Genomic DNA, 56,960 nt, shown 5'->3' on the forward strand with positions numbered 1-56,960 from the left:
GTTGTGTTGCGATTGTAGTGTTCGAGCATTCGAGATTGTTGTTTGCTGGTTGAACGAGCATTCGTGATCTAGGGTGTTTGAAGATGCGTCTTCAAAGGTATGATGTTTTATCCCTTGATCTTACTGAAAACCTGTTGTAATTTCACTGTATGCATGACCTGTATGTTTTCGTTTGTGGACTGTAATTGTGTATGTTCAAATACGATTGGAATTTGGAACGATCATTCTGTTGCTCATGGAAATCCTCATGTTCGATTTCCTTCAAATGAAAGACTCTCCAAAAAATAGCTTGATATCTCCCACTGCATGAGCTGAAATGACTTCATCTATTCCCACCTTGAAAGTCATTTCCTGTTCAGAAAGTTTTCTCCAAGAACTAGTTTCCTATAGAAAAGTGCAAACATGATTAGTGGCACCTGAATCTAATATCCAGGTTAGGCGAGCATTCTCCACTAGACATGTTTCAACTACTAATAAATCTGATTTACCTTGTTTTGCCTTTTCCGCTTTCTTTTCAGCCGAATATTTTGGGCAGTTACGCTTTCAGTGCCCATCCTTTCTGCAATGGAAACACTTTCCTTTGGGAGTCTTGTTTTTGTTTTTGTTTTTGTTTTTCTTTTCTTAGTAGTGGTTTTCTTATACCCTTTACCCTTCTTCTTCATTTGTACAGATTTATCTTTTGAAGAAGAAGGAGCAGACTTCTTGTTATCAGTGAGTCTTGTTCTAGACGTCGACCCCTTAAAAAACTTCTTAGATTTAGAAATAATATTTACTTCTTTTTTTTTTTAAGTTTCATCATAGACTGATATGTCTGTAACTCGTTCAACAACGTGGTCAAATTATAAGTAATTTTTTTCATAACAACATTGGTTCTAAAAGGCAAATAACTCTCCGAGAGAGATTTCAATATCATACTTACTTGACTTATCTCATCTACCATCGCCCCATGAGCCTCAACAACATTAAAATGAACCATTATATCGAGAACATGTTCTCTAACGTTGGAACCATCTTTCATGCAAGTACTATAGACATACTTAATGGCTTCATGTCGAACAGAGGATGAAGGTTGCCCAAACATCTCCTAAAGCGATGCCATTATCTCACGGGTGGTGAGCATTACTTTATGTTTCTTATTAAGTACATCGGATATACTTGCTAAGATGTAGGCCCGAGCTTTTTCATTAGCCCTAACCAGCTGATCATAGATGTTCCGAACATTTTGGTTCCCTGTTGTACAGGGAATCGGAGAATATTCTTCCATCAACACAAACCTCAAATCATCCACAACTAATATTGTATTGATGGTGGATTTCCAGTTTGAATATCCTTCACCGTTAAACTTATTGGAAGCTAGTAGTTGTATAATTGAATTCGACATTGTTGAAAAAATTTAAACAAATTCTATTAAACTTTATGCATCTAAATCCAATTTTAGCAAAAATAATAAAATACCCAATCAATCTTTATTTATTTGCAATGATACTTTAGTGATTTAGAACAGTTGCTACCGTGGGACAGTCAACAATTCCTTCAATAAAGCAAGACAATTCTTGACCAAATACTATATCAGAATAATTCTTTACTCCTATAGTTTTTTTGGTTATCGTTTTCGGTTAAGATCTTTACTAACAATTAGTAATTCTTGTAACTGTGACCTGCCATTTTTAAATCTTATAGAACAGTATGAATATGCCCCGAAATGGAAGACAATATCCAAGACGGAACTATAAGACCCTATTAATTTACTGAAGTTTGGGTTGTTCTGTATCCTATGTTACAACCCTCTGAGAGGATCGCCGTTGTTAATGACTAGCTAGTGCCGCCTAAAAACGACAGCATATGCAACATAGGAATCTCACGATTCAAACTAATGGAGGAGACCATTAGGGTTGGCAACTGCGTCGGGTCGGGGCGGGGGAGAGTCCCTCGTCCCCGGGCGGAAATCCTCCCCCATCCCCACCCCCACCCCCGTCCCGCCATTTGAAGGTGGGGATGGGGGCGGGGATTCCCCATCGGGGAAACGGGTCCCCACGGGGCTCCATTCCCCATTTCCCCACGAGGATTCCTCTACTAATTCCCTATGGGGAATCCCCTATTAGATCTCCGCAGGGATTTTCCATTTTTTTTCTTTTAATTTTTTAAGTTTGAGCTTGACTTTTGGGCTTAAATTTAGAATTTATATATTCATTATTGGGCTTACAACATAAGGCTATAGTATACATTATAAACATACATATAAATAAGTTATTTTATATATTATAAATATATATTTATAAAATATTAAAAATAAAACTATATAAAATTGGGGTCAGGATCAAGGCGGGGATACCATCCCTATCCCCGCCCCATCCCCGAATGGGGCCCCGAAAAATTCCCCAGTTTGACCCCATCCCCGGTCAAACTGAGGATTCCCCGCCCCAATCAAGACGGGGCCCCATGGGACAATGTTGACACATTTCCTTCACCCACTTACTATGAACTACTTCCCCATTCACCTTGTTATTGACCCATGCAAACACTTTCCGAATAAAGTAGTCGCAGTAAAAGCAACACAAAGCCGAGCATGGATCTCACAGTGTGAACTCTTGAGGACTTGAGAGCTGATAACTATATATCGAATATATTGTTAACCTCCCACTAAAGTGTTCTAAATGTTTGGGTATCTATTTACTTAGGTTAAAACCGGCTAACTTTTAAACAACCTAAGTCTATATCATTTTTATCCAAATATAACATTTATATATGGATATAACCATAAGATGTCTAAGTGTTTAAACCAGTTTTAAACCTCAAACCGCTCACGCAAGCTTATAAAATCAGTTAACAATGCTCAATCTTTCAGTCATAATCCTCAGGTTGGAGGTGTTACGTAAACCATCAACTTAAGTACCCCCAGCCTTAGACAGGTTTATGAACCGATTTGAGTTTGTAACAAAATTTTATAAGGTAACAATCTATTTTAACAGTTTAAAACTAGTTGTTAACCTAAGTGAGCATGTCGTGTATCTTCGTTATGGATTTTAAAGTCTAATTACATTTTATAACAACTTACAAAAATTAGACACGCTAAACATCCACAACATTCATCAAAGGCATTTAATATAACATTTATATTAAAAGAAACCTTATACATGCATACTATATATTATAACAATTTATAACATACTTCCAATGCAGGTAATATACTTCCTACGGTGGGATTTAAATCTACATGGCATACTGTATGCATATACAAGATTTATTTAATTATAGCATACATCACATGCATAAACAATTAAACACATACTAATACGATTTTTAGTTTTGGCATTTTTAAGTAAATAAAAGCCTATGTATTACAAAAAAAAAAATAGTTGACAGCTCCAAATTGCTTCTTGACCGTTTCGAACAGCTCCAAACCAGACCCAAAAAAAATGCTTCAACCGGATGTGAACCACCTGAACCGGGCCAATCAAAACAATTTTGAAAATGAACCGAGTCAAGTTTGAAGAAAACCGGTCAAACCAGTCAATCTTCTTAAATCGATTCAAGAATCTTGCTTGCATTGAAATCTGGCTCAAACCAGACCATTAGAATCTCGCTCCTAGCTTGAAATCTCGTTCGAACTTGATTCAAAACCTCGTTCGAACTTGAAATCTCGCTAGGACTTCCATCAGAATCTCGTGCAAACTTGATTCAAAATTTTGTTTGAACTTAAAATCTCGCTGGAAATTCCAACAGAATCTCGCTCAAACTTGATTCAAAATCTCGTTTGAACTTGAAATCTCGCTCGAACTTGGTTCAATCTCGCTGGAAAATCAAACAGTAGTTGAAGAACTGGAAATCTGCAGCTCGGACTTCTTCACTTCTTTCTTCAATTACATCCTAATTTCAACCTTTAATGACTCCATATGAATTAAAAACTCTTAAACACATATTAAGGTGAAGGATCTCATACCGAGAGTTCCATGAGCGGGCTTAGATCGCTCTGATTTCACAGTGACCGGAACACAAATGATATACATTCCATACTAACAGTTATGCATATTAAACTCATCAAAAGCATGCTCAGAATACAATAAAACATAGAGAAAGGGGTTCATACCAAAGGAAGACTATCTTCTTATGAGTGAACCCACAACAGCGGAAAAATCCCGTCGATCTACCAGCACCCGACGAGTTTGTCAACTGTTATTGCATGATCCGAATGTACACGAACAAGGTCGCGGGGACAAAACCACTACAAGGGAAACCCGAGTATCCTCGGCGTCAAAAACCCAAAGAGTGGGCTCTGGAAAGTTTGGTAGAGAATGGAGGAAAAGACTTCGAGTAGACATTAAGCGCGCGCGAGAAGAACTCTGCTATCGTATACCGGAGACACTTATCGTATAGTAAAACTACACGATCGTTTAGACAAATGAGATTCTATCGTATAGGCTCTCGCGGTCGCTCTTTCACGAATTCTTTTGGACACGGGATATCAAATGCACGATTGAATTATCTTCTCAAAATGAAAACAATTTTCATACTTTAACCCGTCGGTTACCTTAACCTTCGCGGCCTCATGATCCCACGTTCAAATGTGAATTAATTGGTTAATTATTAAATAATTAATCAATTAATATAATTAATAAATATAATCATATTATATTTATATCGGATAATTTGATATCATATATCTACTATAGTATTTTTCGTCTACTTGATATAAATCATATTTACATCTAATTTCCTCCAAACTAATGTATCTCATACATTTAGTTAATTATATCACATATAATTAATCAATCCAATTATATCACATATAATTAACCAGTCCAATTATATCATATATAATTGAACTTTCTCTTGTCAATTTGAACATTTCAAATTAACCCAAACACTAGTTCTCGACTTAATCCAACCCACCCAGGTGACCTAATGGACCTGTGGCTCGAAGCTCCAATGGTACGTGAATAGCTGACTAAACTCTTTAGCAATGAGATTCACCATCCATAACTGTGAGTGATTCCCCTAAAGACCAACAACTGAACTCTTCTTACCACAGATATATTTCTGTGTCCATTGGATATAACCAATCATGAGTATGATGACCCTTCACAGATGCTCGTAAGTACAGCTGGGCCAATTTACCATTTTGCCCTTAAGTACCACTGATTCATCTAATGAACAATACAACATAGTCCAACTATGTGTGAACACCTCTCGAGCCAAGAGAAGGTGTGTGGCGCCACATCGTTCAAGCCCCGAAATCAGCCCTTAAGAGAGCTATCTATCTACTTACCCCTTCCTCGGGAAAGGAGTGAATTCCATCTTGTGTAGTTGAGTTACCAACTACCAAATCAGACGTATCCCTAAAATGTAGATTTGAATCGGCGACTTGGCCACTCGCACCCATACAAATCAAAGGACCGCCCTCAATGGCAAGAGTTTCCAACTCACTCAGGATTGAGGTCATGTTACCTATGGTCATCCTAGTTAAGTGAAGTCTTTGTCATGAACGGTGTTATATAACGAGACATTAACACTTCGTGGTAAGGTCTTATACAAACTCTTTGTATAGGACACCTCTGCTCGCATGTCCCCAACACAAATGATCAGGATCAGACCAACTGTGGTAAGTCACAACACTTGTGACCATTCCACAAAGCGGGCCGAGTTCGTAGCATTACCAGGATAAGGTTTCTCTCCTATATCCATATACTACATACCATTTTGGTTATCACTCAAGATATGATCCACTTGTATGTCACCACATACATGCTTGAGTCACATACAGATAACCAGGGATTTTATGTTTATTGGTTTGTGATAAAGCAAATAAAACAAATAACCGAGCAAAACAACAAGATGTGAAGTAAATATCATATATTAACAATCACATGTGTTTGTATATACTGTTTACAAACTACAGGATACGAGACTTTGAGGCATCAACCCCAACAAGAAACTAGGGCACATAAAAGCCTAGTATAATAAAATCTCCCACTTGCCCTAGTTCAGCCGTGGGCGGTCCTGTAGACCCATGCTCCGTAGGTGACCCTCAAACACTGTAGTTGTGAGAGCCTTCGTAAATGGGTCGGCAACATTGTGTTACGAAGCGATCTACGTGACAATCACGTCCCCTCGATACACTATCTCGCGGACCAGATGATATTTTCGCTCTATGTGTTTTTCACACCGGTGACTCCTTGGCTCCTTGGAGTTTGCCACTGCCCCACTATTATCACAATAAAGAGTAATGAGCCTAGAAATATCTGGAACAACTTCTAGGTCTGTCAAGAACTTCCTGAGCCAAACAGCCTTCTTAGCAGCTTCGCAAGCCGCTACTTATTCCGCCTCCATAGTGGAGTCGGTGATGCACCCCTGCTTAGTGCTTCGGCACACTACAACTCTTTCATTAAGAGTGAAGTCTGACCCTGATGTGGACTTGTGAGAGTCCTTATCAGTCTAAAAGTCAGAATCTTTGTATCCTGTAAGGATCAAATCCCTCGAACCATACACAAACATGTAGTCCCTCGTTCTCCGAAGATACTTGAAGATGTTCTTCACTGCGGTCCAGTGACCCTGGCCTGGGTTAAACTGATACCTACTGACTATGCCCACAGCGTAGCAGATGTCCGGATGAGTACAGAGCCTCGCGTACATCAAACTGCCCATGGTAGACGCATATGGAACCCGTCTCATCTCCTCAACCTCTTGAGGCATCTTAGGACACATTTCCTTAGACAAAGTGACTCCATGCCTGAACGGCAGTAGACCCTTCTTAGAGTCGTGCATCGAGTACTTGAGTAACATCTTGTCAATGTATGATGCCTCAGACAATGCTAGCACTTTATTCTTACGATCCCGAGAAATTTGGATCCCTAAAATAAACTGAGCCTCTCCCAAATCCTTCATTTGGAATTGGGTCACTAACCAGTTCTTAACTACAGTCAGTAGACCTACATCATTTCCAATGAGTAGGATATCGTCTACATACAACACTAAAAGACTACTGAAGCGTTGATGATCTGCTTATAGACACAAGGTTCGTTAACGTTTTAGTCAAAGCCATACGACTTGATCGCAGTATCAAATCATATGTTCCAAGATCGAGACACCTGTTTCAGTCCATAAATGGACCGATTCAGTTTGCAAACCTTTTGCTCTTGACCTTGGGCTATGAATCCCTTAGGCTACACCATTTAAATGGTCTCCTCAATATTGCCATTCAGAAAGGCCGTCTTAACGTCCATTTGCCAGATCTCATAATTATAATAAGCTACAATGGACAGGAGGATGCGGATCGACTTTAACATAGCAACAAGCGAGAAAGTCTCCTCATAGTCGACTCCCTCTACCTGGGTATAACCCTTTGTCACAAGTCGAGCCTTGAAGATCTGTACCTTCCCATTAGCACCCCGTTTGCACTTGTAGATCCATTTACAACCTATAAGGCGAACCCCATTAGGCTGATCTATAAGATCCCATATTGAGTTGAAGTACGTCGAATCCATCTTGAGATCTATGGCCTTGAATCATTCATCCCGGTCTACATCCTTCATTGTCTTCTTATAAGACAACGGATCCTCAACGTCGCCATTTGCTACCATAGCAAGGATTTCCATGAAACCCAGATAGCGAACGGGTGGGTTCGCAACCCTCCCACTACGTTAAGGTTCTCTCAACTCCTAAAGTGGAACCGACCTACTGGATGAACTCCCATCAACAACTCTTGTTGATGTAGCAGGCTCTTCAAAAACTCTTGTTGAAGTTTCAGTAGTTTCATTGAAAATCTCACGTAACATGACTTTGCTTCATGGACTGTGTTGCCTTATATGATTCTCCTCTAAGAAAGTAGCGTTTGTTGAAACAAACACCCTATTTTCCGTCAGATCATAAAAATAACCCCCTCGTGTACCTTTGGGGTAGCCTACAAAGAGGCATAACCCCAAATGCGAAAATGATGTAAACTAGCTTTACGCCCATTCCACAACTCCAGAGGTGTTCTTGCAACACGCTTGGAGGGAACACAGTTGAGTATGTACACCACAGTCTCTACTGCGAAACCCCAAAACGAGTCCGGTAAGGAAGCGTAACTCATCATCGAATGAACCATGTCTAACAAGGTCCTATTTTTCCTCTCCACTACACCATTCTGCTGAGGTGTACCCGGTGCTGAAAGTTGGGAAACGATTCCATGTTCTATCAAATAGTCTTGGAATGTGGAGTCCAAAAACTCTCCACCTCGATCTGATCGAAGTGTTTTAATCCGTCTATCCAATGCATTTTCAATTTAGCCTTGAACTCTTTGAATTTTTCAAAGGATTCAGAATTCCGTAGAAAAAGATAAACATACCCGTACCTGGAGTAATCATTAGTAAAACTAATAAAAAACTCATAGCCACCCCGGGATCGCACATTCATAGAACCATAAAAGTCAGAATGTACTAACTCAAGAGGCTCTTTGGCTCTAAAACCTTTTCAAGTAAAAGGTCGTTTAGTCATCTTACCCTAAAGGCAAGATTCGCACACAGGTAAAAAAATTTCTTCTAACTCACTTAGAAGTCCATTCTTCACCAATCTCTCAATCCTATTGAGATTGATGTGCCCTAAACGTAGATGCCAAAGTTGGGCATTTTCTTTTGGAGAAATTCGTTGACGTTTTGATTGAGATACGACAGTTCTAAATATTTCAGTACTATGAAGGGAATTAATGGCTAACGGCCTTAGCACATATAAATTTGATTCCAGATTTGTTGTGCAAATAAAAACACCATCTTTATGAATAAACGCTTTACTCAAATTGAAAGAAACAGTAAATTTACATTGCAATAAGCACTTTATAGAAATAAGGTTCCTTTTTAGTTCAAGAACAATATATACATCATTTAAATTTAGAAACCTATTGTGTAAAGTCAACTGGATCCCACTGACACAGCTAAGACAGCGTACCCGGTGCCTACTCGCATCGTCATCTCACCAGCCTCCAACTGTCACCAAGATCTAATTCCCTGAAAAATAAGAACAAACATGGTTAGTGGCACCTGAATCAATTATCCAGGCCGAATCATCATTCTCCACTAAACAAGTTTCGAGCACAAGTAAATCATATTTACCTTTATCTGCCTTTGCCTTAACCTTGGCTGCTTTCTTCTCCTTCAGATACCAAGGACAGTTCCTCTTCCAATGTCCATCTTGATTGCAATGGAAACATTTTCCCTTAGCAACTGGTGGACGCCTCCTCGGGGCAACAGGCGGTGGGTTAGCAGGTGCCTTCCCTTTTCCCTTACCACCCTTCTTCTTCTTCTCCTTTGTAGAGTTAGAAGTAGAAGGTGCAGATTTCGTTCTTGAGGTCGAACCTCTATGGAACGTCCTTGATGATGAAGCAACATTTTCCTCACCCTTCTGCCTCTCCTTACTTTTCAGTAAACATTGGTATGTATGCAACTCGTTAAGGAGAGTTGTAAGAATATATTTCACTTTGTAAAGAATCACATTGGTAACAAAGTGCAGGAAGCTCTCCAGCAAAGAATGCAGGATTATGCTAACCTGGCTGCCCTCATCGATGGTGGACCCATTCAACTCCACCACATTAAAGTGGACCATCATATTTAGCATATGTTCACGAACAGAGGTGCCTTCTTGCATTTTGGAGTTGAATATGTATTTAAGAGCCTCATGCATAAGCTGATCAGACGGTCATCCAAACATCCCCCCAGGGACTCCATGATCTCACGGGCTGATACTATAGGCTTATGCTTCTTGGCCAAGATGCTAGAAAGACTTGCCAAGATATAGGCTTGGGCCTTCTCATTCTCCCTTGTCCATCGCTCGTATGCCTCCCGAACATTTCGAGTGGCATTTGGAGCTAGAATAGAAGGACAAGCCTCCGTGAGAGCAAACATAAGATCCTCGATGATTAGGATCGTCGTGATCATGTGTTTCCATGTTGAAAAATTGTCGCCAATTAATTTTTTGGCACTTAACAAAGATAAATTGGTTGTAGCCATTTGAAAAAGTTGCTGAAAATATGAACAAATCTTGATTAGTTTTTGCTAAACCACTTTTAAACCAATTAGATTTGCAAAACAGTTTCAAGTACCCTAAGTTATAGACTTCTATTTTTCAATGATGCCCAGTGAGTCAGGACAAACGCCACCGATAGGGTGATCAGTTGCCCCTTCATTGGGATAAGACATTCTCAACCATTAGGCAGAACCAACTCTTGGAACTGAACCTAACAACCACCATTTTTTTGGTCCAGAATCGTTAACATTTAACTATTCCGTGTAAGTGTAACCTCTTGTTTTCGGTGCTAACGTCCTGCCCTAATGCGCTTACCGTGGGGAAAAGACAGATTAGGACAAGAGACTAAGTTACCTTATCCTCTTACAGGAGATCAAATAAAGAAACGCGCAAAACTGCCATCAAGGGGACACTTACAGAGTGCCTCGAGGCAATGCACAGTAACTTTATTCGACCTAACAAAGGAGACCAAGGGATATGCTGTCGCACTTTCCGCTTCCACTTACTATGAACATTCTTTCCATCCACCCTGATATTGACCCACCCAAACACCATCCGTCGGGGGGACACGCCAAAGGTGTCGCGAGGCTGAGGATAGATCTCACGGTGTGGACTTTAGGAGAAAAGTGAAAGGTTTAAGTGAAGCATCTTATGCCCCAAGTACCTCTCACTGAATGTTCTACCTACGGATTCATTAACCTAGACAGTTCAACTACTGATTTTAGTCTAAGTGGTCTTTTTAAAACCTACTCATAAACATCGTTTGTTTATGAAATATAAACAAGTTCAAGTAGTCACATTTAAACACTTTAATGGATTGTCCTTAACTTGCATGCATACATCAAATCTATCTAATTCACCTTTCCAGGTAAGTTCCCGGATAGGGGTGTTACATTTCCGTCAACTTAAATACCCCAGCCTAGACAGAACCCGCCTTAGACAAAAGGTCCCTTATAGATAGATTTGCTACACTTTAACCTTTTATTAGCTAATTTAATCCTATTAAACTGATTAAAAGATTAAAGCCTTAGGGTTGCTAATCATATTAGAACCGTGATCTTAGGTCTATGTGATCAAAGTTTTAAACATTTTAAAACATGAACTAAACTTAAGTGAGCATGCATGTCTTTCTTATTTCTTTTAGTTCTAATTTCTCTTTAGCTCTTAAAAAGAAACAACCAAAAATAATATTGCGCATAACGAGGCGTTTATAACAATTATAAAGTTTCCTATGTGTCATGCTTCATGCAATATCCGGTCATTACTATATCACTTTTATATAACGAGTAATAACCAAGGAAACATGCTATCATTCACCCTTATACTATAACAATTATAATATAAAGATGATGCATGTCAATGCTTTTTATGCATGCATAAATATAACTCTTATATTAATGATGCATGAGCATGCTCTTACATAATAAAATCATGCTTCTCTAAATTATAACAATTATAATAAAGAGATGATGCATGATCAACGCATAACCTAAGGTGGGATTTACTATATGTGTATACCATATGACATATAAGACATACATCGCATGTATTAAACAAATAGATTAATGGACCGGGATGAGCCTTTAAACCAAAAAGAACCGAAATGAATAACCCTATCTATTACATTTGTCATCGAGTAAACCGGGTCTTGAACCGCCAGGAGGTCTCCATCGTGTAGCAATCTTTAGCAGGTAGATGATTGTTCAGGGCGCGCTAGACAATAGGAACTTTAGCAAATGATCGCGTAGACTACGACGAGGCTAGAAGCCTGATCGTCCATGCGATCGTGTAGTGTGATGATAGGTAAATGATTTACCTTGAGTTACTAAGCGATCATTTAGTCAGTTACTAAGCGATGAAGCTTGCTGACCTAAACGATCGTCTAGAACGCTTTAAACGATACACAAGCGTCTAATCGTTTAACCGATGCGTGCAATTGATAAATGATTTACCTTGCGATGCTAAGTGATCGTTTAGTCAGTTACTAAGCGATGAAACTTGCTGACATAAACGATCATCTAGCTCGCGTGCGCATTAAACGATACTCAGTGATCGCGTGCCCTATCGTCTTTCTGATACGACCAAATCTTGATCGCATACCCCATCGTTCAACCGATGCGTTCAACCACGATCGCTTAGTCTTTCATCTTCACGATGCAATGGACAGTGATCGCATAGAACCTTTTCTGCACGATGCGATCAACCTTAGATCATCTTCTTCCTCGAAGAGCCGCAACCTTTGCCCAGAACTTCGACAAACGACTCAAGACTTCAAACACTATGAATACAGACTCGATTACGATTATATATGCCCAAAAACGCAAAAGCCTTTACATACAACCACAAACGTAAAAGGAATTTAAACAGATCGAGGCAATTCATCCCGAAAACATCCATTAATCCAACACATCTACAATAGTATTAACACTTAAAACAGCGTAGAAATGTACCTACCATGAATGTAAATGTTATTTCGTTACAACAAATGAAATCAGAGTATCAGAATCATGGCTCTGATACCAATTGAAGGATCTCATACCAAGAGTTCTATGAGCGGACTTAGATCTCTCCGATTTCACAATGACTGAAACACAAATGATATACCTTCCATACTAACAGTTATGCATATTAAACTCATCAATAGCATGCTCAGAATACAATAAAACATAGAGAAAAGGGTTCATACCAGAGGAAGAATATCTTCCTATGAGTGAACCCACAGCAGCGGAAAACTCCCATCGATCTACTAGCACCCGGCGAGTCTGTCGACTGTTACTGCACGATCCGAACGTACACGAACAAGGTCGCGAGGACAACACCACCACAAGGGAAACCTGAGTATCCTCGGCATCAAAAACCCAAAGAATGGGCTCTAGTGAGTTTAGTAGAGGGTGGAGGAAAAGACTTCGAGTAGACGATAAGCTCATGCGAGAAGAAATCTACTATCGTATAGTGGAGACATTTATCATATAGTAGAACTACACGATCGTTTAGGAAAAATTGGATGAACGTTTAGGAAAGTGGTATACGATCGTTTAGGGAACGCGTGAACTAGAAGATCATTTAGACGAATGAGATTCTATCGTATAGGCTATCGTGATAGCTCTTTCCGAATTCTTTTGGGCACGGGATATCAAATGCACGACTGGATTATCTTCTCAAAATGAAAACAATTTTCATAATTTAACCCGTCAGTTTCCTTAACCTTCGCGGCTCCATGATCCCATGTTCAAACGTGAATTAATTGGTTAATTATTAAATAATTAATTAATTAATTTAATTAATAAATATAATCATATTATATTTATATCCTATAGTTTGATATCATATATCTACTATAGTATTTTTTTCTCTACTTGATATAAATCATATTTATATCTAATTTCCTCCAAAATAATGTATCTCATACATTTAGTTAATTATATGACATATAATTAACCAGTCCAATTATATCATACATAATTGAACTTCCTCTTGTCAATTTGAACATTTCAAATTAACCCAAACACTGGTTCTCGACTTAATCCAAACTACCTAAGTGACCTAATGGACCTGTGGCTCGAAGCTCCAATGGTACATGAATAGCTTACTAAACTCTTTAGCCACAAGATTCACCATCCGTTAACTGTCAGTGATTCCACTAAAGACCAAGACTCTTCTTACCACATATATATTTCTATGTCCATTCGATATAACTAATCATGAGCACGATGACCCTTCACAGATGCTCGTAAGTACAGTTGGGCTAATTTACCGTTTTTCCCCTGTAGTTACTTCTCACTCTTTAAGTACCACTGATTCCTCTAATGAACAATACAACATAGTCCAACTATTTGTGAACACCTCTCGGGCCAAGAGAAGGTGTGTGGCACCACATCGTTCAAGCCCCAGAATCAGCCCTTAAGGGAGCCATCTATCTATTTAACCCTGCCTCGGGGAAGGAGTGAATTCCATCTTGTGTAGTTGAGTTCCCAGTTCCCAAATCAGACCTATCCCCAAAATGGTAGGTTTGAATCGGCGACTTGGTCACTCACCTATACAAATCAAAAGACCGTCCTCAATGGAAGGAGTTCCAACTCACTCAGGATTGAGGTCATGTTACCTATGGTCATCCTAGTGAATTGAAGTCTCTGTCATGAACGGTGTTAAATAACGAGATATTAACATTTCGTGGTCAGGTCTTATACAAACTCTTTGTATAGGATTCTCCCGCTTGCATATCCCCAACACAAATTATTAGAATCAGACCATCTGTGGCAAGTCACAATACTTGTGACCATTCCACAAAGTGGGTCGCGTCCGTAGCATTACCAGAATAAGGTTTCCCTCCTATATCCATATACTACAAACCATTTTGTTTATCACTCAAGACATGATCCACTTGTATGTCACCACATACATGCTTGAGTCACATACAGATAACTAGGGATTTTATGTTTATTGGTTTGTTGTAAAGCAAATAAAACAAATAACCAAGCAAAACAACAAGATGTGAAGTAAATATCATATATTAACAATCACAGGTGTTCGTATATACTGTTTACAAACTACAGGACACGAGATTTAGGGCATCAACCCCAACATAAGGCCCATTAAACAAGAGTCAATTACAAGAGAAACAACATAATTGAAAGGATTAAAATGCCAAAACAATGGAAAAATCATATCAGCATACTATTTCATGCAGTTCATGAAAAAACACCCACCAAACTCAAATTAACAATAGTTAAGTGCTTAAATCATGTTTTGATACCAATTAAAGGAATAATATATCATGCAACGGAAGACTACTGAATCATTAAGCACTTAATCTACATTTAATTTGAGTTTTAAGCATGTTGTTCATATGATATTCATAAGAGGGTTTGAAACACATTACCTTTGAAGATTTCCTCCACGAATTCAGTTGAAATCCACCAAGATAGAGCTTGAAACTTCAAGAGAACTACCACCGAGATCTTCTCTACTATACTCAAGCTGGAATGTGTGGTGGAAACACTTAAATCAAGTTGAATTGATGAAGAACAAGTAAGGGGTATGTAGGGTTTTCAAGTTATCACTTCAATAAGTATAACTTAGATTGTTTTATTCAGCTATTTACTTAATTTATTTTAAATTAGAGTTAGGGGCACTTCGAGCAATGATTATATGTTTTTATTCTTTTAGCGCTTCATTTAATAAAAAGGGTTTTATTTCTTTTAGTTAAGTTTGCAAAGGAACTATTTTCAAGTTATGCATGCGTGTAGAGAACGTCCTTCCAGTATGTGTTAGAGAGTCAAGTCATTATAGTTACTATACTTCTTAAATAAAAAATTATGAAAATAATGAAGGTCCGAAAATGCCCTATACGATTAAAATGTGTGATTGCTAATGGAATATTTATTATTGTTAGATATATTGTTGAATGCACTTCAAAAGTTGATTAGCGTCAAATGTACTGTTGATACACTTATGTCTCACTTCGAGTATTTACTGATTGTTGTCTAATATACTCAAGTCTTACATTTGATACACAGTTGACACACATGAAATATCATGCTTATAAAATGAAACACACAATGTTTTACTTCAAAATATAAAGGGGTATAACATGTAAAGTACAACTTCCAATAACGGAAAAAAAAAATACTAAAATATGTATGAAAATCATGCATTTTGTACAATAAAATAAGTTACCGATTTTATGTTGAATGTTGTTAGATATATTGTTGATATATACCAATTTCAAAATAAAGTGAATGATTAAAAATTGATTTAAATATAAATTTGGTATATCGATTATACATATGATACACCACTAAAACTTGAACGAAAAAAGACAGGACAATTTGTCAAAACCTAAATCAGAAAAAAAAAATCATCAAACAGAACAAAACATTACTAAAAAGAAACACAAAGATCTTCTACAGTCGAACGAAAAAATTAAAAATTAAAAAAAAAAAAAAAAAAAGAATCGAATGTAATTTTTATTAACTTTCTGATTTATAAAGGAATGCAATTTTGCTCAAGAGAATGGGAATGTGTTGAATAATGATTTGTTTGAATTGACTTTCTAAATATTTATAAGCACTCTTTTTGCACTTATAAACACTTACTTAGATATCTAGTAAAAATCTATCACTAGTATTTACTATCCATTAAATATTACATTAAAGTCACATTTACCTATTAATAAATGTAATTAATATACAACAAAGTGAGTATAATTTAACTGAACGAATATATTAGTAACACAAAGTCTGTATTTGAATTTTCCTACCTTCAATTGTACTCAAACAAAAATATATAAGCAATATTCAACGAAAGAAAAAAAGTGGAGCGAGGTCAAGGGAGTAATTGTCAGAGAGGAAAAGAAATCAAGAGAGGGAGGGAGAGGAAATGAGAGAACAAACTTGGGGGTCTACTGTGTTCATTGCCCTTCCTAAAAAATGTCATCATGTCGTGTAATTATATTAAACTTTTTTTTTTAAATCAATTTCATTCTCATTGTTTATTAGGTAGCCCACGCCATCTTTTTTATTAACTTTTCATCCATTTACCTTTTCTTTCTAAATTCATGCTCATATCAATAATTAATATCAACAATCAATTTCAATAATCTACATCTATATCGATATCTATAATGATAAAGTTAACATTCTTTTATTCCTCATTTCTGTATACAAATTCATATCCATATTCATATATAAATAAAAGTTATTTTTTCTATTTTTTCTATTTTAGAGATCTATATTAACGCAAGCACACACATGGACGCACTAATCTAGTTAGCATTTTTGTTTAATGCATGATTTTTGGTATTTTTTATACATTTGCATGAAGAATCTTTTTTTCTCTTCAACATGTTTTTTTTTTTATTAGTTTGTTACAAAAAAAATGTAATCTAAATAAATTAAACAAAATTATCTTATTAAGTTAAATAACGGTAGATCTCGTTTGAAAATTTTTGTCTTTTTTCAAATGTATTTATATAAAAGATTATGTGCTTTTTCCAAATTAAAAATTGAATTAGATGGGTATAATTTAACGTAATTACTACTTTATATTTTAAAGAGAAATTGTAATGGATGACAAAATAAATTAAGAAAATTGCAAACATGACTTTGAACTTTTTGATTATGCAAATATAGCAATAATCAAATTCTATGTTTAATTTTTAAAATTAGGGAGCTTTATACGGTATGTTTGATGAAGATACGGCAGGGTAATGTACACAAGTTTCATGGATGGTTTTTGTTCACAAATCTTGTTTTCCTTGTCTGTTTTCTTACGCATTTGAATGGAAAGACACTCTTCATTATTTCACATATTGCAATGGCCTTGATTTTGTTTTCCAATTGAGGATACTAACTAAATCCTCAGTGCTGCTTCTACATTTGTAATAACTGGCTGATGCTTTGTTTGAGAGTGCTTTTGGAGTACTATTTTCTCAAGTTAAACAGTTTTCTTACAACAATTTTTGGATATTGGCCAACAATTTAACAGCACTAGAAACCTTCTTCCAGATTGATTTAGGATAGTTTCGTCAAATGTATTTTTAAAATTTTCTCTAATTTAGGTTTTGATTAATCGTATTATTTTTTTTTTCAAGTTTTAATAGTATATTAGACATATAACTATACCAAATTTCTATTTAAATCAAATTTTAATTGTTATGTTCACTTTAAATTTGGCATATCAACAATATATTTAACAATAATTAACATTGCAAGTGAAATACCTCAATCAACTATTCAACCTGAAAATCCTATCAAGGAGATCCGATACAGAGTCCTCTTAAGGGCTTCATAAGCGTTCTTGGGTAGATATGCCATTGAGATCAGAGATCCTTGGAAGAAAACTAGGATTTGGCTTGATACTTTTGGTTTTGCCGGAGAGGCTGCTCGAGCTTACGATAATGTCGCTTGATCCCTACATCAAGCAGTTTGAGTTCTACTGTTGCCAGATTTGAACGATTCGAACGATTTTGGTGGTAAGATTGAGTGTGTTTAGGCCAATAGACCTACATCGAGTAGTATTAGTTGTGGAGTCGTTTCTCATCGTTAATGTCATTATGATTCCTCTGTTCAACGACACCACTCTGAATCAAGATCGGGTCGTTGGTACCATCCAGATGTCAATCTCAACATCTTGTATCAAGTGTATCAAATGTACATCAGTAATGTATCAAGTGTATCAGCAGTGTATCATGTGTATCATATGTATATTAATAGTGTATCAAGGGAATAAGTGTGAGTGTATCAAGGGATATTAGGTATATCAGATGTATCAAGTTTATCAAATGTGTATCAAGTGTATATCAAGTGTATTAGATCTATTAGGAGTATCCGTACTTTTTTGACATTTCATGGGTTGGGCTTGTTTTTTACCATTTTTGCAAAAATAATAAGTTTGGGTAATGGGTCTAATTTTTAAAACTTAATTTGTCAAATCTACACGAAGCCCTATTTAAAAGTATACATTTTCTTAATTTAAATTTAAGCATTATTTACTAAGATATAGATGTTTGAATAAGTAAATAAAAATAAAAATTTGAACTAGTAAATAAAAATAAAAATTTGAACTAGTAAATAAAAATAAAAAATTGAATTAGTAAATAAAAATGACAAAGTGTTTTTCATTCTTGTAACAACATATTACTTAGTTTAGTTAATTAGACATATAAAATGGCAATTTGGTAATTATTTACATTCGTTACATTTGCATACGAAAGTAAACAAAAACAAAGAATTTATTATTATGACTCTAGTGTATTTATAGTGAACTTCATTAAAAGAATCTCATTCCCTCGCGATTGATTCCTTTAGGACAGATTTTCATTGTGGGTGCATAAACATGAATTAATTATTAAATATAAAATATATCATCGTTATATTTCATTAAAGTACATTAATGATATACCATCTTTGTATTATAAATATTAATATATAACAAGCTCACAAAAGTTTGTTTTTTATTTGTGAAGAGGCATTTTTGGAATACAATATAATAAATATCTATTACCTTTTAGTATTATACGAACTCTTAAGCCTTTATTAATTTACCAATTTAGGCATAACTCACCTAATTAAGACATGCATTTTTTATCAATCTAGAGATAAAAGGCTCAAATCTTTCTACCCATGGAGTGAAAAACTTGAACTTTCTATTTTAAGATCTTCATGCATTACTATCAAGTTATGTTCATGTTCAGTAACTAGTTAGTTTCATTCCCTAATTTTAACAATTTCAGTTATTTTCCATACTCAATTTTTAAATAAGTTGAAAGAATAAAACAAATCACAATAATAAAAGTCAATCTGATGCTATATTTACAAATACAGAAAAGTTATGACATTTATCGATAAAAAAAAAAAAAAAAAAAGTAACATTACAAAAAATACCCATTAAATTTACGCCGTCCATTGCAACTTCTGACCAAATGAATAAAATAGAATTTAACCATGACTCAATAATGTTAAACTTATTTTCAATAATAATAATAAGTGTTAAAGTGTACAAATTTTATTCACTCAGATAATAATTTATTTTGATTGTAAGAATATACTAATTGTGAAGGACATGAAAGCAAATTGTAGCCGTTGATATCAAACTAAAACTTTTCTTGTATATATATTTTCAAGAACATCCGTGCTTCCTTGGATGTCGATTTGATTATATACGCATGTACATGTGCCTATATATGTCAAATTAATTAGTAATAATATAATAAATTATAATAAGTGTGATAATATAAACTATAGCAGATCTTATACTAAAATAAGGTAAAAAAGGAGATTTTTTTAAAAAGAAACAAATAAACAAAATTTTCATGCATGTCACGTTTTCATATTTCATCGACTACATAGATTAGGAAAGGGTAAGAAAATTCAAGATCATAGTTAAGTCAAAGATCAAAGTTAATTACAAAATCCCAAAATAGCATATACACATAACATGCATGAAAGATATCAGATCCTGCCGAAGCCTAGAATCACGAAAATGTGCAGATTAATTACAAAAGCGCCCTACATATCGCTTCTAAGAAACACATGCAAGTTAGAACGATGTGTCCATGTAATAATTACAGTTCCAAATATTCTACACAACACATGGCCAAATATTACAATTCCAGGTTGGCGATGAACAGCATCGAGTGACACTGCGATCATCTACGAGACATAGACACCAATGTACGACGTCTTACACTGGACATTCTCATTTCAATAAAAGCAAAGAGCAAGCCAAGTACAAAACAAGATGCATTTTCATCTAACCCTACATGCAGTAGGGCCGCTCGGGGAACAATTGGGGTTAGGAGACCGGCAACTAGCCCCTGAACCAACATTGTCAATAAACCTTCGTCGCATCCTGTAATCAGGGGCACCCCCCCTAACAAATGGACTAGTTCCCATTGATGAATATTCAGTTGCATCGTTACCGCTTTGCAATGGTTCCAGAGTTTCAACTACATCGCTCATTAATGGTCTTGCTTTTGGATTCTGGCTCAGGCAATAATACGCTAGGCTGCAAGCCTTCTGTGCTGCCCTTATCGAGTATTGACTTTCCAATCTAGGGTCAATTATTTGTAGCAACTTCCTCTTGTCATTTAGTTTAGGTCGGGCCCAATCTACCAAATTCTGCTCCTTGCTTGGTTTTGTCTTGTCAACAGACTTTCTTCCTGTCAAAAGCTCCAGAAGAACAACACCGAAACTGTATACATCACTCCTTGCTGTCAAGTGCCCTAACAGTTTTCAAAATGGAAGCTTGGTAACAGTGTAATCCACAAGGTAAGTCACTACATCAGAGAAAAACCTTACCCATTCTCGACACTGAAAACAAACACCTATTACTGTAAAATTATATGTGAAATACACAAGGTAAATAAATATATGGCAGGTTGACTATTACATCCAGCAACTTAAGAATTCTCATTGGACCTCTACATTTGCAACTCTAGGTGGAAAGGCGTCTGGATCAGAAAAGTGGAGGAAGTCGTTGAAGTGCACTAAAGACACCCGTTAGGCCCCCAATCACGAAAACATGCAAGAAGGGGCAAAAAGGAAAATACCCCCTCGACAAGTTACCTAGAACAATCGCCAAGGGAGCAGGTGGGGGCCACTTGGACCACTGTAGGGAATGCTGAAAAAGGGTAGCATACATGCGTATTAAGAAAGGGTGATGATTTTCATGTCTTTTGTAGAAAGTTGTAATAGGGGAAGGGGAGAGATCATAGCCCCCAGATTTGACTGGGTTGTTTTGTATTGTCGAAATACCTTAGGTGGAGAGGTGTCTGGATCAGAAAAGTGGAGGAAGTTGTTAATATGGACTGAAGATGTACAATTCTTATTTCAAGATCACAACGTCATAATGATTGGAAGTCAATTTCTGCAACGATAAGAAGTAAATTGCTGAGGGTTGCTTGATCAACCCCTCCCAAGTTGACAAAGCCTTACTAAAATTTCATAAAGATCACATGACTAAGGAGTATTGCAAGGAGGAGAAACGGAGAAATTTTTTTATTTTTTTTTGGATAATTCATCCTCAAACTTGTAAGATGGACTTAAAAAACATGGAAAAGCAAACATGGTGGCAAGTTATAGCGGTTGAACTAAAATCAGAAACTTGTTTGCAGTTTTTCCTTTTAGAATTTTACTTTGCCCCTCTGCTAGAGGTAACAAGCCCACGCTACCGAGCTTGGCAACTTGTCGTTACAGTTGAAAATATAATTTCTTGTTGCTCTTGTAGAGGCTTTTTGGGTAGATCAACGAATACGTTGAATTGCTAGATTGCAAGTGTGTATTAAGGTTACAGAATATCAGTATGGCTTCTTCCGATATACATAGTGTCGAGATTCCAAGAGATGGCAATTTCAGTGCTCAAGCAGCTCCAGGTGAGGGACGCCATCAGAATGTTAACAAATTGAATAGGCGGAGGACTAGGAAAAATGCTCTCCTCTCTCCTCCCTCCTCCCTCCCTCCCCTCCTGTTCAGCCTTCAACCACATCCTTCCGACCAGCCACTTTCTTACGTTTAGTTTAATCCATGCTGTCGCTGTCTGAGCTTTTGATTTTATCATGGATACACTAAGAGTTGCTATGTCCATAATATATACTTTTGCATTTTGGAAAGATGAGGGTTTGGTTAGCATGGAAGATTTGAAGTTTAATAAGGTTATTCCTCTTTTTCTTTCCCATTTTCAGTGGCTGGAAAAGTCTGTTAGAACTTATGCTCTTCCCAGTTTCAGCCCCATTTTCTAAGAAAGATAGGGACTTGTCTGGTACTTTTAGAGTCTCCAAGTTCAACAATCAACAAGGGTGGTTTTTTAAATGTTCATTTTGGCCTCCCTCTAGTGGAAGAAAGGCGATGTGTCCAGCTAATTTAAAAAGAGATGGTGGCTTGATTAGAGATTGCCTGCTGAAAATTGAGTTGAAAGAATCTGCCTTGAAGCACTTTTCAAAGTAGCCGCTCAATTGTGATATCTCGAGTTTGTTGGATGTTCAGAAAGTGATTAGAACCAAGGCTCATTCCGTAATCAGCCCATGAAATTTCCAGTCTTTCACCTCAGTTTGGGTCCACAAAAAAAAATGTGGTAGATGTTGACTTCAATAAGACCTTTGGGTATCAAGATCCTTGAAAAAGAAGCAGTTCCAGGCAATGATCTAAGAATCAAAATGGGAAGTAAGCTGGAAAGCAGAGGTTTGTTAATTTCATCTGCCGGGGTTCGAGATAATCAGATTGACATAGTAAGATGGAAGCTGTTGATGGAAAATATAAGGTTATTTGTTTTCTTTTCTTTCACAAGATGGTAAATTTGTAAACCAAAGCAACTGAAGTGAGTACTTCATGCTCCATATGTTCGTTCTTATATATATGTAGTTGAGAAATGAAGTCGATAAGAAAAGTTATTGCAGAAATAATAAAATCTCAATGTTTCTTAAACACAGAGAAGAAGAGTGAAATCAAATAGATAAATAAATTCTAGCTGAAGTAGAACAAAAATGGTGGGACAACAAAAATTGTGGCAATGCAAACTTTCCATAGAAGTTCACCTTTATATATAAGACATATATATTAAAAGTAGAAAATTCACAAAACTTGAAAAGAAACTTAATACTAAAACAAAAAATCGGTATGTTAGATTTAACTTAAAAATAAAAACTTAAAACCCTGGTTTGATAACCAGTTCGTTTTTGTTTTTGGCTTTTGAAAATTAAGTCTATAGACACTACTTCCACCTCCAAATTTATTCAGTTTTATCAACTTTTTACCAATAGTTTAAAAAGCTCACGCCAAATTTTGAAAACAAAAAAAGTAGCTTTTAAAAACCTGTTTTTGTTTTTGAAATTTGACTAAGAATTCAACTATTATACTCAAGAAAGATGCATAACATTGTAAGAAATTGAGAGAAAATAGGCTTAATCTTTAAAAACCAAAAACAAAAAATGAAATGGCTACCCAAACGGGGCCTTAGGCTTTTGTTTTTAGTTTTTGAAAATTAAACTTATAAACCCGCATTCCACCTCTAAATTCTTTGCTTTGTTATTTACTTTTGGCCAATAGTTTCAAAAATCATGCCAAGTTCTAAAAACTAAAAAAAAATATTTTAAAAAACTTGTTTGTCTTTGGAATTTTGGTAAGAATTCAACTCTTCTGCTTGAGAAATCATCGTAAGCAATTAAGAAGAAATAGGCTTAATTTCAAAAAACGAAAAACTAGGCCTTGTTTAGTAACCATTTCGTTTTTTTTTTTTTTTTTTTTTTTGAAAGGGAAACCATTTCGTCTTTTGTTTTTGGTTTTTGAAAATTAAGCCTATTTCCTCCTCATTTCTTACATGATTTGTATCTTTCTTAAGTACAACGTTGAATTCTTAGCCAAATTCCAAAAACAAAAGCAAGTTTTTAAAAGCTACTTTTTTTTAGTTTTCAAATTTTGGTTTGGTTTTTTAAACAATTGGTAAAAAGTAAATAACAAATGAAAAAATTGGAAGTGGAAGTAGTATCTATGGACTTAATTTTAAAAAACAATAACTGAAAACCAAATGATTACCAAACAGGCTCCAAATTGTTACCAAGTGGAGCCTAAGTTATTAGGGAAAAGGGCAAGAATTGAAGTGTAAAAAAGGGCAAGAAGCAATTACACCTAATGAAAGTTAGTTAATGGACCAGTACTACGTTTATGGGATATACGTTGCCAGGGAAGGAAAGGAAAGGTAGGTTTTGTCTTGTTGGAGCTTTTGTGCTAGGTAAGAAGAGTTTCTAGCTCTCTCAAATGCTGGTTTATGTTTTGTATGCCCTCGGAATGATATTTCAGGATTTTGAATATCAAATAGCACCTTACAGACACTAAGGATATGTTTGGCCTGAGGATTGAGAACTAGGAGTAGGGAAGTAGGAGTTTGTGAACTCCACTCCTTGTTTGGCCAAGGAGTTGGTGGATCTCACTACTAAAAATTACCAATTTTATATCTTATCAACTCCTTACACTATGGATCCCAGGAGTTCACAACTCCTTAGACTTCATAACTCCTTACTCTTCACTATTCCACTCCTTATATTATGGATCCCAGGAGTTCACAACTCCTTAGACTTCATAACTCCTTACTCCTCACTATTCCACTCCTTAGCCCAAACACCCCTAAAAGATATATTCTAACCTTGAGAAGTTCAAAACATATTTTCTTTGATAGTCACTATACTAAGCAGTGTTGGCAAAGGTTATTTTATGTGTTTAACATTAGTTGGGTCTTTGGCAATATTTTTCGTGATAATTTTTGCAGGTTTTGGTGGGTCCAGTCTTGAATTCCATGTCACGTTTACTTTGGTCTAATGCTGTTAAAGCACTATTGACAGAAGTTTGGTTTGAGAGGAATCAACATGTCTTTCATGACAAATTTTCAATTTAGATGGATCATTTCGAAATTGCTCGTCTTAATGCCTCTTCTTGGTATACTCTATCTAAATCACTTGCAGATTTTTTCATTCAAGATCTTTGCTTAAATTGGAGAGCATTTATTTTTCCTGCTTAATGGCTTTTCGACTTGTATTGTCGACCTTTTATTTAAGCATTTATAATGTTATGATTATATTGTACTTTGCTACGTTTTCATTGCATTTGAGATATTTGGGTGCACTAATCGACCCTTCGTTCTTTAAACGTTCCTTATGGATTCATTGTATCAAGAGCAATAATCTCTTTTTATTACATCAATAAAAAGTTCTATTTTCATTATTTAAAAAAAAGTCATTTAACTCTATACCCAATGTGATTCCAATCAAATTGACTAAAGAGCCTCCTAAATTTCTTAACCAGAAGAATGTCATCAACAACTTTCGTAATAGTAAACCTCTCCACCTAGCAAGTCTGCATTTGGTTCTATCACAAACCGATTTCCGAAACAAAACACGCTAAGGATATCCAGCATGTGGCAAATCAAAGAGAAGGATTGAACCACTCTTCCTTCTTCATTTAATGAAGTTCAAATCTTCTTTTTGAAACTTTTGAGCCTGTACATTACCATTTTCAGACCGAGTTTAACAACTTATCACTCATTCACTCGTCTCAACAAGCCACCCCTCGTGGTAATGAGTCTATTCAACCTTTTGGTGCTAATTCAAGAGACACCATTAGAACATCAAGATACATCATTATAACAACATTATCCAGTTTTGGTGCTAATTCAAGAGACACCATTAAAATATCTGGAACTTGCACAAGTTGGAAGTCCATCAGATGACTCATACTTGATAGCTCCGTTAAGATGTTTTATGAGCTTAAATGGTTTATTTACAGAACACTGAGCATAAGGATTCTTTCAGAGCATTTAGGGCAAATCAGTGTTAAAACAACGCTTCTTGGAGCAAATTAGATAGAATAGATTGCGAAATTGCTCTTGCCCAGAGCACTGCAGTGCTTCAACACTCTACAAGGAAAAAGTCATCGCGATGTTGTCCTAAAGTGTCGTGACCCTCTCCAGAGGAAATGTCACAATAGCGTCGAGCAACACTGCAGAGCGCTGGGAAAGCAGCAAACATCACAATGCTACTATAGATACTTATCTTTTTGCTTTAGGTCAAGTGTGGAGAATTTTCGACTGACTAAAATTTGGATTTGGCTGATTTTAGCCAAATCCCTTGAGCTTTAACTATTTTCTTTCTTTGTAGTGGATTCAATGTCCAACTAGGTTCGAGATGCTGATTTAGAGGTTGGTAGGCCTATACTCGTGGTTTCTAATGAGATTTTAAAATAATGTAATGAGTTTCTTGAATTTATTGTTTTCTATCCTTTGTTTGATTCATGAGCATGTTTGATTGATTGAGTTGATGCCTTAATTAGCTTGGGTGTTCATCTACGCTTTACATGTGTTTAAGATCTCTAATCACCCCAAATGCATGTTTAATTCAAGTAGCGAATAGGATGAATGATGGTTATGATTCAATCTATGGTGGTTCCATGATTATCATAATGTTGAATATAATAGACTCAATGAATACAAAAGCCTTGAATTGAACTTGATCAGTTTAAGTTGTCGTTCTAATCAATCCCTAAGCTTAATGCAATTAACTAGGTAGTATGGAATGCTTCTCATCACCTATTTAGTTAATTTAGAAATTAATTCTTTATTAAAAAATTGGTTTTCTATAATGAGAGTCTGTCTGACTTTTTCGAATGAGTCGATTAGGCTGTTATAAATACTACAAGTTATTTAGCTTTAGATCCGTTGTTATAAATTTCATTTTGTTGAAGGCCTTGACAACATTCACATCAATACTCTATTCTACATAAAGGGCATATTGGTACTCAAGAAGCTGCTTTTTCTCAAAGTTTATCCAATCATCACTTAATCCTCCTCTGTTTCATTTAGAACCAAACATGATTCTATTGATGAATCAGAAATTCATGAAGAATTGGATTTTCAACCTTATCATCATCCCTAATTTGATTAATCTATTTCAGCCTTTGAAGAAGGAAGATTCAACAATCGCAATCACAGTGCCTTGAAAGTTTGCAACTTTTTGTCCCTTATTGCAATTAGTGGTTTTCAAGTAGTGAATGTTGCAATTGAACCAAACACGATTCTACTGATGAATCAATAGTCAGTGAAGAATTGAATTTTCAAACTTATCATCATCCATGATTTGATTAATCTGTTTCAATCTTCGAAGAAGGAAGATTCAACATCAAATGCAATCACAATAGCTTGAAAGTTTGCAATTAGTGTTTCATTTATAATCAAACATGATTCTATTAATGAATCAAAAGTCAGACAAGAACTGGATTTTCAACCTTATCATCATCCCTAGTTTGATTAATCTGTTTTAGTCTTCGAAGAATGAAGATTCAACATCAAACGCAGTCACAGTGCCTTGAAAGTTTGTAAGTTTTAATCCCTTATTGCAATTAGTGGTTTTTAGTTGCGTGGTTTACAATTAATGACTATTGCAATTGAACCAAACATGATTGTATTGATGAATCAGTAGTCGGTGAAGAATTGAATTTCCAACCTTATCATCATCCCTGATTTAATTAATCTGTTTTAGTCTTTGAAGAAGGAAGATTCAACATCAAACGCAGTCACAGTGCTTGAAAGCATCAAATGCAGTCACAGTGCCTTAAAAGTCTGCAAGTTTTCTTCCCTTATTGCAATTAGTGGTTTTCGGTTGCATGAGATTACTTCACTAGGCCCTCAAAGGATTCATTGAGAGTATTGCACTAGGTATTCCTCGAGTTTCTACAGTTGTTTGATCTTGGAATCCCCACGGTTTGGGAAACTTTCCAAAAAGAATTAGCTCGAAATTCTCCATCGGCATGGCCCGGATTTACATCTTTTTTCCAAAAAAAAAGAAAAAAAAAACAAAGGTGCTTGGCAAAATAGTTGTATTTCCTTCAACATGCAGAAGGATCTAGAATGGCTCCATTTGAATTTTGGGTCTGTCTAAAAGGAATCAGGACATTGCCCTTAAGATGTGAAAATCAGCGGTAAGCTAGGGTTCAAAATTTTTGCATGTTCTTTTGGTTCTTAATAGGCAACAATTTTGAGCATTCCATTGTTCTGTATTAGCTTTTATTGTTTCTTACCCGATCTCTACTTGATTGTACAATTGTATTTGTTACTATGTTCTTGATTTTGTATTTTGTTTACTTTGAACGCTTATTCCTTTTGTTATAATTTGAGACAACATTGAATGCTTATTCCTTTCAATATATACATCGATGAGAAGTTGTTTCTTGATATATATATATATATATATATATATAAGACGTCACTCAGAGGAGTAATGAGGAGATCATCCAAGCATAGAGATGTCCATTTAATCCGCCGGACCCGGACCCATTCCGAACGGGCTGGGGAATCCCCGAATATACAGGGAATGGGGGAGGGAGTGGGGAATTTTTTTCCCCATTTACATTTCGGGGTCGGGGACAGGGAATATATTACCCAGCCCCAGCCCCGACCTCGGCCCCGCCCCGAGTATATATATATATATATTATAAAATCCTAAGGGAATCCCTCACCTCATGCGGCACGGCACGCCTCCCTCAATCCTCTACTCCTCAACTCACTTTGCAAATCGCAAATCACGGCCTCACTTTTACACAGAGTTGGCCGAGTTCCTCTCCCTCATAATCACTCAGTCACCGACTCACCAGTCTATCACCTCACCACCGCCTCACATCACTCTCCCTCTCGCTCACGTCATGGGCCCACGGCACCAACTCGGTCACTCGAGTTCTCTTCTCAATCTGACTTCTCATCTCACCCTCATGGTCACGGCCTCATAGTCACCTCGTCGTCGTCGCCCATCCCAACCACCAAACTCTGGTCTGCCTCACCTTGTGGTCGTGTCCCTCTGTCAAATCGTTTCAAGGTATATCCAACATCTGAATATCCACTTTCTTATCTGATTTGTGAATCTGTGATTTATGTAGAAGATAAAACTAGGTGTTCGATTTGTGAATCTAATCTGTGATTTCTGATCTGATTTGTGAATATGTGATTTGTGATTGTGAATCTATGATCTGTGATTTGTGTAGAAGATAAAACTAGTGGATCTGTGATTTTTTTTGTATGTCTGAAATTGACTAGTTGTTCGATTTTGTGATTGTTTTGTTACTATTTGACTATTTGTAGGTGAAATTTGAAAATGACTATCGAATAATAATGAGTTAGAACAAGGTGGTTCAACTCCAACATCCATGAACATGAGCGAATCAACCCCAATAAATAGTGTTTCGAGTGGTAATGATCAATCTACGCTTATTACATTAGATACCGATGATAATGAGGATGTACTAAAAAGTAATAGATTGACGTCAGTAGTATGGAATCATTATAAAAGACAAAATAAATGACACAATGAAAGCAATATGTAATTATTGTGGAAAAAAGTAGGAGAGGAATCTAAAAATGGGACAAAGTATTTACATGACCATTTTAAAATTTGTCCCTTACGGAGACAAAGAGACATTAGGCAATCATGTTTGAGACCCACTAAAACCAATGAAGGAAAAGTAGTCCTAAATCCGACCCTATTTGATTTTGAAACTTCTAGAAGAGATCTTGCTTGTGCTATAATTTTACATGAATATCCAATAAACATGGTTAAACACAAAGGATTTAGAAAGTTTTTGAGTGGTGTTCAACCGTTGTTTAAGATGATTTCAAGAACCACAATGAGGAGGGAGATAATAAAAATTTATGAAGAAGAGAGAATTAACACAATGAAGTTTTTGGAAAACAATAGAAGTAGGGTTGCTCTTACTACGGACATGTGGACTGCATCTAGTCAGAAGAAGGGATACATGGCAATCACTGCACATTTTATTGATGATTCTTGGGTCCTGCAAAGCAGACTTTTAAGGTAATTTACATTTTTATGTTGTTATGTATATTTTGTTCATTTGGTAGTTTTCATTTTAACATATTATTACGTAATACTACTATATTAGGTTTGTACACGTGCCACATCCACATACTGGACAGTTACTTTCTAAAGCATTAATGGAGTGTATTTTTTATTGGAACATAGATCGTAAATTATTCACTTTAACAGTACATAATTGTCCAACAAATGATGTAATGGTTGACATTTTATGAAGGAAGTTAGATTTAAGGACACTATGGTTGCATGGAAGTTTGTTCTACATTCGTTGTTGTGCACATATTTTGAATTTGATAATGAAACATGGTTTGACTGTAATTTTGGATGGTATAGAGAAGATTAGAAGTACTGTTCATTTCTGGACTCTTTTTCCAAAAAGGAAGGAAAAATTTGAAGAAGGAGTTCGTCAATTACAAATTCCATGCACTTAAAAACTAAGTCTTGATTGTGTTACAAGATGGAATTCAACCTTTGTGATACTCAAAACTGCTTTGGAATACAAGGATGTTTTTCCTCGTCTAAAACAACATGAACCACTATACACTTGTCTTCCTTCAGATACTGATTGGAATTTTGCAAAAGAAATGTGTGATAGATTAGAACCATTTTACTTGATGACTGAGTTGTTTTCTAGGTCAAGTTATCCAACCTCCAATGTCTTTTTTGAAGAAGTTTGTGAAATTAGGTTGGAACTTTCTAAGTAGCTTAACTTTGATGTTGAGGAGGTACAAGTAATGGCATCAAGAATGATTGCTAAGTTTGAAAAATATTGGAGTGTGATTCATGGTGTATTGGCAATAGCTACAGTATTAGATCCTAGATTTAAGATGAGATTGATCCAGTTTTATTTTCTTCAAATCTATGGATCTCATCATACTGTTGAAATTAAACGCGTTAGAGACTTGTGTTGTGATTTGATGAAGTTTTATAGTTCAAATTCAAGAATAATAGAAGAACCTCAACGTTCTACATCTACAATTAATACTTCTTCGACTTCAAGGCGAGATGGAAGTAGTAGTTCGACTGCTCTTGTTAATAGGAAAGATCGATATCTCAAGTTTGAAGAGTTTGTTAATAATGTTGAAAATGATGTTGATAATGTCAAATCAGAGTTTGATCATTATTTGGATGAGTCTCTTCTACTGCGGCCGGATGACTTTAACATTTTGCAATAGTGGAAGTTGAATGGAGTGAAGTATCCTGTTTTGTATCAAATTGCAAAAGATATTCTAGTCGTTCCCGTCACTACTGTTGCTTCTGAATCTGCATTTAGTATTGGTGGTAGACACGTAGGTCCACATCATTCTCAAATTCATGAAACTTTATTGGAAGCTTTGATGTGTACTCAAGATTGGTTATGGGCGGAAGGTATGAATTGTTTAATTTATTTAATAAGCTTTTATTATTTACAATTTGAGATCTAATTTTCCTTTTACATGTCTTAAATAGATAAGCATACTCCTATAGATGCTAAAGTTTTGGAAAATATTCTTGAGGATCAAGATCCAGATGATGTAAGTTATAAGTTCGTGTATTATTATTATTATTATTATTTTAATATTGATTTATATTAATATGTACAATATTTGTTTTTTTTTTAGGAATCATCCCTTGCAAAAGTGGATGAAATTCGTTGATGGCGGCTTGGTTTGGTTATGTTATTGTCATGTTGTTGTCTGTTGTGTCTCAAACAAATATGTTGTTGTCATGTTGTAACTTTTCTTAAAATAATTGATGGATTATGAATGGGTATTATTTAAGTTTAAGTTGAATTTTAATGAGATGGATGTTTTTATTATTTAAGTTTATGTTGAATTTTAATGAGAATAATTGATGGATTATGAATGGATGTTTTTAATGGAAAAATTGATGATATTCTATTGAAATTTGCACAAAGAAATGTTTTGTTTCAATTAAAATTGCATTGGAAAACTCCATATTTGATTAAAAAAAAATTAAAAAAACAAAGGCGGGGAATTTTTCCCCACGGGGAACCCGATCCCCACGGAATCCCCGCCCTGTTTCCCATGGGGAAATTCGCGGGGACGGGGACGGGATGGCTTCCCCGTCCCCTCCGTGCCCAGCCCCGTGGACATCTCTATCCAAGCATCATTGGTTAACCAATGGACCAACTTAGCTTCCATAAATCATTTCATCGAAATGGGAGAATTTTTCTTTGAAATAACAATACTGCTTACTAAGGCTCTCTTCAACGCTACAGTTTTGAAAAAGGTAGAAGTATGGCAGATGACCTTAAAATCCAAACTCTCCAAGGAATTCATCCGATGAGCAATGGGATTGAAGGACTAAAAGTCAAGGCAACGAGACTTGGGAGGGACGGTGAAACAGCAAGAGAGTAGGACATTCCAAGTCATCCTCCACATGGATAGCTAAAAAAATGTCAACATTGAATAGTTGTATACTAAAATGGTTGGGGAATAAAAAGGAACAAATGATACTAATTAAACCTCCTATGATAATTAAGTATACCTTTGGACGGGTTCTCGTGGTATTTGGTTGATCCTTTACCTTTAGGGGTGTCGATCATTTTGGTTCTTTGGAGGATTAGGATCCCTAGGAAGGTGAGGTTCTTTACTTGGCAGGTGTTTCACGAACGTCCTAACACGTTGGATAGGCTTGTGGGGAAAATGCCCTCGCTTGTGGGGCCTTCGAATATATGGTCCCTCGTTTGCTTTCATGTTTCCCTTTGGGCTTCGATCTTGAAGGATTTTTGTAATTATCCTATAGGCATTTTGTTACATAGTTGGAGCCCCATATAGAGGGAGTTCCCTTTTTGTGGACTTGATTTTATATGTCCGTGTATTCTTTCATTTTTTCTCAATGAAGGTTATTGTTTTCATCCAAAAAAAATGTATACCAATATGTCTATATAGATAATAGAATCATCCATACCACTGATGCCATGATGTCAACTGCTTACTGCACGAATTGACAATCAGTTTTTATTCTCAAGTGAGTAAAGGAACAAAGTCCAATTGGGAGAGGGGAAGAAAAAACTACAAAAATAAATCAAAATTTTTTTGAATTATACCAATAGTTAGTTCTTGGAGCCTTAAGCTTTTATGTGCACTATATTCCTGCTAAGGTTAGCCTCTCCCTTTCACAGATGGCGCTATATTGGAAATGGTTTCACCTTCAAATAGAAGGCAGGGATAGAAAGGGTAATAAAGATGTAGGAAATCCTTCATAAGCCATAAAATTGCACACGCAGATTTGCATAACTGCGGGGAAAAAAAAAAAAGAAGATCAAGCAAATGAGAAGATTGGGCAAGTTCAATCATAAAGAAAAGATCATACCAGTCATGACATATTCTGGGGCAGCATATCCATAAGTACCCATTACTCGAGTAGAAACATGCGTCTCATCACCTTGTGGTCCAGCTTTTGCAAGCCCAAAATCCGAGAGCTTAGCTGTATAGTCCTACAGAATAATCGGCCAAGTGCAGGAAAATGAGAAGAAACATCCTCTTACCAACAAGCTTGAGAAAAGAAAAATGCCAATGCTGGTGCACAATAAACAACACATACAGAGTCCAACAGTATATTAGAGGTTTTAAAATCCCGATAGATAACGGGCCGTTCAGCATTATGAAGGAAAGCAAGTCCCTTGGCCGCTCCGAGAGCTATCATCATTCTTCTTGCCCATGGCAACGGAACAGTTGTCTCTGAGTTCCCAGGAAAGTTTGTGCAAGATTTAGTAAGATAATAAATCAAAGTGGAGCCAATTAAGTACTATACTAATTGAAATAATCACTAGTAACATAAACATCTAATGTGTTTCATAGGAAACAAACTGGTCACCACCGAGCAAGGATGTAACAAAGAAGATGAATTATCTCTAAACTACCAAAGGATTATATAAAAGGACCCCAAGCATGAATTTACATTAAGCTTAAAGAATTATGTATAGAGCACCAAGTAGACGATGGCATCCTAGTAGCATTGCCATTTCTTATTATATTGGAGCTGTTTGGCCCATTGAATGAAGTTAATAAGTCTAGAGTTAATATATTGGAGTAAGTAAGCTTGTGTTTCGAGGGTAGAGATGTAAGTTGGAGTTACTCCATAAATTTGAAAAGTAGAGATAAAGGGAAAAATGAAGTTACTCGATAAATGTACAAACTTCAATAGTGTTTACTATTAAAGTTGAGTTGTTTACACCAACTTAAGAAGTTTGTGGGCCAAACAGCCCCTAAAAATTACTATTAAGAATGCAAATGGAGTAATCTTTTTTTGACACGAGACGTGATAAAGATCATCCAAGAAAACATTATATGAGAATGATAACTCCTAAAGTCAATAAATGAAAAAATGATCATTATACAGTAAGACACTGGTCTCAATCTTTAGCGATTGAAAAACAAGGAAAATTAGAAAAATATTTTATTCCCCGTTTGGTCCATGATCTGAAAATTTGTTTTCGAAAACAAAGAATCTAGTAGAAAACAAAAACAAATTCCTTATTTCTACAATATTTAAGAACATGTTTGGTTCCAATTTAAAAACTTTAAATTTAGTTTTTTATGCTAAACTAAATCAGAAGCAAATGAGTTATCCTCCTTTGAACTTGATATCCATCTTGCCATGAAAGGAGAAATCAAGGAATAGTATGTCTGAGGAAAGGAATTTTTTCCAACATTGTAAATTGCACTGTACAGGTTGAAGAAGGAGGTTAAAACTCGAGGTGGGACTCGGTGGACCAAGATATTATCCCAATGGCACGTTTCAGCTGGGAAATGTGGAATACAGGATGAATTGCAGCCTCATGAGGCAAATCAAGTCGATACGCCACGGTCGTCACCCATTGGATGATTTTGTACGAACCAAAAAACTTGGGAGGTAATTTTCCACACCGTTTGCGAGCCAACGAAAGCTGGCGGTATGGGTGCAACTTGAGGAAAACATAATCTCCCACATCAAATTCTAATTCATGGAGTTTCCAATCACGAACTTTTTCATTTGATCCTGGGCCAAAACAAGATGTTCTTTCAAAGCTGTAAGCACAAGGTCCCTTTCGATCAATTGTTGCTCTAGTGTCCCATTGACCATATCATAATTCCCGAAAGCCAACAAAGGAGATGGGTCGCAACCAAACACAATCTTAAAAGGTGTAGTCTGAAGAGAGGCATGAAAATTGTTGTATCAAAACTCGGCCCATGACAATAATGTTGACCATACCTTTGGTTTCTCACTGCTTAAACAATGCAAATAGGTCTCAAGCGATGTTAAACCTGAGCTGAAATCGAAATAGCTCCATCCAAAAATGGCTAATAAAAATCTTGTCCCTATCAGATACAATGGAGCTGGGAAAACCGTGATGTCAAACCACCTCCCTTATAAACATTGCCACAATAGAATTGGCCGAAAATGGATGAGAGACATGAATAAAATGAGCGTACTTGCTTAAGCAGTCCGCTACCACTAAGATAGTGTCAAAGCCCCCCGATTTCAGCAAACCTTCCATGAAATCCATCAAAACATCCTCCCACACGCATTCGTAGATTGGTAACGATTGTAAAAGACCCGCAAAAGCCATTGCTTGGGATTTGTTGGTTTGACAAATTGTGCATTCAGCCACATACTTCTTAATATCAGATCTCATACCCTCGCAGAAAAGTTCTCCCTTAGCTCGTTTATACGTGCGAAGGAAACCTAAATGGCCACCAAGGACTAAGTCATGAAACATATGCATAATTGTCGATATTAAAGAGGAATTTGAAGATAGAACCAAACGATGCTTATAAAGCAAATTTCCCTGGTGAAGAGTAACGGGGCACACTAGTCCTCAAAGAGTTGATGAACTAGCTCAGCTCATTTTGGATCCACTAGCACCTCCTGCCAAACCACTGAAACATCAATTGGTGAAGGAACTGAAATGGTTTGGAGATGAACCAACGGTGGCATACGTGACAATGCATCAACAACTTTGTTCTATAGGTCGGCACATATTGGATGTCAAAGTCATAGCCAAGGAGTTTGGTCAACCAGTGTTGGTGTTCGATCAGGACCTTTAGCTACTTTAAATAGTGTTTGAGGGCTTGTTGGTCGGTGTGAATTGAGAAGTGGTTTCCCAATAAGTATTATCTCCATTTTTTAACAACCAAAACCATGGCCATTAATTCTTCCCTTTCATACGTAGACGTGGCCCGGGCTTGCTCGGACAGCACTTGGCTAAATAAGGCAATCGGTCTATTATTCTGGGATAAGACTGCTCCCACACCTGAACCGAACGCGTCAGTCTGCACCACAAACGAAATCTAAAAATCGAGAAACGCTAACACCGACATGGTCATCATGGCACATTTCAAATGTTCAAAAGCCAATGTAGCTTCCTTGGTCCACTTAAAAGCATTCTTTTTTGTCAACGCATGCAATAAGGCTGCAATGTGGCCATAACCCTCCATGAACCTCTGATAGTAACTGGTCAACCCCAAAAATCCCCGTAACTCTTTCACATTGGTCGAAAAGGGCCACTTCGTCATTGCCCGAATCTTCTCACTCTCCGCTTTCACCCCGTTGACGGAAACCCAATGGCCCAAATACTGAATTCTCTCCCTACCGAATTGACATTTCTTGTAATTAGCATAAAGGTGATGCTTCCTCAACACACTAAGCACCACTGCCAGATGAGCTATATGGTGCGTATGTCTGGGCAAAAAACCAGAATATCATTAAAAAAAAAAAAAAGTATGTATATGCGAAGGTGGGGGCAAACGACCTGCTTCATGAGGGATTGGAATGTGGCCAGGGCATTCGTCAGGCCAAACGACATGACCATGAACTCGTAATGGCCCTTATGTGTGCGAAATGCCATCTTGGATATGTATTCTTCACAAACATGAATTTGATGGTACCTCGATTTTAAATCTAGCTTAGAGAATACCTTGGCCTCATGTAATTCATCCAACGGTTCTTTGATCACCGGAATAGGGAATTCATCCAACAGTTCTTTGATCACCGGAATGGGGAATTTGTCTGGGATAATGGCTCCATTTAGCACACGATAATCCATGCAAAACCTCCAACTCTCATCCTTCTTGGCAAGGATCACAAAACCTCCAACTCTCATCCTTCTTGGCAAGGATCACCAGACTGGCGTAAGGGCTGACACTTGGTCTGATAATGCCCAAGCGCAACATTTCATCTATTAACTGCTCGATCCCTTCCTTTTGGGCATGTGGATATTTGAACGACCAAACGTTAATGGGAACCTTGAGCTGTATGCAATGATCCACAATACATGTTGGGGGTAACCCCACCAGCATATTGAAGATGTCTTCGTACTCAATCAGGACCTGATCGAGTTTCGGGTTGCCCATCTCAATAATGAACTTTGTACTCTGAATCTCAAATTCCTTAAACTCAATTAGAAATCTCTGATCTTTTTCATCCCACGTCCTCGATCACCAGAATGTACGTATATGCAAAGGAGGGGGCAAAAAACCCAATTCATGGGGGATTGGAATGTGGCCAGGGTGTTTGTCCGACCGAACAGCATGACCATGAACTCGTAATGGCCCTTGTGTGCAAGACGTTGTTTTGGATATGTCTTCTTCACAAACACAAATTTGATGGTACTCGATTTCAAATCTAGCTTAGAGAATACCTTGGCCTCATGTAAGTCATCCAACAGTTCTTTGATCACCGAAATAGGGAATTTGTTCGGGATAGTAACTCCATTCTACACGTGATAATCCATGCAGAACCTCCAACTCCCATCCTTCTTGAAGAGGACCACCGGACCGGCGTAAAGGTTGACACTTCGTCTGATAATGCTCGATCTCTTCTTTCTCGGCATGAAGATATTTGAACGGCCACACGTTAATGGGATTGTGTCCCTCCTTGAGTTGTATGCGATGATCCACAACGCGTGTTGGGGGTAACCCCTCCAGCATAGTGAAGATGTCTTCGTACTTGATTAGGACTTGATCGAGCTCCAAGTCACCCGTCTTCGTAATGAACTTCATACTCTGAATCTCAAGTTCCTTAAACTCAATTAGAAATCTTTGATCTTCCTCATCTCATGTCCTCAACAACATTTTCAGGGAAATCTCCATTCGAGCAACTGTTGGGTCCCCTCGTAACACAACCCGGGATGTTCCCATGCTAAACGACATGCTGAGAGCCTTCCAATTAACCGTCATGACTCCATGTTCCTCAACCACTACATACCTAACACGAGGTCCAAATTTCCTACCTCAATAGTAAGAAAATCTTCTTGTATCATAATCTCAGGCAGGCTGACTATGACTAATTTACAAATCCCTCTACCTTTTACTGCTTCTCTGAAGCCCAGGACCACTCCGTAGTTGGTGGTTTCCACTAACATCTAAGAATTAAAATTATGTGTGGCCCTATAGTCGATCAGAATCACCACGTCTTACTTGCCAATAAAACCCTTCAGCTTCATGGTACCCAACATTGTTAGCCCAACTACAGAGTTCAAAGACAACTCCATGTGCAACACCATTTCCAACGTCTCACTCGGCAGCTCCGAGATCTCTTCACCTTCAAATAGCACGTTCTTGGCCATCTCGTCGGAGAAAACTAATAGATAAATAAAGCTCACGATTTTTACAAGGGTGACCAGGGTTGTATTTCTCATCACAACGGTACCATAACCCTATATCCCTCCTTACTTGCATCTTCGTATCAGTCAAGCATCGTTATTAGTGTTCCCTTTGATTTGATGGTTTTTCTCAGGCAGTGTGATCCTACATGTCATCAGGCCATCATTCCTTTCTCCATCGGTCTAGCATTTAATTTTGGTTCAGCTCTCACTTCAAACTTCTGATCCCCGATGGGCCTCCAATGTGAGCCTAATGGGCCTCGTCTAAACTATCCTCTACTAACTGGGCTATAGACATCATTTCTTCTGACTCGTCAGGTCAAAAGCAAGCCATTTCCACTCGTACCACTAGCTTCAGCCCATTCAAAAACGTACTTTCTAACATTTCTTCAGAGAGGTGTGGTAAAAGCACCGATAATTCTTCGAATTTCTACGTTATTCAACCATAGAGCCCTCTTGTTTGATTCCCAAAAACCTTGTACATAAGGTTCCATCCCTCACCAGTCGGAAGCGAAAAAATAACCTTTTCTTCAAGTTTCCCCATGCTTTAAGCTTCCAATAATTTTCAACCCAATGATACCAGTGTAAAGCTTGACCCTCGAAACTAACTACTAATATGGTGAGTTTCTCCGGATCGTTTAAACGGTGGAGTTGAAAATACCTCTATGCCCTGAAGAACCACTTGTTTGGGTCTCCTCCATTAAAAATCGACATTTCTATTTTCTTAAACTTGATCCTATCTCCATTTCCATCAGCTAGTTTCTTTCGAGACAGGTCTCCCTCGTCCTGGAATCCTTCAACATGGAGTTCATCCTCCATTCATTCCCTTGCCTTCCTCTTACCAAATAACCTCAGCCGAAGTCATTTCATTCCTTTCCCTCTCAAGTTCTCCTAATAGCTCTTGTACTAACACTTTCGATGTCTTTTGTACTTCTTGCATCTTCGCCGTCATCACCTCTACTCCCTTCTCCAATACTGGAAGCCTTTGTAACTCTTTCCTTAATCCACCGATTTCTGCTTCCGCCACACCTAGTCATCCCTCTATTCGTTTCTACATCATTTTCTTCCACCTTCCCAAGATATTGAGGATGCTCTGGTCTGATACCACTTGTAAGGACTTTAGGTTCCCCAGTGATATTAATATGAAAAGAACAATATTACAAGCCAACTAGCCGATTCGAGAGCGTCAAACCATTACTAAGTTCACAACCCCTATACTACAACAAAACATAACATAACCCACAAACAGCCAAACAAATAACTATATATACGACTCTGACCCAGGGTAGAGCCACCAAAAGGAAATCGGCCCAAAAGATGAAGTAAAAGGCCCATTACTAACTACACCCACTGCTATCAAGTCTTTTATTCCTTCTAACGTGAGTCTTCATAATAGGAAGCCTAACACATCCATAATATTGAATGGTGCCCAAGTCAAAAAGTGAATAGAGGAAAATTATGTGGTATTATTGAGGATGATGCCAAATTGCGCTCAACATCCTCTCAATTGGTCTCTCCTTGGTACATCACAAATGTAGAGAAGTAAAACAAAGAGCAATAAGGCGAGAAAACCACGACAATATGAGAAGACCTTGTGGAGCTTCTATATGGTGTTTAGAAAAACAATGAAAATGGTATTCTAGTATAAAAAGAGATTAACATTTGTAATATGAATTTTTAAGGGCTTTTATGTATTGTTATCCCTTAGTTTCGTTTGTCCTTGAGTTAGTTTTGTTATTAAGACATTTTAGTTTATTAGTTCATTGTAATCTTTCTTAAGTTTATGTTCTGTCATCTGTAACCAGCCCTCAGGTTTTAGGTCTTCGGTTATCAGCCTATTTAAGGCAAGGGTGTTTGAATTTTGGGATTCATTATTCATTAAATATATCGTCTATTGGTTTACACCAATTGATATCAGAGCCAATTTTCTTGGACACGATGGTGAGGGAAAGGCCTTCCAATGGGAGCGATCCCATGGCAACTAGCAAAGAAGCGGAGTTACCCACCGCTCTATCACTAACATCCATGACTAGACGCTTGCTGTCAATTGAGAATTCTATCATTGATATTCATAGGCTATTAAAAAATATTTGAAATCGTCTTAATCAACTTATTATGGGCCATAATCAACATCCACATGAGAACAAAGCAAGAGTTAATACAAGGAGTAAGGCAACAACAACAACCATCAATGGAAGACTAAGATTTTCCTTGAACAATTCAAGAAAGACCAAGGTTTCAAGTACACCGAAGACGACATCGCCGATAATTGAATCCATCAAGCGAAGAAGAATAATAGTTAGAGCTAGAGGTTGCCAGAAATGAGCGAAGACGAGGAATCCGTCAGTGTCAAGGGGCAAAAGCTAACAAGTAACAACTATAAGGTGAAATTAGAGTTACCCATCTTTAATGGAAAAATAGATATCGAACCCATTTATGGATTGGATAAAAAATATGGAAAGTTTCTTCAAATATGCAAACACACCAAGAAACAAGAAGGTTGATTTAGTTGAACTCAAATTGAATGGTGGGGCGTCTGCTTGGTAGGAACAAGTTGAAGAAAATAGAATTAGAAGTGGGAAAGAACCTATCAAAACATGGGAAAGAATGAAAAGAATGCTGAAAGATCATTTTTACCTACAAATTTTAGGATTGCTTATTTCTATATCAATTTCATGATTGGCCGATTCCCAAAACAGTGCATGATGTTCGATATTTTTTAGGTCTTGCTTCATTTTCCAGAAAATTCATTTTTTTAAATAAAATATAAAAAATATAAAGTAAAAAAGTAATAATAAAAATAATAAATAATAAATAATAATAATAAAAATAACTTTAGTTCTATTGTTGCACCTTTGATCAACTGTTTGAAAAAATGTGAATAAATCAACTTCGGACAGTGTTATCTCTTTGAAAAATCTTTTATCTTCCAACCTTGGTTTGGCTTTACCTAATTTCTTAAAACCTTTCGAAGTTATGGTTGATGCTTCGGGTGTGGGGATTGGGGTTGTTTTAAGTCAAGAAGGTCATCCCATTGAGTTCTTTAGTGAAAAACTAAGCTCCCCTATATAGCTTTGGTCTACATATGAACAAGAATTCTACCATTTGGTTCAGGCTCTTCAAACATGGGAACATTACCTTCTTGGAAAGAAATTTGTTTCACTTACTAACCACTTTTATTTGAAATTTTTACATTCTCAAAAGAACATTAGTAGAACGCATGCTAGGTGGCTTCAATTTTTGGGAAGGTTCGATTTCGTCATCAAGCATACTTTTGGGAAAAAACCAACATTGCAATAGATTCTTTAAGCTGAAAAGGTACTTTTCTCACTCTTCTTAAAGGTAAAATCATCGCTTTTGAATCTCTTCCTGAGATGTATGCTTTAGATCATGACTTCAAAGACATATGGTACAACTGCACTGACCACATTCCATGTTCTGACTTCCTTATTGTTGATGGCTTTCTATTCAAGGGTGACACTCCTCGCATACCAACATATCATTTAAGGAGTCATTAATCAAAGACATGCATGTGGGGGTCCTTGCTGGCCATTTTGGCCAAGACAAAACTTTTCAATTTCTTTCTTCCAAATTGGCCCCAACTCAAAAAAGATGTTAACAACTTTGTAAAACCATGCTACATTTGTCAAAATGCTAAAGGGTCTAGCAACAACTCGTGGTTACTCATGTAGCACCATCGCGTGGTTTGCTCATCTGAAGTTGGCTAGTTTTAAAGCCCCATCCCGTTGCACTCTTTTCTATCTTTTTGTAGGCTTCTTTATTCATGTTTTATATAATATTGGGTATTTTATTTTCTCTTTGCTGATGTTCTCTTGGTATTCTTCAACTTTTCTTCCTTCAGAATTTATGTACTTTGAGCATTCTACTTAGACCATTCATCCTCTCTGAGAAGTTTAGTGGCTTTGTCACTTCTTCACACTATAAATTTTCACCCTCCTTGTTGAATAGGTAGACAATGGATGTTTCTACCTTACTTTCTTTGTTGGACAGTTTCCATGATGTTAGTCCACGAAGAAAGGATATTCTTTTTCGGTCCCTCTATCCCTCCAAGAATTTTCTTGAGGTTCTTTTTTCTCCTTTTTTGTGATCCCAACACTCCTAAATACCCTTTCTTCTCGTTATGCAAGGTTAAATGCCCAAGAAGATCAAATTCTTTGATTGGCATGTCCTGCATGTGAGAGTAAACACTTGAGATTCTATCCAAAGGCATTCTTTCTTTTTGTTGAGGGTAGAAATGATGCATTCTTTATAAGGAAGCTAATGAAGATTTGGATCATATCCTTTAGAATTGTGAGTTTGTTCACTAGAGTTTAGACTTTATTTTTTATCTATTGGTATTTGGTTGGCTCATAACCAGGGTTGTTGCTTTATGATAGAGGAAATTTTCTTGTACACTTATCCTTTGTCAATAAGGGTTGTATCCTTTGGCTCGAAAGTGATGAGGGTGCTAAGGGGGTGTCAACCTAGTTGAGATGTCCTGGTGCACCTGCTGTTCCTTTTTGTATCCTTGTATTATGAGCATTAGTCTCATTTCATTTTCTTAATGAATAAAGAGACTTGTTTCCTTTTAAAAAAAAAAAAAAAGGTTGTGTCCTTTGGCGTGTTGGTATTTTTGTTGTTTCATGGTGTATTCAACTTGAGAGGCTTTATTTCTAGTCATGTTTAATGCTTCTCTTAGTACATCTATTTCTAAAGACTTTTGCAATTATCCTCTGACTTGTTCTTTTGAAGTGGAGACTTCTTTCATACAAGTAGTTCATGTTTTGGTTTGGCTCCTTTGGTTGAGTTGTCGCTTAAAAGGCCCACTTCTATTCATTCATTTTTCTCTATGAAAGTTCAACTTCTCCTAAAAGGAAAAAATATATAAAGCTTGTTAATAATAAATTTTAGATTGAGAATGAAATGGGATATAGCCATGTTGACCATCGAACTACATTTTCATCCATCCCCTTTGATTTGTTTAATTTTCTTCCAAGAAACTCTCTCCTAATCCTACATCAAAATTATGCCATACTGCAAGCACACGAAATTAGTGCATCTAATACAAAACTCTAGGTCAAAATGAATAGCTAAACTGAGATAGTGATGTTATACAAAGTCAGGTCTATCAAATGGCACATGCTTCACCAGAAGATATGCCAGATGACCAGAAAATAAAACAAATGAATCCTGCTGAGAGAGGCCTCAGTCGTGGATCCTCCGTGCTAAGAATAAACAATAATGCATTCAATGAACTGGAAAAGAAGTCAATAAATTGATAAAATAACGATGATAAATTTCTTTTAAAAAAAAAGTAATGCACTGCATCTTCCGATTGTGTGGGTTAATTAATGTGCATGCATTGAATAATATAAAGAATAGATAAAGGTATTGTAGGTTGAAGTGGGGGCAGAGACCACACATTCAATTTAAGATGAAGCGTGCTTCATGCTTTAGTCGGTAAATCTCTACTTATCCACATAACCTAATTCATCTACTGTTAAGTACACCACAGAATCACATATAGTCGGTACCTAGCAAATGGCAAGAGAAATGCAAGAGTAATTGACGAATAGAGGCCGAAAATAAAAAACATTATTGATCGGCGAAGTAAAGAAGAGGGAGAGAAAGATGAGTATGTACTTCGAAAGAGGTGGTTTTCAAGGCTTCCTCTAAACATGAACTCGTAGACAAGTAATCTGTGATCATCCTCGCAGCAGTAACCAATCAACTTGACAAGGTTCGGATGTCTTAGCTGACCAAGAAAGTTGACTTCTGTCTGCAATAAAACAGCAAGGGGAATGAGATGCCAAAGAGAGAGAAAAAGAGAGAAGGGACTTAGAAACATGACTTGTATAGTGGCGTGGGAGAAGAGACATACAAGCCATTCTCGGTGGCCCTGGAGGCCTTCCTTGTTGAGAACCTTGACAGCGACAGGAAGAGATTTGAGGCCAACCCTTACGTTCTCATCAATGTAGCCTTTGTAAACAGTTCCAAAACCGCCCTCTCCGAGAATGTAATCGGAGCGGAAACTCTTGGTGATCGTTTCCAGCTCGTATAATGTGAAAGCGATAACATGTGTGTAAAGTACCGAATTCTTTCTAAAGTCCTCGAGGCTGCGAGGGGTTGAAGGATCGCTTAGATCTGATATGGACCGGTTATGAATATGCCTTTTATCTGTAGCATTGTTGTTGGCGTTTTTCACAGCCAATGAAGACGAAGTATGCAGCTGTTGAACTGTATAAGAACGAAGCTACTATAATTGAGTTCATAATTGCAGCAGAAACCGTCTCCATTTAGGGGACAACGAGTCCGTCGTTGTTTTAGTTTGATTCAGTTAGTTTCTAAGTTGAGCATTTGAGAAAATTAGACCGAAAGCGCGCATACAGATAATAAGCACATTGCTGAAGAATAGATAGAATTATAAAAGAGAAAATGGGATTGAAACTTGAGAGCGCAAAAAACGAAGAGACGAGAAAAAGCCCTAGATCTGGGTTTTCTGAAAAAGAGGCAGACATTCATGAGGCAGAAAAGGTACCTTGAGCATTGGAAACAACTGCAGACTCTTCTCTAGTACCGCAGTTGCCCATCTCGACTCCACTTAGTTTGGTGTGACTGAAGTTGTGATTGGGACTGTAATGCAGCAGTGCTGACGGCGGTAGACTTGGCTGGTTTGCTGACTAAGCGGACCAAAGAGCGATAAATGGACAAATCGCTGTTGCAATGGTTGTTGCAGTTGTAGAATTGACAGTGACAGCAGCAGTGGCAGACCTCGGGTGAGAGATGGGATTGTTGTTCCAGACTTTCATTCCGCAGAGAGATTAGTTTTATCTTTTTCCTGTAATGATCTTAGACACCAACTCTCACTCCTGCTGCTTTAAACTCGTTGCCTTCCACCACCGCACGGTCTTGTTTTGGTCTCTTGGGAATTAAACGGTACGCGCGACTTCGAATCCGATAAAAAAAATTTCTCTGTTAAATTATCGGTATGTATTTAAAATTTTGTGTTTAAATGGAAACTGAAAAAATTAAGAATTTATTAATATAGATTTCTAATCATGATGTGTTAATTGAAAATTAGAATTTGACAAAATTAATTAAGTAATTTACTCTCAAATCCTATGAAATCATGTCGAATAGCATTATAGTTAGAAAAGTTTTTTAAATACAAATGAGATTTGAAATCATTTCGAATTTTAAAATATTCCATTTCTTGCAATGTCAAATAATGGAATTCATTTGAAATCCACTATGAATGGAAATCCCTCCAAATCATGAGATTCCAAACAGGTCATAAAGCTTTGCAGGAAGATAAGAAAAACCCATGGAGTTGGGACCCAGGTTCAGGGCGGGGAATGGGGAAGGGAGTGGGAAATTTTTTTTTTTCGTTTTCAATTCGGGGTCGAGGACGGGGAATACCTACCCCCGATCCCAACTCTGCCCGACTTTGATATATAAATTATAAATTTATTATATATATATATTAATATTAATACGGTAGACTCTGTTAAGATGATTATGGAGGTTTTAGTTATTTAAGTTTACTTTATTATTTTAATTCCTTAGATGTTTTAATATTTAAGATAAGATGTTCTAATTTTGAATTTTAATTTATAAAAATTATGAGAATTTAACATTTTAACTATATCTTTTTAAATTGAATGTGTATTACTGTTTTTATTACCAAAATTGATAATAATTTATTTAAATGAAAGTTGTATTGGATATGTTTAAGGAATTATTAAAAATATATATTTAATTGAAAAAAAATTGTTAGAAAAAAGATGATGGCGGAAAAATTTTCTCCGCAAGGAACCTAATCCCCGTGAAATCCTCGGGGGAATCCCCACTCCATTCCCTGCGGAACGGGGAAGGCTTCCTCGTCCCCATCCCACCCTGTGGACATCTCTAACCATATATCAATTACTCTCTCTCAAATTTTGTTTGAAAAACACATTTGAAAAAATTGTCAATACATTAATTCTTAGGATTAACAAAAATAATATGATTGAGGTGTAGATTGATACATTTGTGAAAGCTTAGTTTAAATTGAAATCATGATTGATTTTTAGTTTTAATTGATATCCAATAATTTAAAAATACAAATTGATATCTTTCATATTATTGTGTTGAGGGATGAATTTTTAGCCTAATAAAGCAAAAAATCAAGATAACATGATATAAAATAAGATAAAATTTGATCTTGGTTGTTTGTGATTAGGAAAAACTAATATCTTAAGGGTAAGTTAAACTCTAAGTGTCCCATATAAAAATAACATGATCGTTTCATTTGAGGTATCCAAAAACCTCTTGACATATTTTTTATTATTTAATTTTTCACACTGACTTTGGCATGGAGTCCTTTTTCATTGTTATACAGGTCTAAGGTTAGGCGTGCTTTCGAAATATTGGCATCAACAGTTGGCTACGTCTATGAGAACTAATCTACCTTTACAAAATTTGAGATCTTTACAAAATTAAGAAAATCAAGGCCGCGATGACTTAGTTCTCATGATCTTGCCAATACACTACAATAAATATAATTCTCTTGGACATAGCCTTTTTGAAAATAGGCTATAGAAACTCTAAAAAAAATGTTAAAAATCAAATTTTTGACGGTGCGCTCGAAATTTCATAGTTATCCGCCCAAACACTCAAAATTTTTGTATCGTGTGCGCTTCATCCGTTCTTCAAATACACAAAACCCATATTTTCTTTTTCTCTATTTCTCTTCTTTCTTTTTTTCGTCTCTCCACACAAAATCTCAATCTTCTTTCTCTCAAATCTCAATCCTAATTTTTTCAAATCACAACTTTCAGTACTTGAAACCCATATCATTCTCATTTCTCTCTTTATCATTCTCAACTTCGCGCGAAGCCCTAAAATGTGCACCCGCATTCCACCGTCGACGGCTGATTTTCCATCGTCTTCGTCGGTTGCAGCAACTTTGGTGAGTGTGATTTTCCTCTCTTTACTCATCCTTAGATCCATTTTCATTTTATTTTTTTATTTGATTTTGGATTTTCTTTTTTACATTTTTCCATTGGCAATTGATTACTATTTGTGTTTGGTTGCTATTCGATTATAGTTTCTGCACTGAGCTAGCTACATGGAATGTAATTATGTATTGGGTTTTGTTTCCTCTGATGGCTGATGATTCTATAACTCTAGTCTAAAAATTTTATGCTAGAACTCGACCCTCGATCCCCACTGTGAAAAACTTGATCCGGTCCATAACTCGATCCTCGATCTGGTCAAGAACTCAATCCTCGATCTCCATTGTGAAGAACTCGATTCGGTTCAGAACTCGATCCGGTCCAGAATTTGATCCTTGATCGAACTTGATCCAAGTCTTGATTCGGTCTAAAACTCAATCCAATTCTTGATCTGACCCTCGATTCGGTCCAAAACTCCCCCACTATGAAGAACTCTATGCTCGCCCAGATCTATCGCAAAACAAAACCCACTCGATGTTCGCTCCGATTTGAACAAGAGAGACTTTTAAAGTGGGTAATAACATACAAATGCTCAAATTTTAGTTTAAAACATCTTTTAAAACATTTTGAATTATCTCTTTCTTATTCTTTTGATAACAATTTCCTTTTCTTCTCTCTTGTTCTACACTATTTCTCTTCTCGCCTTTAATTGTTTATTGCTTTGTTTTTACCATGAGTATTATTTGTAGGTTTGTCACTATAGACAAGATTGGAATCTTTTTGTCAATGAACCACATGTAGTAAAGTATTATTTTAGCATGTTTGTCATGCTTATTTTTTGTTTTTTCTTAATGGGTAAACAAGTTACACCTTACTCTGTTGTTGATTCAATCTATTATTAGAATTGTAAAACATCTCCATATTTTACACATTGTTCTGAATTTGTTTTTAACATATTTATTCATTGTGCCTTTGTTTCTATTTTATTACTATTTTCATATGTTTAGAGTTCATGACCATTGCTTATATTATTATTGCCTAATTAGTGACATTTATTATTTCAATGATATATGAAGTTTAATGTCAACTTATCCTTCCTAACCCGACCAATGCTTATATATATTTGTTACATTGAGAATAGCAAAAATGAATGATAGGCTCATGAATTTAGAGGTAATTAAAATTTAATAATTGTGTTTACATAACTTTGTCGATTATTAATGAACTACATATTTTTAGGTTGTTTTGAGAGTCAAAATGACAATTATGTACTTTTTATATAGTTTTGACATTCAGTTGTGATTTTGGGAACTAATCTAATGATAATTCATTTTTTTATGTAGGTAGATGAAGATCAAAGATGGAAACTCAATTTCATGATGCTATAATCCTCAAAACTTGATGAATTTTGTATTTTGTGAACCTTGTATGGTTGAAAATTACATTTGATATATTTTTTGTATTATTGGATAATTATTTTAGTTTCTAATGTAAATTGATTACTAAATTTCAATAATACAATGAATACACTATGAATTATTTCATATGTCTATTTAACTTAAAACAACTGTTTGTAATGTAAATGGACATAATTTCAATGTTGTTTGTTATAACATAAGATTAAAGCTATATATATGATATAATATCCTTAAAAAAAAGTTATCATATGTCAAATAAAGCATTAAGAAAAGGCTATTATATAATAAAGATAACATTGAGAGCAAGCTATTATATGTTAAAAGATAGCTTTAATGACTAATGCTTTGAATGTTTTCATAACCATGTATACATGCTATATCTCCATACTCTATTATAGCTCTACAAAAAGGCTATAAAAAGTCCCAGACTTTTAATAACATGGACTGTCAGACAACCTTCGAAAAAGGCTATGAAAGATCTTTTATAAACTTTTTCGTTAGCTATTGTATCAATTATTTCTTGTAGTGATAAAAAGGTTTGACTGTAGAAAGCATGAGTGAATTAGATTCCCATAACTAAAATTGAAGGAAACTATGGGTAAATTAGATCATCATCGCCAAAATCAAAGAAAACCTCAAGCGAATTAGATCCTCGTATCTCGAATCTAAGAAGAAAAAACTAAGATCCTAGCAAAGGTAAAATATATTGAGCGCTTGATTTGTTGAAAAGAAAAAACAAACAGAGAGAAAAAGACAAAATAGGTAAGAAGAAAACAACTATAAACCCTAAAATTTCATCTTTTCCTCACTCTTTCCTTTTCCTCTTTCACGTGTGATGCTATGAACAACAACATCAAGTGGCTCCCATTGGCAAGTGGTGAGCTTCTAATGGTAGTAATAGCAAGCAAATGGCTTCAAACGGCAGCAATGACGAGTCACAAGTAACAAGCAAGGAGCTTCCAACGATAGCAAACGACAGCTTCAAACAGCAGTAGCGACAAGTCACAAAATATGTCGTTTGAAAAATAGTTCTAAATAATGTCTAAACAGATCGTTAGTTGATAATGAAAATATGACTTGATATTGAGGTTAGCAATTTATTTGTTAACTGGATAATTATATTAATATAATATTCCTTTAGGATTATATCTTACACGTGTCTATGTTTCTTATTACCCTCCTCCATTTTCCTTCTTTCCATCCTTTCATCTTCCCACCATCAATGCTTCTAATCTCCAATTGCACCAACCATGGTCATTCTTCACTAATTTCTTTCCTCTTCTTCTCTCTTACCATTTGTAGTTGTTAGCATAATTACTTTAAATCTATATTGAATAAATTAACCTTAGGATCATTCATACCAAATTGTCAAGAATAAATAACATACCGGATTTCATTAAGATGACTATTGTCTTGAGATTCAAAAAAGACTAGATGCTTATTGTTTTGGTATGTTGGGACCATAGTATACATATTATTATTTAAAATATGTCCAATAGTACTGCCTCATATTACTTCCCTCTTCTGCAATCCTTCAATATTCAACGTTTTATCCTGTTTTTTCACTTTTAGTTTTTGATTTGCTTCTTTGAATAATAGAAAATGAAATCATGCCAAACACATGACCGTGTTTCTGAATTTTTTTAATCGAGAGATGAACCAAGAAATCAACAATTGGACAATACCCACAACTCCAAGTTTGCTGTCCCTGTTCGTTTTGCTCAAGTGTTATGAAAATTTTATATGTTCATGTTTTTGGTATGTATATCTTCATTCTAAAAACTCTGTGAAAACCATAAATGAAAAAATGGAGAAAGAAAAAGAAAGGCTTATAGATAGGCCTTAATTTTTCAGTCGGTAAGTAAATCACCAACCTCATAGTCAAGCCATATTTCCATTAGTCAACTAATGATCAAAATATGTTTAGGTATCATTTAAACTATTTTCCAAATCTCATGGGTAATAGTGTCATTTTGAAACTTGAGATACCACATAGACATCGAATGAGGATTTCGGGGACCAAAAGAAAATTTGACCCAATAATAAATTATTCATAACTTTAATAATGATATATACTTGAGACTTTTTTTAATATAAGTTATCTCTTCATTTAGCAAAATAAAATTTTAGATTCTTTTTATTCAACCACATTTCAATGTTTCTCTTACAAATAATAAAAGCATTTAATTTTTATTTATACGACTTTGAGCTCTCTAGTAAAATGAAGTTTGACGGAAAGAAAAACAAAATTTATGAATTTATTATGTGAAAATGTGAAAGAAAGAGAAGAATGTAGTTATTGTGGGAAGAAATTTGTATTTGTTAAAAAATATGTATAAACTTAGTAATTTCAATTCACTAATTCTTGAAAACAAGAATTGAAACAAATGATATAAGAATAAAATATGAATGGCTAAAAGATCTAAAGAGCAATAAGGGAAGCTAAAATTAAATGGAAAAAAAACCATAAAAAGTTTTTTTTTTTAAAGTAAATGTACGAAAAATATGAAAGGACATAAGGACAAAATATGAATATAAAACTAAGGAACAAAAAAGCTAAAAGATATGAAGGTACATATAAACCACGAAAGGGTGTGAGAATAAGGACAAAAGAGTTGTTATCGAATAAGTTAAGAGCAAAAAGGAAAGTTAAAATTTCTTACATCTACCCCTTTCTAATATAGTATAGATATAGATAAAGGGTCATATATTGAATAACTGTCTATTAGATTGTCTTTATATGACAATAATGTTTTTGGTTAATATATTTTAACAACATTCTCAAATTTCTTTTCATTAGTTCATTTAGTGTTAGAATATGTGCCAACAAGGACAAGTCAAAGGTGACATGTCACTCCAAGACTGCCACGCCACAAAGAGAAGCCAACGTAGAAATAGACAAAAAGGCCGAGTCTATTACGATTCCCCTCAACAGAAATAATCTCTCATGTATTCTCCTTCACTCTGATTGGGCCACTTGTAATTCATTGTTTTTAAATATTCTTTCTTGAACCCTAATTTGGGACATCTCTGTATAATGTGAGCTATTGCCTCTCGTGTAATGTGAAGAGAAGGAAATACCAATTACCTATGAAATCTCCCTCTCTTTTAATTTCCAAACTTGGTATCAGAGTGATTGTCATGGCAAACGCCAATGTTGCAGGTGAAGGATCTCATACCAAGAGTTCCATGAGCGCGTTCAGATCACTCCGATCTTACTGTGACCGAAATATAACAAAATACATTCAACACATATAGTTATGCAATCAAATCTAATTATTGGCATGCTCAGAACAAGATAAATAATAGGAATAGGGTTCCATACCAGTTGAAGACTATCTTCAAACTTTAGAACCCCAATGCAGCGGGTCCCTCCAACAGATCTACCAACACCCGACGGGAACGTCGGCTGCAACAACACGATCAATGCGAACACGAACGCCGCAACGGGGATAATACTACCACTAATGAGCCCCAGGTATTCTCAGAGTGAAAACCTAAAGGATGGGCTTTGGTGAATTTGGTAGAGGACGAAGGACAAACGAGTCGTGTAAGCGATAAGCAAGTGGGAGAGAAAACAGTGCTATCGTATAGCAGAAGTGCTTATCGCATAAAGGAGCCACAGGATCGTGTATGAAATGCTGAATGATCGTTTAGGAAAAATGTATACGATCGTTTAGATAAATCACAAGGTAGACAATCGTTTAGATGGAGAAGCAACTATCGTATAGGCTCTCGGGCGATCATTTTATGAAATATTTTTGGGCGGTCGAAGAAATATTGAATGTACTATTCAAAATGAAAACTCTTTTCTTTTTTAACCCATCAGTTACCATAGCTAACATTGCCCACTACCCACGTCCGAACGTGGAAAAAGGGATTAATTGTCATATAATTAATCAATTAATTAATTAATAAATGTAATCATATTATATTTATATCCTATAGTTTGATATCATATATCTACTATTGTATTTTCTCCTTTACTTGATATAAATCATATTTATTTCTAATTTCCTCCAAGATAATGTATCTCATACATTTGCCAATTATATCATATATAATTAAACAGTCTAATTATATCATATATAATCGAACTTCCTCTTATTAATTTGAACATTTCAAATTAACCCAAATACTGGTTCTCGACTTTATCCAAGCTACTCAGGGGACCTAATAGACCTGTGGCTCAAAACTCCAATGGTACATGAATAGCTGACTAAACTCTTTATTCACGAGATCCACCATCCGTTAACTGTCAATGATTCCACTAAAGACCAACATCTGAACTCTTCTTACCACAGATATATTTTCGTGTCCATTGGATACAGCCAATCATGAGTACGATGACCCTTCACAGATGCTCGTAAGTATAATTGAGCCAATTTACCGTTTTGCCCATGTAGTTACATCTCACTCCTTAAGTACCACTGATTCCTCTAATGAACAATACAACATATTCCAACTGTGTGTGAACAGCTCTCGGGCCAAGAGAAGGTGTGTGGCGTCACATCGTTCAAGCCCTCGAATCAGTCCTTAAGATAGTCATCTATCTACTTACCCCTGCCTCGGGGAAGGAGTGAATTCCATCTTGTATAGCTGAGTTCCCAGCTCCCAAATCAGACGAATCTCCAAAATGGTAAGTTTGAATCGGCAACCTGGCCACTCGCACCCATACAAATTAAAGGACCACCCTCAATGGCAGGAGTTCCCAACTCACTTAGGATTGAGGTCATGTTACCTATGGTCATTCTAGTGAAGTGAAGTCTCTGTCATGAATGGTGTTATATAACGAGACGTTAACACTTCGTGGTCAGGTCTTATACAAACTCTTTGTATAGGACGCCCCCGCTCGTATGTCCCCAACACGAATGATCAGGATCCGTAGCGTGTGACCATTCCACAAAGCGGGCCGCATCCGTAGCGTTACCAGGATAAGGTTTCTCTTCTATATCCATATACTACAGACCATTTTGGTTATCACTCAAAACATGATCCACTTGTATGTCACCACATACATGCTTGAGTCACATCCAGATAACCAGGGATTTTATATTTATTGGTTTGTGGTAAAGCAAATAAAACAAGTAAATGAGAAAAATACAAGATGTAAAGTAAATATCATATTTTAACAACACAATTGTTCGTACATACTGTTTATAAACTACAGGACACGAGACTTTAAGGCATCAACCCCAACAATCTCCCACTTGTCCTAAAACGAAGTGGGGTGTATAATAAACTTAGTACAAAACAATAAACTAAGGCATAAAAGCCCAGTACAAGAAAATCTCCCACTTGCCCTAGTTCAACTGCGAACAATCCTGTAAACCCATGCTCTGTAGGTAACCCTCAAACATTGTAGTCGTGAGAGCCTTTGTAAACATGTCAGCAACATTGTGCTCCGAAGCGATCTGCGTGATGATCATGTCCTCTCGATACACTATCTCACGGATCAGATGATACTTTCGCTCTATGTGTTTGTCGCGCCTGTGACTCCTTGGCTCTTTGGAGTTCGCCACGGTCCTACTATTATCACAATAGAGGGTAATGGGCCTAGACATATCTGGAACAACTTCTAAGTTTGTTAAGAACTTCCTGAGCCAGATGGCCTTCTTAGCAGCTTCGTAAGCCACTACGTACTCTGCCTTCATAGTGGAGTCGGTGATGCACCTCTGCTTAGTGTTTCACCACACTACAGCTCATCTGTTAAGAGTAAAGACTGACCCTGATGTGGACTTGTGAGAGTCCTTATCAGTCTGAAAATCAGAATTTGTGTATCCTGTAAGGATCAAATCCCTCAAACCATACATGAGCATGTAGTCCCTCGTTCTCCAAAGATAATTGAGGATGTTCTTCACTACGTTCCAGTGACCCTGGCCGGGGTTAGACTGATACCTACTGACTATGCTCATATCGTAGCAGCTGTTTGGACGAGTATAGAGCATCGCATACATCAAGCTGCCAACGGCAGATGCATATAGGACCCGTCTCATCTCCTCAACCTCTTGAGGCATCTTAGGACATATTTTCTTAGACAAAGTGACTCCATGCCGGAACGACAGTAGGCCCCTCTTGGAGTCCTGCATCAAGTACTTGAGCAACATCTTGTTAATGTACGATGCCTGAGGCAGTGCTAGCACTTTGTTCTTACGATCCCGAAAGTTCTGTATACCTAGAACAAACTGAGCCTCACCCAAATCTTTCATTTGCAATTGGGTCGCTAGCCAGTTCTTAACTACAGTCAGTAGACCTACATCATTCTCAATGAGTAGGATATCGTCTATATACAACACTAAGACTACTGAAGCATTGATGATCTTCTTGTAGACACAAGGTTCATCAACGTTTTGGTCAAAGCCATACGACTTGATCGCAGTATCAAACCGTATGTTCTAAGATCAAGACGCCTGTTTCAGTTCATAAATGGACCAATTCTGTTTGCAAACCTTTTGCTCTTAACCTTGGGCTATGAATCCCTCGGGCTGCACCATATAAATGGCCTCCTCAAGATTGCCATTCAGAAAAGGTCGTCTTAACGTCCATTTGCCAGATCTCATAATTATAATAAGCTGCAATGGATAGGAGGATGCAGATCGACTTTAACACGGCAACAGGCAAGAAAGTCTCCTCATAGTCGACTCCTTCTACCTGGGTATAACCCTTTGCCACAAGTCGAGCTTTGAAGGTCTATACCTTCCCTTCAGCACCCCGTTTGCATTTTTAGATCCATTTACAACCTATAGGGCGAACCCCATCAAGCTGATCTATAAGATCCCATACTGAGTTGAGGTACATCGACTCCATCTCGAGATCCATGTCCTTGACCCATTCATCCTGGTCAACATCCTCCATTGCCTTCTTATAAGACAACGGATCCTCAACGTCACCATTTGCTACCATAGCAAGGATTTTTGTGAAACCTAGATAGCGAACGGGTGGGTTCACAACCCTCCCACTACGTCAAGGTTCCCTCAACTCTTGAGGTGGAACCGACCTACTGGATGAACTCCCATCAACAACTCTTATTGATGTAGCAGGCTCTTCAACAACTCTTGTTGAAGTTTCAGTAGTTTCATTGGAAAGCTCACGCAACACGACTTTACTTCGTGGATTGTGCTCCCTTGTATGATCCTCCTCCAGGAAAGTAGCGTTTGTTGAAACAAACACCCTATTTTTCGTTGGATCATAAAAATAACCCCCTCGTGTACCTTTGGGGTAGCCTACAAAGAGGCACAACCTCGATCGTGGTTCCAACTTCTTGAGATTAGCCTCAAGAACATGTACAGGGCAACCCCAAATGCGGAAGTGACGTAAACTAGCTTTACGCCCGTTCCACAACTCCAGAAGTGACGTAAACTAGCTTTACGCCCGTTCCACAACTCCAGAAGTGTTCGTGCAACACTATTGAATGGAACATAGTTGAGTATGTACACCGCAGTCTCCACTGCGAAACCCCAAAACGAGTCCGGTAAGGAAGCGTAACTCATCATCGAGCGAACCATGTCTAACAAGGTCCTATTTCTCCTTTTCGCTACACTATTCTGCTGAGGTGTACTCGACGTTGAGAGTTGAAAAACAATTCCATGTTCTATCAAATAGTCCTGGAATGTCGAGTCTAAAAACTCTCCACCCTGATCTGATCGAAGTGTTTTAATTCGTCTATCTAATGCGTTTTCAACTTCAGTCTTGAACTCTTTGAACCTTTCAAAGGATTCAAACTTCCGTTTCATAGGATAAACATACCCGTACCTAGAGTATTCATCAGTAAAACTGATAAAAAAACTCATAGCCATCTCGGGCTCGCACATTCATAGGACCACAAAGGTCAGAATGTACTAACTCAAGAGGCTCCTTGGCTCTATAACCTTTTCCAGTAAGGTCGTTTAGTCATCTTACCCTCAAGGCAAGATTCGCACATAGGAAAAGAATTTTCTTCTAACTCACTTAGAGGTCCATTCTTCACCAATCTCTCAATCCGATTGAGATTGATGTGCCCTAAACGTAGATGTCAAAGTTGGGCATTTTCTTTTGGAGAAATTCGTCGACGTTTTGAGTGAGTTACGACAGTTCTTAACATTTCAGTATTATGAAGGGAATTAACGGCTAAAGGCACATATAAATTCGATTCCAGATTTGCTGTGCAAATAAAAACACCATCT

The 56,960-nt window shown here is 36.6% G+C and overlaps 1 protein-coding gene across 1 annotated transcript; it reads right to left on the reverse strand.

The window, feature by feature from the left end:
* Positions 1–19,930: 19,930 nt before the first annotated feature.
* Positions 19,931–45,356, reverse strand: LOC120090238 (putative serine/threonine-protein kinase PBL8). The gene is made up of 6 exons (XM_039047794.2): positions 44,983–45,356; positions 44,326–44,681; positions 44,088–44,223; positions 33,404–33,540; positions 33,173–33,296; positions 19,931–20,716 (listed from the first exon to the last, which is right to left on the reverse strand). The coding sequence occupies exons 1-6, from the start codon at positions 45,032–45,034 to the stop codon at positions 20,241–20,243; spliced, it is 1,281 nt and encodes a 426-aa protein (XP_038903722.1). The 5' UTR covers positions 45,035–45,356; the 3' UTR covers positions 19,931–20,240.
* Positions 45,357–56,960: the final 11,604 nt, after the last annotated feature.

This window comes from Benincasa hispida, chromosome 11, assembly GCF_027475165.1.
Source record: "Benincasa hispida cultivar pf3 chromosome 11, pf3_genome.v1.1, whole genome shotgun sequence".
Taxonomy (NCBI): domain Eukaryota; kingdom Viridiplantae; phylum Streptophyta; class Magnoliopsida; order Cucurbitales; family Cucurbitaceae; genus Benincasa; species Benincasa hispida.

Bases quoted from the DNA above. Each gene is read 5' to 3' on its own strand.
- LOC120090238 (XM_039047794.2), bottom strand. From the start codon at position 45,034: ATGGGCAACTGCGGTACTAGAGAAGAGTCTGCAGTTGTTTCCAATGCT. The intron at 44,682-44,982 runs GTACCTTTTCTG...GTTCTTATACAG, and splicing joins AGTTGTTTCCAATGCTCAAG to TTCAACAGCTGCATACTTCG. The intron at 33,541-44,087 runs GTACATACTCAT...CTGGGAACTCAG, and splicing joins TGAAAACCACCTCTTTCGAA to AGACAACTGTTCCGTTGCCA.